Raw genomic sequence first — 72,089 nt, 5'->3', positions numbered from 1 at the left:
AACTTTACATATTACATTCCATAACATAACATAACAATAACATTCATTAGAAATATTCGCAATAATATTGCTACAAAAATGTCACGTGACCGTCGTGACCGCCGCGCTGCGCCGCACCGGCCGTCATCTTCGTTTGCTTCTAAAATGAGAATGAATAATGCAAGAAATTGACGACACCGAGCGAGGCGCCACTAGCTAAAACGCGCGGACTAAAAAACTGGCGTCATATGTCAACAGAATACAATCAAACGAAAATGGTCTTTAGGAAAAAATGCTCGAAATGCTACTCTCCAAATAGAGAAGCTTGAAATAATATCTGTAATCTGCAAGTGAACTTTGCAAGGAAAATATACGCACTGGGTTTTTGAATGTTAAAATACAGTATACATTTTGTATTGAAAAATAAGCTGCAATAATCGGAGCCGGGCAATGCGCTGTGTGCGTATTTAGCAGATTATATTTATTTTTTGAGGAAGATATAAACAGTGACGTTAATTTATAAAAAATATATATTATTTTATTTATTCTCCTATAGTTAAAATTACTATAAAACATTATTATTGGTAGTGAAATATAATGGGAAGCTGCGAATAATCGATTATATGGACGGTTCGCCACTGCCGCCTACGCGCTAACCATGCGTCCCCGCCGCAGCTGGATGCTGCCGCCGCAAACAACAACTCCGCCTGCAATTTTTATACTTTTTCTTGGACCAGATGGTTTAAATACAATATTTTGAGTGTGTCCAACTATTTTTAGACAAGAAACTAGATTTCACCCCCTAGGAAGTAAATAAGATTTACAAATAACAACAGAGATGAAGAATATTTTAGTAAAAGAAAATTAGAAGCTTCGGCATTCACCGGGCGTATGACCTGTCGTTGGCTGATAAAAGTGGCCACTTTACACACTGTATAACATTCAACATTCTGCTTATGTTTAAACATCCACATTTCCCTAACTCTTCCATATGTTGACTTTTGTCAAGTAAAAGAGCTGAAAACTTTATTCATTCTCCAATTTTCACTTTTCTTTGAAAAATGTTTTGAGCTTGTCCAAATGTTTGTAGACAGGCTGGATCCTCCCTAGGGAGTTATTTAGATGCAAACCATTTAGGCATACTCAAAACATTGTTGACAAAAAAAAAATAATTCATGCAAAGTATTTTGATGCTATAATAATCGTGGATATATAATATATATTAGGTTTTGATAGTAACACAGAGTATTAAGTGGCGACTTAAATCAACCAGTACTAGGTCATAGGTCTTTAAATGCCAACCATATTCCCTTCTTAAAAATGTTTTTTTTATTTTTTATTTATTTATTCCAGTAAAATGGCTACATAGTACAGAGCCAATTCTACCATATAAACATAAACAAAAATATGAGTATAACCATTAACATAAATAGAAAAGAAAATTTTATTTTTGCAGCACTTATGGTGGTCTTAGCATATCCCGCCATCGCTCGAACAACGGTGAATGGACCCACCCTGCAGTGGCTTGGAGAAGTGCGTTATTAGAGTTTTTCAGGCGTTCCCATAGCCTCTAGGCTCTTTGGCAAAGTAGGGCAGCGAAGGTGTTTACCCGTCCAGCTGTAAACATTTCGCAGGCACTGCAATACCTAGGCAATCCGAATAATTGCTTGTATGAATTATTATACGTAACCCTTAATTTATTCCATGCTGCTTGCGTATATTTGTTCCATAGTTTCGCTGTATACATGGACGTCAAATACGAAGTAAAAATGATTTTCTTTACTTTGTCACTGCACTGAAAGAAGTCTCGCTAGCATAAAGGCCCTGACATTGATGGCTCTTCTCTGTCTCTCTATGTCCTGATCATCTTTACAATCATCAGTCAGTATGTGCCCTTTTTACTCTCTGTTGAAACAAATTGAAATCTTAATAACTTTCAAGGAAAGAAATCCTGCCGGTCTTCAAACATTTGGACATATTACAAACATTGTTGAGAAATATTTATGTTCTTTAATTTACACAAAATTCTCAATTTTAGTGGCCATTTTTAACGAGTCTTAAATAACTCGCTATTAAAAAATGAGAATCAAGTTGTGGTAGAGTAGGGTTCAAACCTCGGACCTCTGATCCATTAGTCCGCGATACTAGCCACAGGACCACAACCCGGTTCAATTTTGTAGCCATGAAGTCAATGTAGGTAATAAGAAATTGCGTTATTATCTAATATTATTCCGTTTGAGTCTTATTATTTTATGAGGTCCCTGTTGGGAGTAATTCATGGCAAAGGATTAACTGAATCCCATGGTAAATATTGTGTTAGGGCTTAAGGACTCTGAAGGTGGCATTTGGAGTCGCTACGGCTACAACATTCAGGCAATATAATATACAGGTATCAGGGACGTGCAATTGTGGTTATTATTTTTTATTAAGATCAACTAAAGAACATTTTAGAGAGGAAATATTGATGTCCGGGCATTGACATTGCTGTCATTTATTAATAACACTAGTCTGCTTGAAAATCAACCTTGACATCATTCCTGCTGATTCTTGTGCATAATGATCTTCTGAGTCCGATTACGATTTTGAGCCGCAGCCTGGACCTTTAAATAATATCAACATATTACAACAGAAAGAGTCAACAGTTTCATTTATCTAGGTTTTCCCATCAGCGATGGTGGTGGGTGTGAAAGTTAAATAGGGTGACGTATAGGTATTGCCTAAAGTGCTATGAGTCGGCTGATGAAGATTTGGAAGAATCGCAGTATAACCATCAACACCAAAAAGAGACTGGTAAAGGCCTTGGTTTTCTCAGTGTTCATACACGGTGTGGAGTGTTGGACACTGAGGGAATATGAAAAGAAGAAAATCGAAGCTTTCAAAATGTGGTGTTGGCGGTGAATACTGCCGATTTCGCGGGTGGCCATACGTACTAACGCATCTATACTCCAAAACTGGACATAGGAGAAAGACTTATATCCATGTGCAAGAAAAGAATCCTGCAGTTCTTTGCACATATTTTCAGGGAGAACTCCGATAGTTTGGAGAAAACTTTTCTCCTGGGAAGTGTCGAAGGGACAACGTCGCGTGTACGTCAACCGACAAGATGGAGCGGCCTAGTCACTGAATTATCAAAATCATCACTGACGAATGCCTATAGAAGAGCACAAGACCGTTTTAGATGTAGGAAGACTGTCCACTGACGAGCCATGCCTGGAGTCAGGCGTAATCACCATCCTTAGACATGAGGCACGGATTGAAGAGAGATTACAACAGAGATAAAAAACACTTTAGAGAAGGTAATATAGAAGTCTAGCCATCAACACGGCTTATTTATTTATTTATATATGCTTTTTAAAGTTAGTTCATTACATCTAAATAACTAATATAAACTTTTAATAACATTACAATTTTTCAATAACATATTTTTTTCAAATTAATTTTTAATATTTCGATCTTTTCCATCCCCTTTATTCCTTTAGGTAACTCATTTTACAGCTTCAATCCCTTGTACAATGAGTTTTGAGATTCTGTTTTTCTCCCCATTGGTAATCTTATCCTTTGTTTATCCCTTGTTTCATTGTTAGTTAAATTTCATTTTTGTTTTAATTTTATTTAACCCCTTAATTATTTTATGTATAAAAATTGCTACATTTTATTTAATTTGCTGCTTTACTGAGCAAGCCAAGTAAATGAGTAAGCCAATTTTTTTGTGCATTCTTTCAACATTAGAATAGATATTTTTTTTTCGTATAATCCTCATTGCCTCATTGGCTGGTTAATGTGATCGCTTTACCCACTGTGTAACATTCACCATTCTTCTCACATTTGAACATCTATATTCGTCAAATTCTTTCATCTGTTTGTTTTGACAGAATATACGTCTACTTTATTGCTTTCGCTTGATGAGTTAAATTTCTTCAATAATAATAGTTTAAGTAGGTATGAGTGGTGGCAAAAGTTGGTTTGCGACCAGTAGTCTTTGGGTAAGTGCTGCTTTTGGGTGCGCTGCCGGTGACCGGCCTTGAGTGTCACCCGTGTGCGTTCTGGTGCTCCAGAGAGCAGTAACTTACTTTTCCTATCACTGTCGACATAAAGGGGTTTGAACTGGGTGAAGGATTTATTTATTTCTTTTATTTTTACTTCTCCTTGTAGACGATGAGAGGTGGTTTTAGAGCGACAATAAGCATTGAGCATAAGCATTGAGCAATGGAGCATTGAAAGTTTTCAATGTAAATATTTGTTCGCGTCTTTCCATACTGAATTTGGTAAGTAGAGGAAGAAATATAATCAATTCATAATGAAAAAAATAAATTGCTTCCTTGTATGAGTGAATCCGAAGAAAGACATCTAGTCTTTAAAACGGATTCGGGTATGTGGTGGATGCTTTCAATGTTGATGTTTGTGAAGTTAAAGAGCTGAAACCCCAGAGAGTTAAATCCAGTCCGTGTCGAAAGCGAAAAGTGATGAAAATGGGAAGGGGTGAAAACGGGGGTCATATTCGGATTCAGAAAGTCAGTTTACATAAGAATCAGCAGGACTCGTGTCAGAGGTTGAAAAAAATACACATTTTGCAGATCGGTGTTCAGTGCTGAGCTTTATGATCTGATGAGATGTCAGGTCCTAGGTGTATGATACGCCCTTATTCCTCCCTATCCTGGGCTAAATGGAGAGCAGAGGAACAAGTTTGTTTTGTCAGTGTCTCTTTCAATGTATATTTTTTGTCGGTCTTGACCGTCTTGACGAATTTGACCAGTTGGCGATGTCATACAAGATGAATTTGACCAGTCTGATGATGTCGGTCATGATGGAAACTGTGCACTGGTGAAAATCATAAATATAAGTGGTCAAAACTAAAAACAGTATTTTTATTACGATAATTGAAGTACAGTTCCACCAAAAACGTTTAAAAAAAAGTCAATGTGAAAGATAAAGGTAAACATGAAAATAACATTAAGTTTGAGATTATTTGTAACAATCAATATTAAAATTAAAAATAATTAGTATATTATTGTTTAAATCGGCATTAACTTGTGGAATGACATAATTAAAATGTATAATAAGAGCAACTTTTGTTTTTATGTCCCAATGTCCAGAATGTGTAGATTAGTCAATTCATCACATGACTTGGAATTCTTTGGGATAGATCTTCCAGTTTTTCTTAGATCTCTTCGCGACTAAAACTGTGTGGGATGAAGTTGGATTGGCATGATTTAGCCCAAAGCCTTATGTCTTTCGTTTTTATGAATATATTGTATACCATCATTGTATTGCCCTTGTTTGTCTTTGCTACATAGTTTTATATTCAGTTTCTTGTATTTATATTTCTTCATGTAACTGTTGTAATTGGCTTAGGCCGTATATATAATAATTAATATATAAATGAAAGTAATAAAACACTTTGTTTAAAAATAAACTAAACTAAATCAAATTGTCTAATAACAAAGTTTTTTTTATTCATTATAATTGTATTTTAATTAATGTTATTCGGTTAAAATATAAATAATCAATGCTACACTTTTAAAATCAAATATTAAGTGGATATGCAAAGAGCATATTTTAAAACTGTAAGGGCTAGTTTCTTTCAATATTGATAACTTCCTGTAAGGAAAATCAAGTCCTTGAGAAACTCAAATTATTGTTAAAAAAATTAGTTTAATTAACAGACTTAATTTTTTTAAGCTGATCATAAGCCATGTTACTGCTTAGAATTTTACAAAATACTTTTTTTGAGACTTATAAATAAATTTTATTTTCTTCGTTTCTGTAATTAAAAAAAAAGTAATTTATTAATTATGGCACGTCCCTGCTTTAGGGTTCCGTGTACAGGGTGTCACAAGTATGTCAACCTCGGCTGTGTCAGTACTACATTGTATACTCAAGCCCTTGGCGAAGGGTTGATCTGTTTTCTAATAAAATAGGGACAGCCTTCAATACTAATGATTGTTTAAGGGTATTCTTAATAAAATAATCGATATTTCTAAGAGTTTAATATTTTCGATTTTAATTACCCCCAGAAAAAATAATTCGCCCGCGCGATAGGCATGACAATTTCTACTTTATTTTATATAAATGTTTGTTTATTTATTAAGACTTTGATAAAGGCACATATTGAAAAAAAAACACATGTAGAGAGTGGTTTTATTTTTTAACGGTGTTATCAACACCGTTTTCCTAGGAAACAACTCTCTAGTCACTGTTACGACGGCTGTCCACCGCATCACCGTTTACTACGGCCGTAAAGATACGGGCACCGCTGTCCTAGGAAACCCTAGCTTTACCGACTTTTCTATGTCTACCGGTTTCGAGACATACCCGTCTCTTCGTCGGGACACCAATTAAAACAACATTCAAACCAACATGCAGAAACCCACTATACACCTTCACCATAGTTGTTACAACAAATATAAAACCAACACGACATGCATTTTAATAAGCACATGCACTGATTAGGACAAACATGCACTGATTAAATTATGAAAATATTCTCTTGTTTGAGAATTAATGAAAAAAGTAGAGGAGATGGAGGAAGGGTATAAGCTTAATAGGTTTTATAGGGTGACTATTACAGTTGAACGTCGTATAAAGAACTATATTGGAAGTTTGTTTGATTATTGATCAAAAGAACATTATTTCATTAAAATTATTTATTGACAATTCTTGATGGAATTCCATTGTAATGATGTAATAACTTTATTTACATATAAATTATTAATTTAAAAAATACTTGGTACATTTCCTTTATTTTGACCAATTAGCGCTTTCACCCTCTAATGGGCATCTTCAGACTGGGGGACCAATTATGGTCAAAATAAATAAGTGGAAGTGCACCAAGTATTTTTTAAATTATTAACTTATATGTAAATATAAGTTATTACATCATCAAAAGAACTTTAATTTTTAAAGCTTTCCTAATGTGAAATGTTTCCACATTATTTACTTTTAACCTTTTATTAATTGTATGTAAGATTTGAACTCCAGTACTTTTGTTAAATTCATGATTTAAATTGATTAGGTTGGTTTATTTAGTGTCCTGACGAAGAGACGGTTACGTCTCGAAACCGGCAGACATAGAGTCAGTAAGTGGTTATATACAAATATTTAATAACATTTAGGATATAATTTTTGATTTTATAATCACAAAAAATAATGAATGTGAGTAAATATGAGTATTTAACCACTCATCGACTTTTTTTGCCTACCTACTGGTAATATTAACATACTACAACAGAGATAAAGAACATTTTACAAAAGAAAATTTAGAAGTCTAGGCATCTACAGGGCTTACGACCTGTCATTGGCTGGTTTTAGTGCCACATTACACACTGTGTAACATTCACCATTCTGCCTATGTTAAAACATTCATATTTTCTCATCTCTTACGTCTGTTGACTTTTGTGGAGTAAAAGAACTGAAATTTTTTCATGCGGGTGAGATTCATATTACGCAACGCCTGAAAAACGCGCCAAACGCCTTTTTCCATTTTTTTACTTCTTTTTACCAGTGTATTAATTCAACAATGTTTTGAGTATATCAAAATGTTTGCAGACTGGCTGGATTTTATCTCTAGGGAGTTATTCAAAGCTAAATTTGTTGCAACAGAGAGGAAAAACATTTTTGAGAAGGGAATATGGGGGCTTATGACCTGTCATTGGCTGGTCTAAGTGTCCACTACACACTGTGTAACATTCGCCATTCTACCTATGTTTCAACATTCACATTTCCTCAACTCTTCCATCTGTCGACTTTTGTGAAGTAAAAGAGCTGAAACCATCAATCATGCGGGTAAGATTCATATTAAATCAGGGAGTTATTTATATTAACTTATTACAACAGAGACGGAGGAGGAGGAGGAGGAAGGAATATGGAAGTCTAGGCATGCGCAAGACTGGTCGTAAGCCCTATTAATGCCTGTAAATGTTATTTATTTAAGTCGTAATGTGTTAACTTTTAATATGTTTATTTATTTAAGTTTTTTAGGACACCATTAGGTTTTTCTTTATACTACTTGTTTACTTATTAACAAAAATCCAGACACAATTACTTTATTTCAATTAACTTAATCAACGTTCTAGTCCGAGCTTAGGTGACGTGTAGCTAAGGGTAGAAATGGTTTATTGTATATTAAGGGATGTATCTCTTCGGGAAGTTAATGGACCAGAAACTATTTGGGTTGATTTTATGGGTCTCCTTAATACTGTGGTCAATTTAGATGCTTTGGGTGCTATTATGGTGCTATTATGGTGGTCAAATGCAAATTAACTTAACTGAGTATTAATCATTTATGTTTATTGCACATTCGTTTTATGGTGTTATTTAATCGAATTATACGCACATTAAACCGGCAGGATTAAAGGTTTCATTTTATTTGGATCTTTGGCCACAAAAAATCACTCTCTTGTTAATGAGAGTAATTTAACGTATACTTTAGATGTTTGCTATAAAACAGTATTTATCGATATTATTCCCGGCCGATTACCTTAATTTCACATCTTTTTCTTGACCCGTCCATATGGTACCTGCCTTAGAAGATTAAAAAAATATATAATTTGAATTTGGAACATTAGGAAAAAAAGTTTTACATTACATCACATTGCATAAGAATTTCTAAAAGCGTCGTGCGTCGTTGTCAAAATTGTAATCTAAAATTGTTCACCATAGAATTAAGAATGGTCCAGAAGGAGCGTAGAATCATATTTGAATACATCGGACTGTGTCTAATAATCCCCCGACTGTGGCCTACTTTCGCCGCGCGCATTCGTGATGTCGCCGCGTGCACGATGGGAAAAAATATAAATATAACACAAATCTAAGGTAAAAAAAAAGCAATCTGTTAATTTCTCTAAAATTTTATTATGCACGCGGAAATATTGATTGACACAACAGAGTACATAAGTAAAGGGTCATTTAATAAGAGTAATTGAATTAATGAACTTTAAACTTGAAATATAAAACAAATTTTATTTGACATAAAACGGATATTTTTATATCATATACGTGACAGGTCACGTAAATTAGATTATTATGCAAAAAAAATCGCATACAAATCGGTCCGGTCGAGTCTATAAAGGACAAACTTTCATGAACTCATTTTATATCTAAAGATAGATTAATATTATATAACAACTTTAGAAGTCTTCAAGTCTCGAATGACGTTAAGCGTCGGATTTCTTATGATGTATGATTAATGCACTTCTTGTAAAGGATATATCCTTCAAAAGCCTCCCAAGGGAGTGATGTATCATCCTTTTATGGTTTTATATATACTCTCCAAGCTTCTTCATAATGGAACTTGGAACATTTGAGACCTCATAAGACCTGCGTTAAGAAATACGCTCTCAATTTTGACTTCAATTCAATTGATATATTTTTATCCTTTATAGATACATAAAAAGAAAGTTTCCTGGATATTTTTTTTTTAGTGTGCAAGTTTATATTTGTGTTTATTTTATTTTTCATTTATTTATTCGTATAAAGATACTAGGTGAGCCGATAATTTGTTTCCATGTATTTTAGCCAGAAGAATCATACGTTAGTAGATATTCTAATTTTGGTTTTGTGAGGTTGTTACGCCTGACGGGACATTTTTGTCAGTTTGGCTACTCTGTTTTGACCCGCGCGTTATTCTCTTTGCCTTTTTGATGAGGTATGTCAACTATCGCTATGAAAAAATGTGAAGATTCGTTAACCCCCCCCTTCAAGTTTTGGCTAGATACATCAATATGAAACAAGGGGGAGCGTGCGTTACGGTGCACATATCTACGCACTTAAATGACATAGCTTCAGTATAACGTCATAATTGAAGATAAAAAAAAAGAAATTAGTTAATTTTGAAGTCGTATTTAATTTTGACATAACTATGCCAGCGCCTTTGAGGTGATTTTCACAAAAATTATCCATATATATATATATATATATGTATATATCAGTTTTAAAAACGAGTGGCTAAATGAAGTGGCTAGACTGGCTAGATGCCTGCCCTATTAATATACAAGAGCATCCTACCGTAAAATATTACAACTGTAATTTTTTTTTAAATTTTATTTTTTATGTATATTTTTTTAATAAAAACCTTTATTAGCATAAATAAACAATACATTCAGTAAAAAAATGGAACACTTAAGGTTGAACTTGCCGCAAAAAGAGTCTGGCTCTTGTGTTTGGCAAGTTTACAAAATAACATAAAAAAGAAACAAAAAATGCAAAACAAAATAATAAAATAAATAAAAAATTAAACAATTTTAAAAATTGAGAAAATATAACACTAAAAAATATTTCATAAAAACACAAAATTTATAAATTTATTAACACAGGCACATATTAAACATACATTTCCATTTTCAAGATACAGTTAATGTTTATTTTGTCAAGAAGCTTTTCTTTAATATATCCTTAAATTTTCCGTAATTTATTTCTTGACGTAGATTCTGTGGTAAATTATTGAATAGCTTCCGTCCTATGTAAGTATAATGATGTTAAGCTGTGGTAGTTTTAATTCTCTGTAGAGCGAGGAATAAATCTAATGATCTGTTTTTCTATCTTTCTGAGGGCACGTATTAAGAATCGGCCTTGTAATCGCTCAGTAGATAAATATAGACGATCGTTAAGTATACAGTCTTGCTAATTGTCAAAAGTTAAATAAAAATCATATTTAAGAGAGCACTTTTTGCTTGGTTTTATTTGGATTTATAATCGCTTTGAAGTGGGCATTTTTTGTCACAAAAGTCTATTTAAAATATAAATGAGAACCATTTTAAATATTAATGAAGTAAGAAACGCGGACCAAAATTTCGGGGTCATTTATTGGTTCTATTCGATCATATGATGTCGAGATGACAAGTAAGTAGAACATACTGAGGTAGATGCAGATAGTACAGAAGTTTAGTATACCGTTTCGATATGTTCAGATGAAGATAGCGTTCATAATTGAAGCCCAGGAGGTCTCATTTCTAGCAGCACTCTCGCCTGAGGAGGTAAAGGCCACTTCGATCTCAGCGTCTCTTAGTTAGAGTCGAAAGATCGTCTCCGACGGCCTTTCAAGATGGCGGGAGCCTCCAGGTATAAAGAAAGGCAACTCGGGCTTAAGTTGTCCTGAGGCGTGCGCAGCACGTGTCGTGGATTTAAGAGCATTGTTAATAATGTTATTAGCAACCAAAACATATAATCCCGTGAACCGGCGCTGATCGATTATTCGGTAGGTGGCGTGATCAGCAATCCAATATAAAGATTTCAGATCTATAAAAACTTATTCCTTTTAACAATTGATATCAGTAATATTCTCCGTACTTCCATTCTTTATGATAAACTCTCTTTCTCTCCGATGGCGCTACAGCCCATATCGAGCTTTGGCCTCCTGCGACTTCGTCTCCAACTTTGTCTGTCCTCAGCCGCCGTCCTCCAATTTTCCACCTGGAGAAACTGCGCCGCATCCTTCCTCACTTCATTCTACCATCTCAGCTGGGTCTTCTCGCTAATCTCCTTCCACTCGGGTGTCTGCTCATTAATCTCCTAGGGACACGTGAATCAGGAAATTTCATGTGTGCCGAGATGCTCGGGGCCTGGTATATATTGTACAGTTCCTTGTTATACCAAATGCCCCACTGATTATTTTTTCTCACTGGTCCGCAGGTTTCTCGAAGTACCTTTTGTTCAAAAGTGTCCAGCATTTCAGCCATCTTTACTGTCAGTGTTAGCACCTCACACCTTTTCTGTGAACGCTACGTGATTTGAACACTGGCAGAAAAACAAAGTATGTTTTGTTGGCTGCTGTCATTCTTTTTCTAATTTCTGCTGGATTCTCCTTGTTCTCTGATATACTATAGCATAGGTAGGTGAATTGCTCGACTATTTTGAAGGAGTAATTATCTTTGTATTGGACAAAGCCTCTTGCTCTATGCGATGGGTTTCTGCTCTGTGTCATCATTTTTGTTTTCTCAAAATTGATTTGCTGTTCTTCTTATGACATGTTCGGGCACAATATTAAAAAGAGATGGGGCCAGGCCGTCACCCGGTTTACTCCCTGTTATAATGCAAATTTTTCCGTTAGTTCTTGCATCTATTTTGACCTGACATTTTGAGTCGACATGGTTGATTTGACAAGTCTGGTAAACTAACGCAGATTTAAATGTTGTATCCAAATCAAGCATATGAAAAAAATTACGTATGTGGATATTAAACTTATTACGTGAATATTTAAGTTATAAGTCTATAGAGACAGATAAATAAACGTCTCTATTCTCAACAGCTTCATCTCCATTGAAAAAATACATAAAGATCATTACTCATTTACCCGTACACAGAAAAAATATTGTTCTTTTAACAATTTATCTTCATTCAGCGTTTTTATATAATATTGTGAAGGATATTAGGGGATGAAAGGACAGATACCTTAACAGCTTATCTTAAGACAGCGGGATAGTCGATTTATAATAATATTAATTCTCTATTTACAAATATAATTACTTGACACAATTTTTACGTAATATCTTTTTTTAAAGGAAAAATCCGCTAAGCTTCTGTTTATAGGCTTGTCAGCAGGTGAGATAGAGGGAATATGGAAGGAGGTAATGAAAAATACACAACAACACCCAGATCGATTAAGAAAAAATCTTTCTTGGATTTTTTTCTTGCAACTGGCGGGAATCGAACCCGCGACGCCAGTTTCACAGTTAACAGGCGCCACGGCGCCTTTCTGATATCATCAATATTTGAACGTATAGTATTCAAAACGATATTGTTACAATAAACCCGTAAATAAACGATTAGAATTTTAACTTGAATATGAAACAAGTACTATCAGAAAAAAACACCAATTGAACGTAGTAATGCAGAAAGCAGCCAGCTATTGTTAAGTGAAACTGAGATAATAGCACCTTTGTGAAAAGGGTAAGTAATTAAATCTACAACACAGTTTGAATGTTTTTGATTTTGAAAAATCATAAACAATGAAAATATAGGATTTATTAAATATAACAAACAAGAATCTAAGCGGTTTTGCGATCGTCGCTATTTTCAGACGGTGATTATTACAATTTTTTGTAACCAAGCGGTCTAACTGTTTTTAGCAGAATATGGAATTGACTTGACTGCATCCGATAATACCTGTGTCTTTTTTAAATTATGAACTGGCTGCTTTCTGCATAACAACGTTATTTTTTTTGCACCACAATAAGGAAGAATGTCCAATTACAATGGTGAATTACAACAAAAAATACCTAGACTTGAGAAAAATCACATTTTTTGAGTTCTCCACAGGGATCAAACCCGGAACCGTCCGCGTGTGAGTTAAGCGTCTTAACCTTTACACTACAGAGGCCGCCAATGTTACGTCATCTTTATTAACACAAAGTTTTTGCTATATTTATCATTATTACGCCTGTAATATGCATTTTTATGTATAATTACAATAGCTTTATCCTTTATTTAAAATAGTACTTATTTTAAGTCGAATTTTCTTTGCTTTTGATAATTACTTGTTATAGTTACTTCAATCTTTTTTTTATAAAAAAAGAAATATTTGATTTCTTATGTATTACCCAAATATTTCGATTTTGGGGCCATTTTTAACGAGTTGTAAATAACTCACTATTAGAAAATGGGAATCAAGTTGGGGTAGAGAGGGGTTCGAACCACAAACCTCTGATCCGTGAGTCCACAACACTAGCCACGGGACAGTTCAGTTCAGTTCTAGTTCTAGTTTTTAAATAATAGTTTTACTTAGTCCTTTTTTATATTAATTAATTTATTCATTTATTCATTTATTCATTTATTCATTTATTCATTTATTCATTTATTCATTTATTCATTTATTAATTTATTAATTTATTAATTTATTAATTTATTAATTTATTCATTTATTCATTTAGTCATTTATTCATTTATTCATTTATTCATTTATTCATTTATTCATTTATTCATTTATTCATTTATTCATTTATTCATTTATTCATTTATTCATTTATTCATTTATTCATTTATTCATTTATTCATTTATTCATTTATTCATTTATTCATTTATTCATTTATTCATTTATTCATTTATTCATTTATTCATTTATTCATTTATTCATTTATTCATTATTATTCATTTATTTATTTATTCATTTATTTATATATTCATTTATTTATTAATTTATTATATATACAACCTAAGCCAATTACAACAGTTACATGAAGAAACATAAATGCAAGAAACTGAACAAAAAGAACAGAAAACTAAGTAGCAAAGAGCAAAACGATAATTGTATGCAATATTTTCATAAAAACGAAAGACATAAGACTTCGAACTAAACCATGCCAATCCAACTTCATCCCACACCGTTTAGTCACGAAAAGATCTACGAAAAGCCGGAAGATTTATACGAGAATGTATACTTTAGGGAATTTTAAAGCATGCATAATTGTTGCAACACAGAGGGAAAACATTTTTGAGAAAGGAATATGGGTGTCTAGGGATTTACAGGGCTTATGACCTGGTATTGGCTGATTTAAGTGGCCACTTTACACACCTAAATTTTCTCAATTCTTTCATCTGTTTCCTTTTGTAAATGTATTGTTGATAAAACTAACTGGCATAAGTAGAAGTATTAAATTGAAAAACTGTTTTCAAAATAGTGTTAAACTTAAAATTCTTGAAAAATATGTTTTTCATAGTTCGCTTTAACAATATGAGTCGAGCAAAGTTTTATTGAATCCAATTTTACCTGCTAACAAATTTATAGTTTATCTCTAGAGTGAAAATAACTTAAAGAACTTCAATCGTATCAAATTTATTATTCCATTCATATAAAGACGTTCTGGAAAATCCAACGAAATTTCTTAACTATTTTCGCAAAATCTTAAACATTTGTTGGTGTTTCCCACAGATATGAAGTTTTATTTTATATATCACATTTTTGACGGAATTGCTTTTAAATGTCACGTGTTTTTTTTAGATTTTATAAAATGGATGGAAATCGGGCTGAGGAAAAACAGAGAAAAAAAGAGCGTTTTAAAACAGTCTTGGCTTTTAGAAGCTAAAGATTTGTTAACTGATTTGATAATAATAATAAACCACTTGATTGAGTAAGTGGTACAAAATGTCAAGACGAAATGTGAAATATTCTTCCGGTGAACGACGTTGAATATATTGTACGAGCTGATTTGCAGCGGATAAAGCGTTGCAAATCAAAGCGGGATTTGTACTTTTACTTTTTCATTGAAATACGAGTATTACAATTATAATTAATATTACTCAAAAAAAATAACAGAATCACAAGTGAACGACCACTACTACCCTAGTAAAAGTAATACTCAGATTTAGTTACATCATAACATTATAAAACACACTAACACATTAGAATATGAATATATTCAAAGTAGTGCATAAGAAATAGCATCAAATAGAACACTTCCACATCTTTCCTTATAAAAACACCATCAATCTCAGAACAATAACGAGAAGACGCACTATTACCTTTTGACAACTCACAGTTCAAATCTGATAAATTTGTTTCTTACCAAAAGATGTGTCCGCCTACTGCTTTTGTCATAGTTTCTAGTGTTAAAAGTTTTTTGACTGGGCACATGTAGCAATTTTTATTATATTGTGTTTTATTAACCAATGGTCATTTACTAGGAGTGGTCATTTACTGGGGTTTTGGCCCTATGCATAATGGACATCTATTCTAAAGTCCATAAATTATTAATTAGATCACAAAATGTATATACTGGATAATCATCATCATCTTAATCAAGAGAACGTAGCGGAATTCTAGGTAGCGAAAGAGTGGATGAAAAGACTTGGAAAGCTACGCTTAAAAGGACAGCTCCCGATTTAACTGAATTTCCTCTGATTTTACAAAAATAAAAATTAAAACCACGACTTTGCAACTCTGAAACGAACGTTGCTTGATCGAAACCGCAGGACAGATAACTAAAACGCTCTTTCGTTCTGTTTTTTATGCCTCTGATTTCATCAGGAAAAAGCAGTGAACCAGCTTCGAACTCAGGCAGATCCTCGCGGACCAAGACGGGATTATGAGCTACTTGAACCTTTTGAACTTTCTGAGATCGATTGCTGTATATGTGATGATCAAACTCCTCCAAACGTTCCTCACTTTTTGACGCATTGGCTCTTTTCCGGCATAATAAATTTGATAGTTTATAATACGTAATAAATTTGTGGGGGTCATAGTCCATGATCGATGACACAGACGTGTTGAATCATTTCACCTGAAATATAGAGCAACTACCAATGAAACAAATCATCATTTAATATTGAATACAATACAATAATAGCATTGCACATAAAACGACCATCTACGTAATAACAACGTCCTGCTGCAGTTCATTCACGCCATGGAAACATGAAGAACAAAGAAACATATCTATTAAAGAGACAGCAAGGTGTGGTAACGCCCAGGTAGCCCGAGTGAGTCAGCCAAAGAGTCAGCCCAAGGAAGTCAGCCCAAGCAAGTCAGCTCAACACAATCACTCAGTTCTCGCGTGCAGTCTAAGTGAAATCAGTCCAACTCATAATCGCCATTTCATTTCATCATCATTTCTTTTGTCTATCTCCAACTGGGGCAGAATCATTCAACAATCAAAATCCCACAAATTGAAATTGAAATAAAATCAATTTAACTTACTTTAATTGGTGTACAATAAATTCAATAAAGCGGTGAAGTTCTGCCATTTATACAAATATTTATTTAAACATCATTCAAACAATCTGTAGCATAAAAAAATAAAGATGTTGAATGAATCGCCTGCAAAGATTAGAGGTGCTGGGGTCTATCGCATCGTTTCGGGGGATGGCGATGATTTAAAAAAAAAACAAACATCCATATAGGTAGATAGAGTGTCTTCGAAAAGCGTCTGGATTTTATAACAATGTTTTGTCTTTGAATTTATTTTTGTACGTAAATGTATTCATATGTGTACAAGCCCAATAGGCATTTTTAAGAACAAATATATGTACAGAAAATTATTATAAAAGAAAGTTAAAAGACACAATGGTATATAGTAGACTTGGTGGGAGTAGAAGCGGGAGAGAAATGGTATTGTTTATTAGTTAATTTTTAATAAGGTGTTCAAATTTTATGTGTGCAACTATCTAATCAATCTTTCCCTTTCTCTATGATTACCAAATGGAGCTTCTCGCTACTATCCGTGGCCCTGTAAAAGGTCCTGTCAGATATACAGATCTGGTGGCTTCCAAAAAGAATTTCGAGGCTTTTAAAAAGTTTTGTAATCATTTCGGCGAATTGATCATGTCCAATCCCCGTCAGTGAAGAATTCACTTCCCTCTTTTCTCAATCCAATGGAGTACATATTATGTACTTCTGGATTACTTTCTTTCAGCGCAAAGATGCTAAGGCTACCAGATTATAGAGAGTTCCTTCGGGCAGCTTTTCTCGTTTAACAACGAGCAAATTTTCCGTGTATGTGGGCACCGCCAAGGAGACTTATTTCCTCAGATGCGGTGTGCGGTATGTGGTAGGCAATCTGTACAACTATCTAAGTAAATGCGATTCGTTGCATCCATATTAACAATATAAATTTTTCATTGATTAAAACAGTTCATTTTTACAATACTTTATTCATTTTTATTAATTACACCAAAATTTTAATTAACAGGTAAAAAGGAATAAATAGTATTTTATTAAATATTACATCTAGAAATCACATACAAAACTGATTAACTTTATCTACATAAAATCTACACTTCAAGTACTGAATTGATGTTATTAATCACAAAAAATATATACACTAAAACTTTACAAACACAATCAAGTGAATCAAACATAAATATTGATAGATATTTTAACAAAGATATAGAACATTCAAAAAATGATTTTTTTTTAGTTCAAAGCGATTTATAAACCTTATTTTAAATTTAATACATAGGGAATTAAATTGAACGTTATTAAAACCTAATCATCGTATATTTACATTTTTATTATTTTATTTACATCAGTCAGAAACGTAAACAACTATAAAAAAAAATCGGCTTTTGTTTTATCCGTAGGCATTCTAAAATTTGAAATGAATTTTACCGGTATCTTTTTTTGATTTACTATTTTTAAATAAGCAAAAAATGATTATGGTTACCACCAGTGTGAGCCGTGATTTATTTTATAGGTAATCTACAAAAAAAATCATCCATTTCTACCTGTATACATAATATGTAAGTAATATAATTATAAATGACTATTTTTCCTGTGGTTCTGTGAAAATCAACTCAAACAATGATTATTATTAACCACGCGATATACGTCGTTCTATTCTACACTATTTTAATACAATATTTGTACAAAAGTTTATTTACAAATACCACAATGACATTCAGCAGTAACTGTCAACACTGAGCATTGGCCTATTCGTTTTAAAATGAATAATGCCAAAAACGGCGACTGCGAACGCCACATGTCTTATGTGATACATTATATATCAACGGTATCCTATCAACAAAAAAAATATATTTCGAAAATAATTTCCAAACTTTTAGTCTCTAAATAGAGAATCTCAGAGAGAATCTTAGAGCAAGAGCCGCAACTTGTAAAATAACGGCACCTTTCTTCTCAGAATTTCCCCTTAGCTTTGCTAAACGCTGAATAAAACAAAATACGCAGCAGCGTTGGGAGGATCATTACCTCGCTTCTTCTACAGGTAAAATCACTAAAATCTTTTTCCCAACGCTGGCTGATGCAGTAAACTTCCGGCATCATCACTAAAGTACTTTCGAAACGACACAATTTTTTACCGGACACGGAGCTATGAGAAGTTATCTATATAGGTTTAAATTAAGGAATGATAACAATTGTCCATGCGATGATATTTCTTCACAGAGCATCGAACATCTGTTATTTCAGTGCCCATTTTTCAGTTAACAACACAAACTTTCTTAAAAAATGAATTTAATTATTTTGAAAGTATGTCCAAATGCTTGCAGACTGGCTGGATTTCCTCCCTAGGCATAGTTATTCATATTTTAAATTTATTTCAACAGTGAGGGAAAATATTTTTTAAAAGAGAATATGGCATTTGGACATACTCAAACATTATTGAATTACTACCTGGTAAAAGAAGAAGAATAAAAATTGGAAAATTGTTTTCAGGCGTTGCCTCTTTTACTTCACAAAAGTCAACAGATGGAAGAGTTGAGGAAATGTGGATGTTCAAACATATTCAGAATGGTGAATGTTACACAGTGTGTAAAGTGGCCGCATAAACCAACCAATGACAGGTCATAAGCCCTGTAAATGCCTAGACTTCCATATTCCATTCTTAAAAATGTTTTCCCTCTCTGTTGAAATAAATTCAAATATTTTTTAAGTTTTTATGAAAATTGAATTAAGTGATTCTTAACAATTAGGTAGCGTAATATAAACATTAAATAATACGATCAATACATAATAGACAACTGAGTTTTACTTGGGCTTGCTTAATTCTCCAAAATGCACATCTTAGGTAGTGTGGTCATCCAGACTTTAAAAATCATTCAATCAATCTTGTCATATGCATAATTTAATTATTTTTTGTACTATAAAAAAAAGCATGCATGCATTGTTCATTTTTTGTCAAAGTAAAAAACATTTTAACTGTTGTTCGATTACTCACCGTTTTTACAAAAGTGTTATTATCTCAGTTTCACTTTTCTATGGCTGGCTGCTTTCTACATAACCACGTTCATATGTACGGTTTACAGTCCTTTGATTGATGACACACACACGTGCTAAATAGTTGCACCGAAAATAAAATGTAACAACTCTAAGAATAAACTCAGCGTTTTCTATTGAATTCAATACATTATATTCTACAAAACACGTCCTGCAATACATCAACATCGTTTCTATAAGGGAGACACGAAGAACAAAAGTTCGCGGTCTATAAAGAGACCACAGAGCGTGGTGTTGCCCGGTCAGCCCCAGTCAGCCCAGCCAGCTCGACAAGTCAGCTCGACGCAGCCACTCAGTTTCGGTGTAAAGTGTAGTTTCTTAAATCCTTCATCGCCTTCAACACTCGCGCGATACAATGCATTATTTATTGTAAAAGGTACGCATTAAACAGCAATTTCGTGTCTTCTGTCAATCTCTTTCTGGGGTTGGAGCTCCAACCCTCAGCAACCTAATCCTACATGTATAATATTTTTGAGAAAATAAAAAATATAATAACTCTGTTTCTTGAACCACTTTATTTATTTATACAACCAACTAGTTTCGGCAACAACACGTTTCCCTCTTCTTGATAGTTTTTAAAATTTTCTTGGCTTAAATTTTTAATTGATTTATAACAAAATCGAATTTTAATATCCAGCAAACACCCATACACTGACATGATAATTCGAAATGCCTCCAACCACCCAACCTCACATAAACACTCCACCTTCCATTTTATGATTCACCGTTTATTAAATATCACAATGTCAAAAAAATATTTTACTATGTTGGGAATGTATGGGAAGTATGTTTACTAGGGATGGAAATACCAAGAAAGATATTAAAAGGAGAGTGAAGGCCGGGAACAGGGTGAACGGTGCACTGAAATCTACTTTGGCAAACAAATGTTTATCGTAGGAGGCTAAACTAGCAGTTCACAATGGAGTTATAGCGCCAATTCTAATGTATGAGCGAAGTATGGAATTGAAAAAATGATGATGAAAATAGGTTGAATGCTGTCAAAATGCGATCCCCCAGGCGAATGTGTATATCGATGTATGATAGGTAAAACTATGTATGATAGGTGCACAAATGTCGAGATCCGTGAAGTGTGAAGGTGGAGACATGCATTATCGACCGAATCAAGAAAGGGGCGCTGCGTTGGTTTGGACATGTAGAGCGAATGGACAGCGAAAGAACGGCTAAAAGGATCTACGACGCGAACGTTGATGGATGCAGAAAACGAGGAAGACCGAGAAAGACATGGCATGATCAAGTCCATCAAATACTTGAAGATGGACATGTCAAAAGTAGGAATAATCGGCGTGCGTGCATGTGAAGATGTATAAATGTAGAAGCGAGGTATGTATGCCAAGATAGAGTGTTATGGCGTTCTATCCTATCTGCTTACCCCTACGGGGAAACGGCGTGATGGTTTGTTTGTTGTGTTAAGAAAAAAATATTTTCTCATAAAACTCAACACTATAATAGGTATAACCCAAATAAAAAAACGTTCATAGTTTTTTTTTTCTTTAAAAAAAAGAAATATTTGCGTTCTTATGATTTACCCAAATATTTAATTTTGAGGGCCATTTTCAACGAGTTGTTATTAACTCACTATTAGAAAGTGGGATTCGAACCACAGACCTTTGGTCCGTGAGTCCGAGACACTACCCACAGGACCACAACTCGAGTTGTTAATACCTGCATTAAACAACATAGCTTTAAATGAAAATAAATGATGGCGGGGATTTTCGTACATTCACAATTCAAGCGACCAAATTTCAAAACACTTTCTCAGCAACGTAAGACCGGCATTCTACACAAATAACAATAAAGAAAATTTGATTAAAGACACAAAAGATAAAACAAATAAATTAGACAAATCAAGGGTGCACAAACTTACTCGCCATGCTTGCAGAGCTTTTATACAGGAAAGAAAAAACATCGCGTTCATTTAACATTAGAAAAAGAGAACACTTTAGATGTCTCAGCAATAAAAAAAAAATAGGAATTTGCCCACCACATTTTGACAAATAATCACTCCTTTAATTTTAAAGACGGAATCAAAATATTGCATTTAAATATTAAAACGAATAAACTAAACAATTAGGGAAGTCCAGAAATAAAAAAAGACGTTAAACACATTTCAAATATAACCAATAACCAATTAAATTTTAGTCAAACCCTATTTTTAATATTTTCCTTTTAAAGTCTATCCGTATCGACACTCACTAATCTGTTCACTATTTTTTTATATATTTTATATATGTTTAGTTTTAAAATAACCACAAAAAGGACAACGTGTTGTTGCCGAAACTGGTTGGTTTGATAAATAAATAAAGTGGTTCATAAAATAAAGTTCTTTTCCATTTTCTCAAAAATCGTATATGGTTTATATTAACTGATTTTATTGTTTTGTGGAAGATAATCAGTTCAATTTTATGAATTAGAGGAGGCACCTCACAGATGACACGCGACCTACATTTGTTTGTTCCATATAAAAGCGCGACTACCAGATTGTGAAATAATATTATGTATCATATGAAAGGTTTCTTATTATTAAATGAAGTACTTATCTTTACATTAACACTAAGCCAAAATCTTTAAAAATTAAACGTTCAGTTAGTTTTTATGAATGTTAATGATTAAAAGTCTTTTGTTTTGGCAAGGAAACAATCAATGCATCAGGACTTGTACGATTCCATTACATCTCCGTTACATCTTCAACCTCTGGTTCTTCTTTGACAGTATAAACTCCCGAACGGGACATTGTTCCAGTTACATGGTTCAACATTTCTGGCAATGGCGTTGCTTTGGGTTCCCTCGTTATGACTTCTTTCCCCATCATCATCGAGTCCAAATCAGTTTCAGGGGTGTTGAACAGAACGGAGTTAGAATTTGCTGAACTGAGAAGTGTCTCTTCGGTCAAGTTACGTTGGTAGATCCTGTCGACTTTGTTCATTGAACCGTCTTCGTTGAATTGTCAAGACATGTGCCTAGCGGAGTCCTGCTTCAGCGCTCGCTGCACGCTCGCTCGCAGCTGCCTCTCTTGGTGCTTCAGACGATGGACGATTTCGTCATGAAGAACATTGAAGCACATAGCAGTCAGAGCGAGACCTGATATGATGTAAATAGAACAGAACCACACGGTGCCATTCGACTCGCGTTTCCTATAATGCGGACTCGACCCGGGAACCAAATCACCGAATCCAATGGTGCTGAGACTCATAAAACAGAAGTAAATTCCATCCAACAGCTTCCAATTTTCTAACTTGTAGAGTATAAATCCACCCATGACTATGTAAGCCGCTATCATTATAAAACATAAGAGGACGGGAGCCAGGATTGATAATCCTCTAAACGAGGTTCTTGAGTCAGTATCGGCACAGCTTAGAGAATCACAATCCTTCAGAAACCCAGAATGTTTTTCTTTGATCGGAGAAGACATGGTATTTCTGCTCGCTTGGGAAGCTGATATAATTGTCCCTGACGGTGATCTGACGTAATAGGGTTCTTGCATCAGTTGGTGCGTTACGTGCTCCGCGTGTTGGCGATGCTGTTTCTTCTTCCGTTCTTTGTCGGCCATCCTTTTTTCGTCGTAGCAGCAGTAACCGCACTTCGTGCAAAGACAGCAACACAGGGCTCTGGAGAAGACACTCCTGGCTAATCTTGACAACAGAGTACCGACTACACTGAGGTACAACAAGGTGAGAGGAATTCCCAAAACCGCATAACCCATCGTGACAGCTTTCCCCAAGGCTGTTCGCGGTGCGATACTTCCATACCCTGGAACAAACAAAAAATACTTCTTTAGAATATTTGATGAAAAGTAAATTTGAGAAACGAAAACATGTACATTTTTTTCAGTAATATTGGAAAACACTTTTTATTTTTGACTTTCGTTCCAAACAGACATTACAATATTAAAAAAATGTCATTTTAAGGAGACAAATAAAGATTTATTCATAAAACTGACAAACTCTTATTTTACGGTTTATTTATTTTAATGTAGTTTCTCTTGAAAAAGTTTCTTTTTTTCACTGAATTTACCTTAAGTTATGAATCTATCTTAGGTTTTAACAGTATGTTGGGGTAAGAACCGATGGGAACAGAACATTGAAAGAAAGTTTATTGAAATAAATTATTTTTGTGTTGAAATTTACTGCGTAAGAAGAAAAATATTTTCGAGAAAGGCATATGGAAGTCTAGGTATTTACAAAGCTTTTTTTTTTTAAATTTTCATTGATGCATCCTTACGGGTTTAAGAAAATATTTTAACTATTAAAATTCACATTCTACTGTTAATAATAATATTTTTAACATCTTTTGTAAAGGTTGTCTGAGTCTTTTGTTGAGTTTTGTCTGGTAGTTTATTGTATAATTTCAGTCCATGGTTTATAGTCTCGATTGTCCTTTTCTCGTTTTAAAAGTTTGTTTATGATATTTTTCTGATATTCTCGTATTGTGTTCGTGTTTACTATAGTTTTTTTTCAAGTTTTAATTCTTCACAGTATTTGAGTTTGTCCAAATGTTCATAGACAAAAGACTGGATTTCACCCCCCGGGGGGTCATTAAGATTAACAAATTACAACAGGGATGGAGAATACCTTAAATAAGGGAATATAGAAATCAAGGCATTTACAGAGCTTATGACCTGTCATTGGCTGGTTTAAGTGGCCACTTTACACACTGTGTAACATTCACCATTTTGCCTATGTTTGAACATCCATATTTCTTCAATTCTTCCATCTGTTGATTTTAGTGAAGTTAAAGAGCTGAAACCTTTATTGTAGTGAAGAGATTCATCTGACTGAATTATTTCACATACTAGGCAACGCCTGAAAACAATTTTTCAATTTTTAAACTTCTTCTTGGACCAGTTGGTTCCATTACAATATTTGAGTTTGGAAGAGTTTGCAACAAATGGAAGAATTGAAGAAATATGGATGTTCAAACATAGGCAAACTGGTGAATGTTACACAGTGTGTAAAGTGGGCAATTAAACCAGCCAATAACAGGTCATAAGCCCTGTAAATGCCTTGACTTCCATATTCCCTTATTTAAGGTATTCTCCATCCCTGTTGTAATTTGTTAATTTTAATTCTTCGTCTACAATTTCATCAGTGGCTAATTTACGAATAAATTTTAAGTATTCTAGTTTAAAGAGTTCAGTTACATTTAATTGTTTAGTTTGTTTAAAATGTTCTCTAGTTGCTGTTAGATACGGTAGGTCATATACTAACTTTAATATTTTATTTTGCTGTCTTTGTAGTCTGTTTATGTCATTTTGATTTCCTGTTCCCCATAGTAGTTGCATATAACATATTTTTGTTTTTACATAGGCTTCATAGATTTTTAAAAATTCCTTTATTGGAGCAAAGTTTTTGATTCTTAAAAAAAGACTCGATAATTTCGCCACTTTGCTAATTAAATTGTTGATATGAATTGTCCAAGTCAATTGTCTGTCTATTGTTAGTCCTAAGTATTTAACTTGTTCAATTTCAGTTAGTCGTTCATTATTTATGTAAGCATCTACTTTGTGACATTTTTTTTCTAGATTTGAAATGGAAAATATTACTTTTTTTTTCATTAAGTGTAAGTAAGTTTGGGTTTGTCCATTTAGTCAACATAATAAGGTCTTCGTTTATGTCATTTTTTGTTAATACGTCTATTTGACTCGTTTTATAACTTTCAAGTCCAGAACCAAATATATCAGCCTTGTCCTCATACTGATTGCCATATCTGTGGAGCCTAGGGATAGGCTAGTGCATGTGATAGTCGGTCCTAGAACTTGCAGAACAAAAAGGAGATCTGTGGCGGGTATGTCGACCAGGTTCACGGAAACACACCAACTCCAGCAAATCTGGACAGTCAATGAATGCATTGATCACTTCATAAAGTAATATAAGGTCAAGTTTATATTTGAAGCACTAACTTTGTGGTTATTCATTATAATAAAATAAATACAACAACTTTGTTTATAACCACTATTTTTTTATTTTTTTTCCCACCGACCGGTTTCAAAGCAAACAAGCTTATTCGTCAAGGTTTACGTAACTATTGAATTGATTCCTTTTTTATTTTTATCATTTTCACTAAATACTACACGTGGACCCAATAAATCAAGTCGTTTTTCCTTACACGGGTGGTAATTTGATATCACTATTTTCGAAGTATTTATTTTATTAATATAAGGTCAGTTAGGATTCTTCTATCGGAAAGTTTTAAAAGATTTGCTGAAGATTGATTATAATTAAATAAGGCAGCTGGAATATGTACCAGTAGTTTAAAATTTATATATTTTAGAAATTACTTCTGGACGCGCTCGAGTGAATCAGAATGTACACGATAATGGGGCGACCAGCGACCAGACTGGAGAAATATATTCTAAACGACTTCTAATTAGGAAGCAATAAAGTGACTTGATTGGTGTGATATTTTTTTAATTGCTTGTAATCCTACAAATAAAACCCAACATACTTAGCGCCTCACTTGAAACATGTGAACTAGTGGCGTCGTTCAAAGTAGTAAGTTTTAATTAAAATATTTTTTTCGTACATTTTCAAGAAACTATGCCGTATAATAAAATGCCCTAATTTTTACCGAGCGTAAGAAACCCTTTTTTGTTTCCAATTTCCCGTAGGGCTGAAGTTCCTCGTCACGCTCGCAATTAGAAATCAGGGGAACTCAACATTTTGTCTTCACCTGTATCAAATTTAGCACGTAATTAAACATTGTCTCACGCGAAACGGCGTCACATTACTCGCAATTGTTATTGTAATACTTCCGCCAGACAGCTTGATTCGATCACGTGACGAGAGGGAGGCGGCCCCGAAGTGGAGGGGGTAGCTCCGCTCACTTTTGTGTTAATACAAAGGTTTAATTAAGTTGAATACGGGGCAACGATTATTTATGTGGGGTCTGTAGGCAATGTGCCCCGCCTTACTGCGAATTGATATCCAGGGGTTGTTAGTTTTGGTTCAAGATTTTGAACAGTCCTAGATTCTCGCAAAAAGTCCAGAAATCTAAAAGTTTTTAACGATTTTGATAAAATTATAATTAAACTTATCAATGAAACTTCTTCGTTTAGTTTGACTTTTTTATTATTTTGACCAACGAGCGCTTTCGCCTAAGTAGGCATTTTCAAGGATCAGTTATTAACTATGGAGATTTATCAAGAAATATCAACAAAAAACATCGATATCACTAATAGTTTTTCAAAGGGCTCCGGATGAATATTTGTCAACACTCGAAAATCCGTTCTAGATATTTTGGAATCCACCTGAGCCTCGATTATGATGGGAAAGTAAAGACGTCATACCTTCACCTTCACGATATAGTTGAAGTTAAATACTCTCTAGCGATTACAAAGATATACTACTGACTACCGACCCCCCACCATCAAGTTTTGAGTAGGTACATCGATATGAAACAAGGGGAAGCGTACGTCACGGTACACATATCTACGCCCTAAAATGACATAGCTTTAGCATGTCGTCATAGATGAAGATAAAAGTCTCCCGACCGACTACAAAGATATCCTACCGATACCCCCCACCATCTATTTTTTGTAAGTACATAGGTTTATACCGACGGGTCTAGAACCCTTTGATACGATTATCTACCCATTAAAAGTGTCAAAAATTTTGTTTTATGGAGAAATTTTTTCTTTAATATTCAACATGTTACCCAAACATTACAAAACCATGACTCGAATTTAATTAAATAAATTTGTAAAAAAACTGTTACTGGATTTAGGTAGAGAAAAGTCAGAAATATTACTTAAAAACGTCCTAAAATAATAAATGGTTTATTTAAATATAGTATAACTCTATAATAAATTAACTAGTAGGTAGGCGTTTTATTGTTCATTTTAGCATAAAAATGTCTGCCTTAAAACAGGTTGCACCTAGTTAGGCAGACTAGACATAATCCAGAAAAATTTATTACCTAAGTATGTATGTAGTAGATAAAGACATTGTAATTTTTTGTTGCTAAACCGTGATTATTTTGTTTAAATATTTCTTTGGAAAATGGCATAAACTGTGTTAATCAAATTGTTTTATATTCCTAAAAACACGTTTCAACATGTCGGTAGAGTCGGCTCCGTAAAACCAAGGTAGGCAGAGATAGTAGAAAAGTTAAATACACCATCTCGAAACATACCGATGACGCTAGCGTTTGTAATCGCCACCCATATGTTGTCGACCCCACAAGTTGAAGGAGTTTTTCTTACAACAACCCCATCGTCACACCCATTACAAGCGGATAAATCTTTTAATTTCGCATACCGTGCCACCATAATATATATTAGTAAACCCCCTCCCCCATAATCCTGATTAAAGCCTCGGGGCTTGCTTTCTCGTGTGTAACACAAGTCTCGGGTTTCGGGACTTTGAATATTTAACTATAATTTCTGCTTTGATAATTATTATTCAATAATCAAGGCGTATTTTGCAAAAACATATTTACTAAATAAATTTTCAGTAGAGAGAAACAAAAATGTTTACTCGTTACAAAGATTGAATTACAAATTTGATTCAATAATATTTACAATATTTGAGTCAGTCCAAATTTTTGTAGACAAAATACTGGATTTCACCCCCTCGGAAGTCATTAAGATTTCCTTTTTAAGATCCTTTCTCTCGCTAAGCATACAAAAATCACACATGATCTGAACGGGGGGACCAAACGACCCCAGTGCGTACTTGTATATGGCGTCAGGAGAATAAATCGTTGGAAGTGTTTATGACCGTGCAATAATTTATTCATGTTTTCGCGTACACATATTTTACTCATTCGTGTAATTTATTCGTTTTTGTTAGTTTTCCGAATGCTTATGTACATAAAGTGAATTTGACCAAATCGGTCTATGGGGGATTCGAATCCCCCACTTCGGTCCGGCTAGGTTAAGATATTCTCCACCCTGTTGTAATTTGTTCACAATAATATTTAATCAAAATATATTTATGTGTTCGACTATTATCAAAATTAACATATAAATCTTAAAATACTGTGCTAAAAAAATCCTCTAGAAACAGTGATTTGACATCGTGTTATGTAAGGCGAAATTTGACACATTTTGAAATACAGTTTTGAGTATTTCTTTAATTAAGTACTAACTGTTATTTGGCATATTATTTATTACTTTATAAACCGTGTCCCAATTATCATTTAAATTATGCTCTTGAATTTTTTTTATTGATTTTAATTATTTTATAATTTTTGTAATATTTTAATATACGTATAACTAAATTTGTATTATTTGTATCTGATTATTTTCAATATTCGAAAATGTTTTAAGTTTATCCAAATGTTTGCAGACTGGCCAGATTTCCTCCATAGGAAGGCATTTAGAACGAAGTTTGTTGCAACAGAGAGGGAAAATATTTTGAGAACAGAATATGGAGACTAGGCTGTTTCAGGACTAATGACCTATCATTGGTTGGTTTAAGTGGCCACTTTACACACTGTGTAACATTTAACCCCACTTAAACCAGTCAATGACAAGTCATAGTTCCTGTAAATACCTTGACTTCTATGCAATTCTTCTCTGTTGCAATAAATTTATTTGAAATGTTTTGAATGCTATTCTCTATTATTTATATTTTCTTTTTCTGTGTTGTTATTCTCTAGATCATGCCCATTGAATGCTATTCTTTATTATCTTTGACATACTGTGCACATAGAAATCTTGGTTTTGTACTTCGTAAAGATATCGCGTGTATTAAAATGGTCTACTTTGCTTATGTTCGCAGTTTATGTCACACATAAAGAAAGGTTCGAGAAAATTCAATGGACATTTCTTATACATCTTAACTGGAGATGCAGGAATACCGATCTCAATTATATGTCTTCCTGCAAAAAGCACCACTTGCTTACTTTAAAAGATCGCCGTCTACTATTAGACATGGGGGTTTTTCATGACATACTCAGTGGACGCCTTGATAGTCCGGCTCTTATTTTGGAGTTATCATTAAATGTCTCTGGCTACCGCACCCGTCACACGTCGAGCTTTCTATTGAATGTGCCAGCAGTTCGTACGAACTATGCCCAGAACTCTCCACTTATTCGTTTTGCTAGTGAATATAATTTGAACTTTCCCCTTATTAATTCATTTGATTGTCACAAATTAACATTTAAAATGCGCGTTTTAAAACATACTTTTTTGTCTTATACTTAGTTTCTATAATTAAATCTTATTTTATCTCCAATTCTTAATATTTTATATATTTTTGATACTTTTGCAATAATATTTATACACATGTCCAACCTCATTTCAATATAACACCGACTCACCCACCCTCTCACACACTTACACTCACTCAAACACACTAGTATGTATTTTTTCAAATAAATTTATTTAAAAAAATTAGTATACATGCTTAATAACAGGGAATCAACATAAAACTAATTAATGTAAAATAAAATCGGAGTTTTCTCTGTTTATAATAGTCTCCATCTAACATGGCTCAGCCTGTCCTTAGAAAAATCTCCATCTTAGTAGGAAGATTTTTTATCTTTAGAGCATAAGTAGTCCCATACTAATAAAACAATAACATAAAAAAGAAAAACTAAAACAACTTAATTATAAATGCCTAGCTAATCAAGTGTAAGAAATTAAAAATCGTTATTATACAAATATAAACATTTATGTATGTGCCAAGAATACATGTTACTTAAACATAAATAAAATAGTAAAATATGTAATAAAAAACAATATAAAGCAATAAAATACATAAAAAATAATATGTGTACCAATTATATAAAATACTACGTGTTTTGATTTACATGTATATTTTTTTTAAATCTTGTACCTGTATTTAATGTATTTCTATGGATATCTGTCATTGGTTTTATTCTCTGTATTTTATTTATTTCTTTTGATTTGTTATATTTTTTACATGTATTACTGTTGATATCCCCAATAAATAAAATAACAAATGAAAAGTCACATGTTATTATAATTTAATTTATTTAACTTTGTATTTTGTATTCTTGTTAATTATTGTTATTGCTTAACATGGGCACAGGCTAAAAATCCATTTTAAATTCATAAGTCGATAATCGAGAGTAATTTGGAATGAAGAAACAAATTAATGAAAATATTTTTTACTGAATAATATCAATGAATTTTGACAAGAGTTGCACCATTCATTAAGCCTTATTGTACTGGGCACACATATTCAAATATCATTTTATTAGCCGCATTTCCTATAGAAGAAATTGTGCAAGCTTCATTATACAAAACAGGGGTCGCAAAAGTTTTACGTTGAATGGTGCATAGGGTCCTGCAACAGTGAGACCTCTGAAAATGCACTAACCAGTGCACCATGAGGCTGCTTTTTTTTAAGATTTCAAAAGCTTCCTTCTAATAGTCCCAAAGCTGTATACTGTAATGAAATACATTGCTTCTCTGTAGAGACTAATTCTTGAAAGACTATTAGAAAACGCCGTCTTGTTTACATTACACTTTCATTGATTTATTTATACATACGCCCAATGGGCATTTTTAAGGACGTATTACAAAGAAAATTATCATAAATAAAAGTAGAAAGACACAATAGTATATAGTAGACTTTGTGGGAATGGAAGCGGGAGAGACGTGTTTATAATTGAATTTGATTTAGTGATCGTTTGAAAGAAGAAAACTTGTTATCAAAGAAATCAAGACTGGTATGTTTTTTGGCAGACCTAAGAATTCTGGGCATAGGGGAATGAAAACTTTAGTTAGTTCTATGGTAATCGGTACGAAAGAGCATGTTTTGTCTGAGGTTTCTAGTTTCCGTATTTTCTCCCTGGATTAATTCACTAGAGATATGATTTTATTACACATTATAGATATTTACGATTAGCGTGTCTATATTGATTTTCTTTTGTGATAAATTGTTTCTTATGGGAGCCAGGAGTCTCTTGAAACCCAAAAAAGCTCCCAGTTTTATCTCTGTCTTTGGACGTACGGTACACAAAATGATAATAGTTTGAATCAAGTTGTGGTTTCGTGGCTAGTGTCTCGGTCTCACGCTCAAAGGTCTGTGATTCGAATCCCACTATACCCCAATTTGATTCCCATTTTCTAATAGTGAGTTATTTACAACTAGTTGAAAATAGCCCTCAAAATTAAATATTTGGGTAAATCACAGGAGCGAAAATATTTCATTTTTTTCAAAACAAAAGAATTTTATTTTTATTGATTAAATACTATTTCGTTGATACCATAAATAAATACATGATTTGCTTATAATGTAATCCTTACAAGAAATTTTATAAGATATTTACTCACTGAAAACTAAATGCCGTTTATATAACGCGTACCTAACACCTATTCTCCTCTACGGATGCGAATTTTGGCACCTCACTAGAGCCTGAAACAGCAAAATTCTGAGTTTCGAAAATAGGTGCCTCGGAAGAATCTTGGGCCTGCGGTGGTTTGACTTAGTGGGGAATGGAGTAATAAGATAACGGACGCATAAAACCCCGATGACAACTGTTGACAAGCGGAGGCAATACTGTTGTCTAGGCCATATACTGAGGATACCTTTTGAGATCCTTAACCACGCTTGCCTACTTTACGTAGCATTGGGATCAGTAGTTCGGCAGTCGGAATTCAAGACCTCATTTACAAAATTTTGGTATTTTAATGTTGATAACTTTTGCATTTTGCTTTTTCACATGGTAGCCAGATTACCAATCACCGTGCAGTTACAAAGCGCATGAACGAACGGAATTCTATCAAAAATATTTTGAGTGTGTCCAAATGCTTGCAGACTGGCTGAATTTCCTCCCTAGGGAGTTATACATATTTTAATTTGTTGCAACAGATATGGAAAACATTTTTAAGAAAGGAATATGGAAGTCTAGGCATTTACAGGGCTCATGACCTGTCATTGGCTAGTTTAAGTGGCCACTTCACACACTAATCAGTACGCAACTGAACCAGTCAATGACAGGTCATAAACACTGTAAATGCCTGCTTGCACATTCCCTTCTCAAAAATATTCACTCTCTCTGTTGCAAAATAAATTAATTATAAATCCAGCCAGTCTGCAAGCATTTGGATATACTCAAAACATTGTTGAATTAACTACCTGGTAAAAGAAGATGTATAAAAATTGGAAAATTGTTTTCAGGCGTTGCCTAGTAGGTGAATTGGTTCAGCCGGATGAATCTCATCCACATGATAAAGGTTTCAGCTCTTTTACTTTACAAAAGTCAAGAGTTGGGGAAATGTGGTTGTTCAAACATAGGCAGAATGTTGGATGCTACACAGTGCGTGTGTGAAGTGGTCACTTAAACCAGCCAATGACAGGACATGACTGTAAATGCCTAGACTTATATGTTCCCTTCTCAAAAATGTTTTCCCGCTCTGGAAGGAATTCTATCAACTTAAAATGACATAAATAAATTTACAAAAAAAAACGTTAATACGTATATGATTTATCATTACTTTTAGTGCTTTCACACATATAGATTACGCAGACAGGGTATAGTTTAAGCTTATAACTGAGTTGCACAGTTTAAACCCGCGCTGTACCAGTGGGTACCCTGCAATCCATCGGACACCCCAAGGAAGGTCAAGTCACCTCGCAGTGTTTAACTTTTTGTCTTGGTATTTTTACAGGGCCTCGACTAACATGTTTTTAATTTTTGTGAATAAAAGCAAGTAAGTTTATGAAGTGTTCATAACGTTTGGATAATTTATATAGCGCCATTTTTGTGAAAATCACCTAAAGGGCGCTGTACAATAAATAAATATCCCAACGTCCCTTGCAGCTACAGAGCGCATGGACGGTTGGGATTCTAGTTTCTCGTCTACAATTATGATATATTACAATTATAATATGTATGAGCTAGATAACAGAACGTCTTGCAGCTACTGAGCGCATGGATAGTAAGAAATCTAGCCCCTATTTATATTTTTATTTTTTAAATTTTTATTTGACAATGAAGTTTAGAGTTTAAGTGAAATTTTAAAAACGAAATAAAAAGCAAATTTATAAAATTACAAGTTAGATAACAACAAGTCTTGCAGCTACTGAGCGCATGGACGGTTGAAATTCTAGACCCCATTTACTAAATGTAGATATTTGATAGTTGATAACATTTACATGATATGATAAAGATAATATGATAGCTAACATCACAAAAAGTCTTGCAGCTTCAAAACGCATCTACAAATGGAATCATGTTCATGTTTGATGTCTGATGTTTGCTGTTAATGAATTCATTGCTGTAGTCTTGAAACCCCTTCAAACCAAACAGAATAAGCCACTATTAAATAGGACAAATACATTACACCCAATAGCCGTAAATATTATAAGTATCACTGCACCATTGAGAACAATCTGCCGCATTTGTCCAGTATGTTTGTGTGGATACTCACCCTTACACACGTCCATCCACACACACACACACACACACACATACATACATACAGTATGCAGGTCCGGAGAATACGGCTACGTAGTCCAATTACGTAGTAATTTATCGGACTCACCGCCCCTGAATTTGATTTAATGCGACCTGCAGCCGGAAGGGGGAAGGGGGTTGAATCAGGGGCGGACTGTGAACGAAAATGGCGAAAAAATACAAAAACGAAAGGGAAATATCACATACTACGAATACCGATTAAAATATATGAAATGGATTTATAATAATTAAATGTATTTTCAATAATAATAATCATGGTTTTTTAACAAAAAATACTATTTCTTTATCTACTACATACATGCATTGGGAATAGATTTCTCTGGATTGTGTCTAGTCTGCCTATCTAGGTACAACCTGTTTTAAGGCAGAAATTTTTTGCAAAAAATAACAATAACATGACTAACATGATAACTAGTTAATTTATTATAGAGTTATGCAATATTTCGATATACCATTTATTATTTTAGAATATTTTTGATTAAGTTTTCCGATTTTTCTCAACATGAATCCGGTAACCATTTTTTTACAGATTTATTTAATTTAATTTGAGTCATGGTTTTGTAATGTTCGGGTAACATATTGAATATTTTGGGCCCCATTAACCTTTTTTTTTTGCCCGAATAAATTAAATGTGTATTACACGATATACTTTTTCAAAGATGGTAAATGGTAATTATATTAATTTATTTATACATTTCATAATATATGCAATTTTTTGTTAACTTTGCCCAGCTGTATGAAACAGTATTTTATGATTTTTTTGTAATATTACTACAAAATTTATTTCTCTATTTTTATTATAAACCTTATTGTGTTTAAAATTTGAATTACTTTTTATATTAATTTTTAAAGTTCTCGTATACTTTTTATTTCAAACTTTTGTTTTATTTAAACTTTTTTTTTTTTTTTTTTAATATTATGTTATATAATTTTTAGGCTTGATTATTGTTCATTAGTTTTGAGTGCAAATATGTAGTTTAAAAAATATCAAACCTTATATGTTTATATTATAAATTTGTAAAAGGCAATTATGCCGTGTATGTTAATAAATAAAAATAATAAATATAAAATATTTTATTTATTTTTACATTTATTCATAAATTGATTAAACTTCTACTGAATGTGTTTTATAAATTTTAGGTTTAATTTTTGTTTATCAATCTTAGTAATTAGGTAATTTATGTTTTTTTTTATAAATAATTAAACCAAATTTGTTAATATTATAATTTTGGGGCCCGGAAACATGACATTTCTTTGCCCGAATACCGAGTTTGTGGTAAACCTTACACGACCCATCCTTTAGTTTGACTTTTGGTTGTGTGGAAGTGTTCCTTTTGGGATTTAGTAGATAATTTACTATTTCAAACATAATTATTCTAGATATATATAATGGCCTTATATATAATAAATCGAATTCCTCGAAACACTTAACTTAATTATATATGATTTTTATCCAGATAGATAAGCAAGCTGAGAAACTATCTAATTAAATTATTTTTTTTAATTTATCCACCCATCTGGCACTGTACAAATCGTAACAGAATATACGTCATTGCACCCCTTAACTTGGTATCCAAGTTCACGTATAGAGATATAAACTGAATCATCCCTTACGTGTGACGTCATACAACCGGAAATAGATACGGCGTATAACTTGGATGCAATCTCAAATAAATAAAAATATTTAGAAAACCTTCAAATGGAAACTGTCAGCATAGATCAAAATTTAAATGCTTTTTACTATTTTTATCATTTAAATATATTGCAACATCGAGGTAAACATTTTTGAGAATATGAAATTATGGGCATTTGCAAAGCTTAAAACTTGCCATCGGCTGATTTAAGTCACTTTTTTTCGCTCTGTTACATTCACCATTCTGCCTATTTATAAATATTATCATTTTTATTATTTTTCCCATCTGTCAATCTTTTTATCGTATTATTTAACGCTTTAATTACGAATACATTTTATATTGACATAAGGGCGGGAATATTGCCTAAAGGCTTTTTTTTTACCTACCCAAACCGTTCAGTTTGAAAAAATAAGTAGTAGGTTACTTTACTGTAGCTGAAATCTTTTTTGATGCGGGTGAGATTCATTTGACCAAATTATATTTACTCTTATCTCTTAGTTTTGCTTTTTTAAATTTCAATTAGACACTTTTGAAATAAATTGTGAAGCTACGTGAAAGACTAAAAACTTTCTTCGAAAAACAATTAAAAAAAATCTTAATTAGCTGTAATTTAAATAAGATTATAATATTACAGAAAAAATATTCGTAGACATAATTTATTTAGTATAAAAATTTGTTATTTTTTCAATACGATAAATAACCACCGTGTTATTAACATAAAAACGCGCATTATAATTTTAGCCACAGAAAATACTTACTTGCTATCAAAATTTTATTTTGATCTTGAAGTTTGTAAAGGAGTAGTATTTTAGACAACCAAACGGACAGCTTTATGCAAAACTGATCTTCAAGAGTCAGAAACTACTAAAACATTTCCAAAAATGTACCGATAGTGCTTAGTTTCATCAAATGCATTCTCATCTACGAGATAATATATGAGTTATTTATTTATTTTATTAGGTAAACAAACAGTATGTACACAAATATTGCCAATTTCTTTGTATATTAGTGTAAGACACACATGCACGCACCAAAAAAAATGTTTACATTGAATACAATAATTAAAATTATGTTCAATATAATAAATGTAAAAGAAACGAAAGAAAAAATATGTATTCAATAATAAAGTTAAATATCTGTTTCTCTCAAAATTTCTATAATTTTTTACCTAAATTTACATACAGTGTCACAAAAAATATCAGCCTCGGTAAATATATTGTTATCTCGGTCGCATATTCTAGGTATTGTGGATTGTTTAAAATAGTTTGGTGACGCGTTTTCTGTGTAAAAGTTGTTTTACACCTGGACAAATTTGTACCGTCAGGAAGCAAAAGATTAACCACGATTGCCTACTTCACAAGGCATCAGGTTGTCGACGTTCGTCAGCCCTGTTAATCCATATTTATATTTTTTCGCACATGTTATTGTGTAAATCTTTTTTTATTGATAAATGCGTGTACACATATCAAAATTTATATTTAAATAAGCTTATTCCTGAAGAGTCTTATGGTATTTTATTTTTTTCTTCCGTGTACCAGTTTGTATTTCCCCCGCAAAAACATAATCAACGCTTTAAAGGTTTGTATAATATTTAGGGAAATATTCATCCCTTGAACCATTAATTTATTGTTCTCTTCATTTAGCCTTTCAAAATATTCCTCTCGCATTTTATACAAATGGCAGTCCATTTTGGAATACAATAAAAATAAAACGGGCTATTATCATGCAGGCAACTACAATAAAACACTCAGGGTCGTAAATTCTTTCAAACCACCCTCCACTAGACCCATCCTCTAATTTTCCTCCCTCTCTTAACGTTTTTGCATAAGAAGGCTTCGTTTTGACTCGCATGAACGAAAACTTACGTACATTTTTTATGTAATGCGTACAAGACGGGAAAAGCAAAAGGATTTAAGTATTTTCTTATTTGATATGATGCGACAGTTAACATTTTGAAATTCTGGGACTACAAAGGATTGTGTATGAATTGTGGAGCCTGGCATTTAAAATATGTTTTAAAAGATCGAGTTAAGAACCGTTGAAAAGAATTGTTACAAAAAGCATTCAAAACTATGTGTTTTATTTATCTTGGGGAAACAGTTGTTGTTGCACGTATATTCAATTCAATTCATTTATTTAAATATAACATATACATTACAAACATGCATTTAATACGTACATATTATAAAAAAGAATAAAAATACACGAAAGAGACTCATGTCAAAGTAGTAGGAGAATCCTGCTCCGGAAAACCCCTTCGGGTACATGGAACAGATCAACATCCAGAGCGATGTTGTTCAGCATAGTGGTAGCTCTTCCAACTCCTGTTTATCGGAATATGAAACAATCTTTGCTGACGCTGTCTTAGATAATTATCAGGAACATACAAATCTCAGGATTATCGACAATACCGCGCAACAATCGATAAAAATGTGAAGTCAAATACACATTCTTTCTAGTCTCTAAACTGTTGTAGCCAAGCATACCCTGGAGAAACTCGGTCGGATAGAGCCAAGGATAATACCCGCACTCTCTCATGTAGAGATATCTCAGAAACTTTTTTTGGATTTTCTCTATCATAAGATAGTACTTCAGTTCATGTGGCCCCCAAATCATCGAGCCACTCTCGAGTCTACTTCGCACCAAGGAGTTGTAAAGAGTTCTCAGTACGCGGGTATTTTCAAAAACCCTGGCAGTACGCAGAACAAATCCCAACATCTTCAATGCATTACCATTTTATATAACTTGTATCATCTGACTCTTCATAGCATAGTGTAGATTTCTAGTTTATTTTTGTTTAATATTATAAGATTCTGTAACACACGTAAAATATGGTCATAAACAGTCGTCCATCTTTCAAAAAAGCGTATCTTAAATTTGTTAATTTGTTTGAAAAAATTTGCATTGAAAAATATTGAATAAAATAATCTTCCTGTGTTTTGCTGGGTAAACGACAGTGTGATACCCATTTATTTCATAAATATAACTTAAGTTTTGTTTTAATATTCATAACTTAATTTTGACAAAAAACGAGACATGCCTTTTTGAAAGATGGACGGCGATACTTCTTATTTTCTCAAGCTGAACGGTTTCAGTTAACAAAAAAAGTCTAAAGAGACATAATAAATGTTATTTAATAATTGTACAAAACCACTTACCGACTTTTCTGTCTTTCTGTCTATATCTACCGGTTTCCGAACGTACCCATCTGTTCATCAAAACTGGATTAATTAATTGGACTAACGCGTAAATACCACTGTACATCTTCACAGTAGAAGTTGCACAGAAACATCAAACAAACGTACTGATGAGACACATGCCGTTAGTAGCCAACACTAACGAGCAATGATTTTGTTTGTACTTGGCATCGTTGGAGAAACATTTTTATAAAAGACGAGGGATGAATGTATGAGTAATGGAGGAGCATGAACGTATAGGGTGATTTTGTCGTTTAATGGGCTATATTGATACGTTATATGTAAGTTTGGTCTGAGTATGAGCCGAAAAAAACACTGGATGAGACGTACTTGATTTGCGTAAAGGCAAAACACCGTATACGCCCATAAGGAACCGCCACAATTAACTTTGTATAGACGCATATGATTATTTAAAAAGGTGTTCTAATATAAATCAACATAAAATAAACTGCTTTAAATTTATTTTTTACCTTTTTTTTACGCAATCGCAAGGTTTTTCGTCCCTCCTCAACATTTTTACAAATAGTTCATATGCGGTATTGAACTAAAATAGACGATTTGATGTCAATAACCAGCCAATGACAAGACATACGCCCTGTAAACGCTTAGACTTTTATATTCCTTTATCAAAACGTTTTCTCTCTCTGTTGCAACAAATATATAATTAATTTCAAATTTATTATTTTCGACATCACCCCATACCGCCCACATATTTTTAAATTCTGTTGCTCATGGTTGAAGTACAAAATATTTTTTTTTTTAATTTGGGATAAAAAATAAGTATCCTATTTTACTTGGTATCTCTCCGGCTATCTCTATGCAAAAAATATGTCGATCGGTTACTCTGTTGAGACTATTAAACATCATATCTTTTCTTCCTTACATTGGTAATTTTTCTGAAGAATTTTTATATTCTGTAATATTTTTTATTTTTTTTAACCTTTAAATTACTTTAATGCATCATTATAATGCACTGTCGTATAAAAACACGCCTCTCTCAGGGACGGGGGAGTTGTTGTATTAATTATAAGCCTTCCAACATCCCATCAGAGGCCTAAAACCGCCCCTTAACGGTGCCACGCTATACTAATTGTGGAGGTTCTGAAAATGCGGAAAATCTCCTGAAAATATCTCGCATTTTATTTTAATTCCGTTTATTTTAGGCGCGCTGGGGATATTCTTATTTCCGGTCCGAAAATGGAATTTACAAACGAGGGGATGATTTTGATTAGATAATTTATAACGTATTTGATAAATGGGGATTTACCTATATTATTTAAATAAGGGTTAGTATTTATGTTGCAAAATGTACCTTATTCAATTGAGATTTCTTCAATTAATATTTGTAATATCACAAGGTAGAGATTTATAAGTTGTGTTGGACCATAAACTGACATACAACGAACATCTAGATAATACAGTAAATAAATCACTGACTAATGTCCGTACAATCAAAACTCTTTATTGCTCAACTGTTCGCCCACTAATATTGACTCTATATATATATATATATATATGCATGCTCGGCATACAAAATGGTATGATTTATGTGTCATTATTACTGGGACAAGTAAAATTCTATATTCCGACTCGAAGGTTGAGAAACAATGAAGTACTATTCATCGATCAGCATGGAACAAACTATGGTCTTAATTCTTTAATGGCCCATCTTTGTCGTATTGTTAACTCAAGACAAGATTTGGACTTTTTTAGTTTTAGTTTACAGTGATTTAAACGAGCACTAAATAAAAAGTCCATATCTTGTCTTGATGTCCCATATGTTTGTCAATGCTTCGTTTTTTTAAAAATGTTTTTAACTATTATTTTATTGTAATATTAAAACCCTATAAATGGTATAAATGGTCAATATCCGTTAATAAATAAATAAATGTCTCTATGTCTACGATCTTTATCACGTCGATTAAAAGTCCTTGACCATCACTTATCCATACGAAATTTTTATCGCGTCGGTAATTACCGACAAGAAGGGCCATTGTTATTGAGTTGCTGGACACATGTTCTAGATATTCTAAATCAGGGAATCAAATGGATATATATCCGCTTCGAAGTGTATTGGTTGACGCGTTTGCCTACCATTCTTGAGGCCCTGGGTTCGGTTCCTGGAGGTGAGCGTCAAGAAATGTTTGGTTTTAAAAGTAGTCAGTTTATTTTTTAACACTTTACAACAGAGATGAAGAACATTTTAGAGGAAGGGATATAGAAGTCTAGACATCTACAGGGCTTAAAACCAGCCAATGACAAGTCATAAGCATTGTTAATGTCCTTTCTTATTCCCTTCTTTTAGGTATTATCCATCCCCGTTGTAATTTTTTAAAATAATATCACTAATATTTTTAAAAACAATGAATTTACAAATATTAACCACTGCTAATAATTTGTGTCGTTTTTTTCCAAATTTAAGAATGAGCACCAACATTATAACACCATTTTCAAAAGTTATACGTCATTCAAAAGAAAATTTCCTGTTTTACAAGATGTTGTATTTGCTTTTACGGTACACATATGTATTATTTTATGACACGGCCGACACATTACCACGGTACCACAACCCGACTCAATGGTAATTAGTTTTGCATTGATCTATAAAGGCTGTTTATCAAATTTTCTTCTCCCTCTTATTCTTCCTCATGGAATAAGTTCGTACTGCCTACATTCAGTGGAGCAAAATGATGGACGAGCTGATCCATCAGTCATGTCAGATCCACCGCTGCTAAGCAGCCGTCGTGTTTCGCTTAGGCAGCTATGCATCTTCTTTGGAAAGGATAATCTGCCTTATTCCCGTGTCATTTTAAAGATAATACGTCATACAAAGAAAATTTTCTGCTCTACAAGATTTTGTACTTGCTTTTACGGTGCACGTGTTATTTTATTGGATTACTCACTTTCAAAATGAAATGTTAGTAGACGAAGTGAGCGTTTTCGACACCTCTTTCTGTTTGCCTTTAATCGAAAGAATAAACCTCCGGAAGGTGCTCAAAGAAACTTTACTTTCCTGCTAATGTTAGTAAATATCAACATTTAACCACGTACCGACTTTTTTAGTCTACCGGTTTCGAGACGAACCCGTTTCTTCGTCAGGACACTCACTACACCAACATGCAAATACAAAAATACACCTATTCCTTCACCATCACCGCAGTATATATATAATATGTCCAAAAACACATAAATCACATGGAGATGCGAATTTATAGGGATGCGAACACGATCATGTCTAAACATGCACTAAGCTAAAAAAATATTTAAATAGAGGGGTAGAAGTGATGGTGAAGGAGGAGGTGTATTTTAGTATTTGCTGTGGTGTTGGTGTGGTGAATGTAAATGGGGTCTATATAACTTACCGTCCATGCACTTTGTAGCTGCAAGACGTGCTGTAATCTAGCTCTTATCTGTTTTATTTGAAATATATAATAATTGGAAGCGATGAACAAAAATCCTAATCACCCTTGCGCTCTGTAGCTGCAAGACATGCTGGGATATTTATTTATTGACAGTGCCCTTGAGGCAATTTCGACTAAAATGGCGCTATATAAATTACCCAACTATAATAATAATGCAATATCGCAATGTTGATTATCATCAAAATGATAATTTTATTCAATTTAATCTAATTAATGTTACTAAATGTTATTAAATATTTGTATATAACCACTTAACGACTTTTCTTTGTCTACCGGTTTCGAGACATACCCGTCTCTTCGTACACTAATTAAACCAACATGCAAAACCCACTATACACCTTCGCCATAGTTGTTTCACCGAAATATATAAACCAACACGACATGCATTTTAATAAGCACATGCACCGATTAGGACAAACATGCACTGATAAAATTATGTAATTTTTATATGTTGTTTGAGATAGTAGGAAGATTTCATTCATTCAATTTAATCGGTGTCCTGACAAAAAGACGGGTATGTCTCGAAATCGGTAGACATAGAAAAGTCGTTTAGGGGTTATTTACTAATATTTTATGACATTTAGTTAAATGTTTGACCACAAAGTTAATGCTTTAAATATTTATTATGATTAATGTTAAGTTATCCACCAACAAGCTACAAAAAGTGGCTTGGTGGGATTTTAGTTTTAGTAAAAATATAACCAGTGAAATTTTTTTTTAAATTGTAAAAATGTATAATTATGCTATTAAATAAATAAAATAAAATTGCTTTTTAAGATTGATATAATTATAAGCTCGGCCAAAGAATTAAGAATAGTCCCGTAATCGCATACGCGCATCAAACAGAAGGTGACTAAACTACTCTTAAAAAAGTAGTTTTACGTTTTGACCCATTAGTTTCTTTGTAGACGTCGCTCAGTGCGCAACTCCCGATTTGAATTCAATTATGCCGTGTTTTGTCATTTTAAAGTGTGTAGAAATACTGCCGGGATTTTAAAGAAACAGGATGGGATCACATTTCATGTGTAATTAGCAAATGCATGTGTAAGTAGCAAATGCATTACTTAAAATTTAAATTAATTTTCCATCTGTCAGATTGTCGAAGAAAACAAAATGGACATTTCGATAGTGTTGGCAGGGTTGATTTTTTTTTTTACCCTACTTTGCTTAACTAATGAGAGAACTAATGAAAATTGGACCTCAGATTAAACAACGCCGTGGTGGATATTTGTCCGACATTATCTTTGAAACATCAAATATTATTTAACATGATATAAAAATATCCGTTTTATGCAAAATAATATTTGTTTAATATTTTAAGTTCAAAATGCATTTATTCAAACTCTCTTATTAAATAACTCTTTACTTATCTACTCTGTTGTGTCAATCAATGTTTCCGCGTGCATAATAAAAAAAATTATCAAATTTATACATTTCACCTGTTAAAATCATTGGCAAATAAACATGCACTACAAATCGAATATACGAGTACAAGTACATAGCTGTAAAGGATTCTATATAGTATTTCATGGTATTAAAATATTAACACCTCAATACCAATTATTTCCCCAAGGGATAAAAACCGATCAGAACTCGGAAGTACATTTTTTATTTTCTCATTTTAATACGAAAACTGATGAATATTTTATATTCAGCATTCACGTTAGTAGTTTATCGTTGTATGTGTGTATGTGTGTATGAAGCTTACTAATTACATATCACATCCTGATAAAATCACAAAAAAAGCAGTTTTCTCGAAAGCTTATATTTTTTCACAATTTTAGCTTTGCTTAACGGCTTAGTGTTATTACCTCAAATTAGGGATGTAACGATACATAATTTTGCCGATACAATACCGATCATTAAAGTAAATAATCGGCAATACCGATACCGATATCGGTGGCTTAGTAGAAATAGAGAGAAAAAAACAAATAAATAATCAATAATTGCCTTTATTCTGCCTAAAAGTTTCCTATATCCATTGAAGACTGAACCTTGAGAAGGTTGTAAACCAAAATGTTAAAATTAAATTCAAAGAAAACATTTATTTGTACGGAATAATCAAGAATATTATCAAGCAATCAAAGCGCTAATTAAGAAAGTAATTATCATTATTTTTTAAATTTATTATTGTTTAATATTAATATTTATATAAACCATAAAGTAAATTTTTTAACATTCCTTTTAAAGCACTTTCTTTTTTTTCTTCTTATTTTCCTCTTTTTTAAAAACTGCTATTTTCTTTTATTTGCCTTTCTTTTATAAAGGTTAATATTTATATGTGTTACAGATGTAACATTTCTTTTATTATATATAAATACTGTTTATCATTGTATACTTGTCTTGATGTTTTTGTTATTTTTTAAATATTGTGTTATTTTTTTTTCACTGGTTTTATTTTTAATTAATTTATGTTTATATTTATGTTTATTGTTATATTTATGTTTATATTTATGTTTATGGTTAAGTTTATAATTGTGTTCATGTTTATATGGTAGAATTGGCTCTGCACAAAACAGGGTGTTCTTTAAGCCCTGTCACATCCAAAACCACGATGATCAGTATGGGCAAGAAGACATATTGGCATATTAAAAAAAATATTAAAACTAAGAAAATTTCTAAAAATAAAATATTAAAAAGAACAAACGGTTGCTTACTTATGTAGGGGAGAAGCGAGGGGACACGGCCGCGTAGTTAACGGTGTGTCAGACATTCCCCTCCCCCCCCCTTCGTTTCTCTCCTGCAGAAGTTAACAACCATTTGTTTTAAAAAATATTTTATTTTTTTAAATTTTATTCGTTCTAAAAAATTATCTTAATGTGCCAATATGTCTTCTTGCTCATACTGATCATCGTGGTTTCGGATGTGACAGGGTTTAAAGAACACCTGCATAGCCATTTTACTGGAATAAAATAAAATAATAATAATAATAATAATAATAATTGTAATTATGTAAAAGATTCATGGAACGGTAAATAAATAAATAAATATTTTTACTGCGTTTCTCTTAATTCGCACATATTTTTACTTGACTATGCATTCTACTTACGCACACACTAAATGCAGGATTACACTGTTTTGTCATGCTGTGGAGTGGTGTGTCGGGTAGCTATGTGGCGCAGATTACTTATGTGTATTTTATATGGTCAGAATTTCACTGTTTTCACGTGGTGTGTCGTAGCATCTACAGATGCAGTCCCGTTTCAATGATTTTCATCTGCGCCAGAGTTATGGAGGGGAGTTATGGCGCGTCACAACACACCACAAAAATGTGTTTGTAGAAACGCGTCCTTAACGCATTGAGTCACTGTTCACATCTACGCAAGTTGGTAAAGCAAGCTAAACAAAAACAACAAACGATCAATGACAACGACAAAAGAGTTTTCAAAATACCTTACTACTCCACAACGTGACACAAAAATACAATCTTACCTAAAGAATCCGCCTTTGGTTTTTAGGCTTTCATAGAAATTCTCTATTTCATTTTTATTACAAAATTTACTGTTCGATTGAATACAGTTCAAAGTAATATTAAGTCATTAATTGTATGTTTTAAATGATGACCCCATATTCAACAGTTTCTTGCGATTCGATTTATTTCTTTATTTCTTTGAAATACTTTCCATCTCAGTAGAAATACCTTTTGTATCTAGATTTAACCTGAAATCTCATGATACAACGTGTATTGAATTCCATTATTGAATTCAATTCCATCCCTTCAGGCAATATGTCCGTCACGCTCAGTTACAGTGTGACGCCTGCCAGTATGCGCGTGGAGGTGTATTGTTTTCCTGAAACCTGAAATATCCCGCACCGACCTGAAATTCCATGAAAGTGAAAAACCGATTTGTTGGCGATGCGTGATTAAGGGTAGTTTTCAGTTGCTTTCCGTTTGTTCTGTCAATGTTTTGTTCGCAATAAGTTTGTTCAAAATCATATGTAGGGTTGATATATAACGTAGCCATCTCCTTTCTTTCTGCTAAGAAAACAGTTCAAAGGCAAATGAAACTCATAATTTGGTTATACTCGTAATAAGACAAATCAATGACATCAAGTCGATTTTTTTAGTTTTACATATAATAGAGTTAATTATCGTCATAACGGTTTTTCAGGGCCACACCGCGAAACTTTAGAGAAACGTTTTATTTTATGTACTTTTAAAAATTTCGTAATTATATTTTTGAAAATCGCTTTATTATCATTATTATTATTATAAAGTAAATAAAACAACAACAATATTTTGAGTTTGTCAAAATTTTTGTAGACAAGGACTGGATTCAACTCCTTGGGGAGCTGATAAAACAACTTTGTTTTAAATTACTATTTTTTTTTTTATATAATTTTTTTCCACCGACCGGTTTCAAAGCAAACAAGCTTCTTCGTCAAGGTTAACGTAACTAATGAATTCATTCATATTTTATTTTATTTTTATAATGTTCTCTTAATACTACACGTGGACCCAATAAATCAAAACTTTTTCCCCTTAGAAGGATGGTAATTTGATTTCAATATTTTTGAAGGTAGACAGGAAAGAACTTAAAGAAATATTGTTTATTTGGTTATAGATTATTTTTTTCTTATTGTGAATCGCTTTTTTAATTTCTAAGATTTTCAAGTTGTCTATTGTTAATATTTTATTTTCAACATGAAGTACTTTTAATCCAGTTTCTTTGTTGAAGTTATGATTATTTTCCATCAGATGATTTGTAAATTCAGAAAAAATATTGTTATTAAAGCATTTTAAGTGTTCTTTTACTCTAATACTAAAGTTTATTTTAGTTTTTCCAATGTAGATTATCGCAATCATTACAATTTAATAAGTGTATCCCAGATTTATTATATTTATGGACTTTGTCTTTGTGTTTTATTAACAATGTTCCAATATTATTAGTTGTGTAGAAAGCCGGCTTAATGTTTGATGGTAGGGAATAAAATTATTGTTTTGGAAAAATGTTTTTTATAAAAAGAATCCGCCTCCATTGTTTAGGTGGGTTTGCTTTATTTACTGTGGGAGTAGAAAATACATATTTATTTATAAGTTTGCGTTTTTGTTTTTGATTTAATATTTTATCAATTAAGTTCTCATTATATCCATTATTATTAGCAATTTGTTTTATTGTATTAAGTTCTTTTTAAAAATTAGTATCATCTAGTAGAACGTTACTTAATCTATGTATCATTGAATGGAATATGGAATGTTTATAGGCATTTGGATGATTTGAAAAATTATAAATGATTGCGTCTGTATATGTTGGTTTACGGTATGTATCGAAATATTTTTTTTTTACTGTCCAAGACAAGTCATGAAAGTTTTTTTTTTTTCTTTTTTTTAGTTTGTATTTACACGTAATGACAAATTATTCTGAATACCCAAAACGTGTTTTAACATTAATATTTAACTCGTGTGAGGCGTAACATAGAGTGTTTTGTTTATTCAATACCAAAAATAAATTTTGATTTCAAAGCGTTTGATAGAATTTGTGACTTATCATTGCTGGCTGATGTTGATATTCAATTTCATAAACCCCGATTTTAATTTAATTGAATTTAACTCTAATGCTTTCATTGCCGTTCTCTCTGTGGTTTGGCAAATAACATAAAGGACATATGTCGGGTATTGTCATTCCCCTCCACGACCATATTGCAATTCAACGAATGGTAGTGTGGAACTTTAAGGTTAATCGTAAATTTCTTGTATGTACTCGTAAACAATTTAATATCAAAAAACTCCATTAACTAACAACAAACTGCTGATACGAGCCGATATAAAATCGCTGAGAAACACGAAATCAGTATACAACCTCAAAATTCCGATAGGAAGTAAAAATTAACGTCAGACATTATATGTATATGAGTGGTAGTATCTTTAGTTGGCCAGTTTGGTTAGCCTCAGTCGAAAAGTCAATTCCATCACGCAGTCGAATGGTTCAGTACTTATTTATTTTGTTGTTTTATTTTTTACACTTTAAATACGTATACAGTTTATATACATATAAGGCGGGCATATTGTCTTAAGGCAATTTCTTCCTACCTACCCAAACCGTTCAGTTTGAGAAAATTAAAAGTACATGGACATATTTTAATAAAATTCAATTTTATGTAACAATTTAGAACCAAAATTTTCACTATACTATAAAAAGAGGAGAAGAGAGGTAATAGAATGGAAATAAGAAAGAAAGGGGAACAACTCAAACATCTATATGGCGACATTTCAATCTTGGTTTTGATGTAAATAAAAAAGGGAAGTTTGTAACATCATTGGGTAGACTATTCCACAATCAAGCAGCTATTACTGTAAAAGAGGAGGCAAGAAAAGTAGAGCGATGAAAGGGTATTAAAAATGTTCTCTCGTTACTAGAATAAAGAGGTAGTCCATGTTGTGACAAAAGTTGAAAGAGCTCTCTCAGATAAACAGGTGAAGTGAAATGATTCAAAATATTGTGAAAAAGTGATAGAAAGGCAAAGTTTCTTCTATGCTTGATACTGAGTCAGTGTAGTTGCGTGCGGTATTCGGTTATGTGGTCAAATTTGCGAAATGTAAAGATATAACGTATACAAACATTCTACAAGTACTTACACAGTTACTAGCATAAAAAGTTTACATAGTTACTCTGTCCGTATGACATATAATAAATACGCATCATGGCGTATCGTCGTTTTCTTTCCTAAACCTCCAACTGGCTAAAAGCTCCCATGCCATCCACCAGTATCAAATCCTACAGTAGCAAAACCTATATTTACTAGTATTGGATTTACTCACAAAAATCTATTTCCATTGAATGATTACTAATAAATTGAACACTTTGTATCCCGGAGCCGTGTAAACACGTGATTATATAACCATGCTTTGTGTCCCGGTCCCGTGTTTTCACGTGGTTTACCAGCTGTCTAAAAAAGACCATTTTATTGACATCTAGTGACTTTTTTTAGTACTTTTTCGCTGCTGATTAACCACGTGAAAACACGGGACCGGGATACAATGCATTGTTTATATAATCACGTGTTTACACGGCTCCAGGATACAAATAACAAAAAAAGGAGTGAGGCCCTGTATATGTGCGAACATTGCAATGCGCAATGTGGCTCTCCATAAAGGCGAATGTTGGCAAAACTATCATACAAAAATGACTTACTTTACAATATTTGAGTTTGTCCAAATGTTTGTAGACAAAAGACTGGATTTCACCCCCTCGGGGGTCATTAATATTAACAAATTACAACAGCGATGGAGAATACCTTAAATAAGGGAATATGGAAGTCAAGGCATTAGCAGGGCTTATTACCTGTCATTGACTGGTTTAAGTGGCCACTTTACACACTGTGTAACATTCACCATTTTGCCTATGTTTAAACATCCATATTTCTTCAATTCTTCCATTTGTTGATTTAAGTGAAGTTAAAGAGCTGAAACCTTTATCGTTGCGAAGAGATTCATCTGACTGAATTATTTCACATACTAGGCAACGCCTGAAAACAATTTTTCAATTTTTAAACTTCTTCTTGGACCATATTCCCTTATTTAAGGTATTCTCCATCCCTGTTGTAGTTTGTAATTCTTAATGACCCCGAGGGAGTGAAATCCAGACTTTTGTCTACGAACATTTGGACAAACTCAAATATTGTAATGAAACCCACTGGTCCAAGAAGAAGTTAAAAAATTGAAAAATTGTTTTCGGGCGTTGCCTAGTATGTGAAATAATTCAGTCAGATGAATCTCTTCGCAACAATAAAGGTTTCAGCTCTTTAACATCACTAAAATAAAAAAATGGAAGAATTGAAGGAATATGGATGTTTAAACATAGGCAAAATGGTGAATGTTACACAGTGTGTAAAGTGACCACTTAAACCAGCCAATGACAGATCATAAGCCCTGTAAATGCCTTGACTTCCATATTCCCTTATTTAAGGTATTCTCCATCCCTGTTGTAATTTGTTTGACTTACTTTATTTTAAATAAACATTGAAAGTTTCAATTGATTTAACCTAGTATTTTCGTCATAATGATACTTTTAAGAAACTCTTCACAAAGCATGAAATTTTACAAAAATGGGCCGAGCACACGGTAAATTCTATGTTTATTCGGTCGGTACTCAGTGTGTGTGTTAATAATATCAATTAAATTTTTTATTACCACAATTTCACGCAATTTCTTAACTCCGATATTCTTAACGTCACCAAAATATCAATTCCATATTCACTTATTTTTGAAAATTCATATGAATTTCATTCACTTTACGAACTCAATATATCCATAAAGTTCTCAATATGTGAAATAGCATACGTCACGCCGTCGGAAAATCGGAATTGAAAGGTTGTGTTTATGAATCAAACATTTTCCAGATTTGCAATCGATTTCACTTCTGGGAAAAGTATTTCACGATATTTCTAAGTTATTTCAAAACGTCTCGCTATTACTGAATCCAGTGAAAATGGCTCGAGAATAAATAAAGAGAATTTCTTCTTTGTAAATTTAAATATTTTCTTTCATCTGGCTGCGATTCAATATATTTTATTCAGTTCTATTCAGTTATAATTGTATACATTTTGAAAGCCGATTTATAGAAACAGTTTAAATATAAATATAAATAACAAAAAAAATTAATTAATATACAAATCAATAAACAAATCGTAATGACAAAACTAATTGAAACTAAGTTGGACTTATACAAGAATCGATGTTGTTAAAATAGTATTTTTTTTAAGGAATTTTATTTTAAAAGCAAAAATTTTACTATAGAAAAAAACTTGTCAATTATTTGTATTTTACCCCACACACTAATTGGATAGTGTGATGCAAAACTGTATCAAGCCACAAAATTGAAAAAAAATCGTTCATTCCAGGATCATGATCCAAAAGTGATATTCTTCATCATCATCATCGTTTCATGTCCGTTCCCCAGTTAGAGCATACGGTGTCCACAAAGATCCTCTAGGCATCTCTGTCAGCTGCCAGCTCTTGTACATTCTCTCAAGTCAGGTTTAAATCCTGTAGTTATAACATGAACCGCCGACGAACAGTCAGCAGTGAATATCCAGGACGTCGAGAACCCGATGCCTTGTAAAGTAGGAAAGCGTGGTCAAGGCTCTCAGGTATCGCCTCCGCTAGACGACAGTTGTCACCGGAGTTTGCTACGTCCGTTCTCTTATTACTTCATTCCGCACAAAGTCAAACCACCGAACATCCAAGATTCTTCTGACACGCCTATTCTAAAAACTATTTTGCTGTTTTGAGCCCTAGTGAGGTGCCACGATTTGCATCCATAGAGGAGAATAGGTGTTATTCAGGCGTTATGTAGGCGGCATTTGGTTTTCACTGAGTTATCCGATCTCTCGGCAGCCTACAGATATTCTTACTTTGAAAAAAAAAATGATTACAAATTCTGTTTAATACCTCGATGTGTTTACAAAAAACCGCAACTTTGCTAAAAACAAAAACATTTGGACAAACTCAAATATTGTAATCAAACCAACTGGTCCAAGAAGAATTGTTTAAAAATTGGAAAATTGTTCTGAGGCGTTGCCTAGTATTTGAAATAATTCAGTCAGATGAATCTCTTTCCAACAATAAAGGTTTCAGCTCTTTAACTTCACTAAAATTAACAAACGGAAGAATTAAAAATATGGATGTTCAAACATCGGCAAAATGGTGAATGTTACACAGTGTGTAAGCCACTTTAACCAGGCGTGACAGGTCATAAGCCCTGTAAATGCCTAGACTTCCATTTACCTTCTCAAAAATATTTTCCCTCTCTGTTGCAACAGATTTAGATCATCGCACAACATTGTAAACAAATACTGCTAGTGGGTATTTCTGCCACGATTTAAAAAAATATTTAAAAAAAAACAAAACAGTACTGTAAGTTGGCTCGAAAGAAAGCAGTTTTCTTAAAAACTTTTAAAATATGACTTCGAACGGTAAAAACAATTTTCAAGAAAACTTTTCAAATAGTGTAGAGTAATTCCGATCCGCACCCGCAACTTCCTCTTAGAGTAATACCGTTCGGTACAAAACACGGTACCTACATTGTATGGGTAATTCTTTATCTAACTAAAGAACGCCTTGTGTACGAACTGTTATTTTACTTTAGAATATTAAAAACGTATTTATTTATTAGATATTTTAGATTTTTAAAAATCATGTATCTTTTTTACACGGACATACATAAGTTTAACGTGAAATTAAGGAAAATACGTATAAGTAAATAATCCGTTCATTTTTTTCAGAGCTTTACAAAATAACACTCATTCAAAATATTGTTATGAAAAAAAGCCATAAACACCCTTGCGTTTTATTTTTTTGCACCACAACAGGCCAGAAGGACCCACTACACAGAACACCCTGGCTTAAGAAATTCAGATTATTTTTTTGTTTTCTCACCAGTAAGCGAACCCGGAACCTTCCGCGCGTGAATCAAGTGTTTTAACCATTACAACACGGAGGCCGCTGGAATTAGAATATAATTTATTTTTTTTGAAATTTTTTGTTTATTTATGTATTTATGACTTTTCTACACTATACTTCGCTGATTTGTTGACACATAGCAATTTCTTCAAACCAGCTAAAGTGACTATTGAATTTCAGGTTTGATTATTAATTTACCTTGGGTTATTTGTGTAAAGTAAATATTTTTAAATTGCCTTAAATATACCTGTTTTTTTATTTTACATTTACTTTTTTTGTGCATTTATTGAATGTGTAAAGCTTTCTTTTTTTAAAGTAAAATGTGTATGTTGTTTTAAGAAAAATAAATCTTTAATAAGGAAATATCACGTTTATTTAAACGATTTTTTTAAGTAAAAAAGGTCCATAAAATACAGTTCATAAAAAAATAAAAAATTATTAGTAGCATGAAAAATACTTTTAAATTTGTAATTTTGAATTCCCGCAAAAACGGTGATTCCATTGCCCACGCCCCTAACACGTCACGATTCATGTTTATTTGTTCCTGCTATTGAAATTTGTGTAGAACAATTTCACAAATCTTGACGTCACAACAACCAAGGCCAAACACGTCGCGTTTTTCTACGAGCGTATTTTTTTTATTTTACTTTATTTTATGACTTTCAAAATGTAAACAAATTTTATTTTCTTTGAAGAGTTTACTCTTTATTTATAAACAACCAAAAAACAGGGTTAGTCAAATAATTAAAATAATATTTTTAAAAAAAACAGCGAATACTATTTAGCTACTTTTTAATCTTCTATGCTCTTTCATTTTTTAAAGTATTAAAAACAATTTTCACATTGTTTCATTTTTTTCATACAGTTATATGTAAATGTCGCAGCCGGATTGTCATTTTGTTTATTGAATTTCTTTTTTACATTTATTTATGAAAATACAATTAATTATTCTTAATCTATTTCATATATTTTAATCGGATTCGTAATATGTGATATTTCCCTATTCTATAATGGAGTGAAAACTTAGAGTAAAAATTAATGATCAATGATCAATAAATAAAATGGTACTTTGATGAAATTGGTTTAAATGTAAAAACAAATACTCACCGATCGTTGTCAGGACGGTCAAAGAATAGAGGAAAGCCTTCGCGAAGTTCCATTCGAAATCATCCGCAGAGGATATTCCTTGTGATCCTTCCAACGCCTTTCCCCCCTGTCCTTGCATCCCCCCCAGCTCTGCCGCCACCTTCTGCGCCAATTGTTCCTGAAACCGGCCTATCTCCTGGGCAGCCAGCCTCGTCCAGTTCTCCTTGTACAGGATGTTGAGGGAGACCGTTATCTCCCAGATATTTTCAACGGTCCTTGCGCGCAGCTCGGCGCTGGCGTGGGAAGCGGATCCATTGATTTGCGTTCCCTGTCCGGCTATGCTGTTCGCGTTTTTTTCTCTCAGTTGCTGCTGGTACAGCGTCGTCGCCAGAGTCTTCTGGTGCATCTTGGCGGCTCCGCCCTCGATGGCCAGGAAAACGAAGGAACCGAGGAGCGTGTACGCGAGCAAAAGAGCGAAAATGCCAATATTTGTAACGAGTCCGGTAAGAAGTCCTTTGCGTTTTGCTCTGTTTGTCTTGAAACAGAAACAGCACGTTGTGGGCGCATCTGCGCCCGATTTTCTCGGCAGATTTGTGCCATTTTCTCCCTTTTTATCCCTGGTCTTTGTTGATTTCTTGTTCGTGCCATATTGCATCTTCACGACGTCTTTGTCCATGATTGCCCCTCCTTTGTTGTCCTTTTTATGTCCTTTCTAAAGGAGTCGTTACGCGGGAGAACGTGTCCAGATGTTATGATGTCGGTTTACGTAACGCTACAGATGTTGCGAACGACAATTTTGTAACGAGTATGAATGTGTTTTACGACGGCGATAAAATTTTATCTACTCCACTGCACAAAACTCGCGGGGTTGTTAATTTTGTAAAGAAAACAAACCGTATAGCTGTTTTTTACATGAAATAACATCACTTGACGGACTTTAACTGCGTATTTAAAATAACAATGAAATTGTTTGGCAGTAAACTGAGATCTAAAAGTTTCCATTAAATAATAGTTTCCACTTGTATCGGTGGCGGAGGAGTATTATGGCGGGATTGTCACGTTCCACTTTCAAAATGCATCCGGCGTGTCCTGATTGGTTGTTTGTAAGTTCCGGCGCGGAGTGGGAGATGGTCCGGATAGGAAATCCATCTTCTTTATACTCCCCCACAAACCCCCAGTAGCAATAATTTCTTGTGTTATTTTGATTCGGAAAAGCTCTTTACTGTACACTCTGGCAGCGCTCCCGACTCTGGAACAAAATAAAATATTTTAGAATAAAGCCACCAAACACAAAACTGTACATTGAGAAAGAAAAATATACCAGTTATTTTACTTTTATTCGATAAAATTTTTTCCATTTCTTTGAACCAACGAGATGGGTAGTTTATTTCGGTATTTTTTGTATCATTGACAAATAAATGTATGAATTCATTATTTAATTTATATCATTGATTTATATCATTTTTGTATTATTCGTTCGATAATAATAGTCAGTTCCTATTTAAATTTATTGCAACCGAGAGGGAAAATATTATTGAGAAGGGAATGTGGAAGTCTAGGCATTTACAGGGCTTATGACCTGTCATTCATTGGCTGGTTTAAGTGGCCACTTTACTCTTATTATTATTAGTATTACATTTACCATTCTGCCCATGTTTGAACATCCACATTTCCTCAACTCTTCCATCTGTTGACTTTTGTGAACTTCACCAAACACAAAAGTCAACAGATGGAAGAGTTTAGGAAATGTGGATGTTTAAACATGGGCGGAATGGTGAATGTTACACAGTGTGTAAAGTGGCCACTCAAACCAGCCAATGACAGCTCATAAGTTCTGTAAATGAGTAGACTTCCATATTCCCTTCTCAATAATGTTTTCCCTCTCTGTTACAATAAATTTAAATATGAATGACTCCCTAGGGAGGAAATACAGCCAGTCTGTAAGCATTTGGACATACAACTTAAATATAAAGTATAAAAATTGGAAAATTGTTTTCAGGCGTTGTCTAGTAGGTGGTTTGGTTCAGCCGGATGAATATCACCCACGTGATAAAGGTTTCAGCTCTTCTACTTCACAAACGTCAACAGATAGAAGATTGAGGAAACGTGGAAAGTCAAACATGGGCAAAATGGTGAATGTTACACAGTGTGTAAAGTGGCCACTTAAACCAGATTCCCTTCTGAAAAATGTTTCCTTTCGGTTGAAATAAATTAAAATGTGAATAACTCCCTAGGGAGGAAATCCAGCCAGTCTGCAAGCATTTGGGCATACTCAAACATTTTTGAACGTGTATTTTTTTTATAAGGTATTGTTTAAATGCAGTTTCGCCAAAAAATGTCAGTAGAAAAACTCAAATCCTTCATTGTTTTTGTTAAAACTTCAAAGGCGGCCTCCTACGCATTTCAGCATTATGGTTTGGCTATGAAATATTTAATCAAACGTATTTGTTCTCAGACAGTTTTGTTTTATTACTGAATCTTGAAGTTGTTCTGGAAGTTTCCGACCATTTTTCAATATAAGATCCTCCAATATAGAACAGACGGTTTCGTAAAATAAATTTTAACAATAAGTTCCCGAACATTCAAAAAACCAAATGAAAACTTCAATATTTACAGATTCACTTACATTGCTTTATTTATAATACCATACACATAAAATTAAACATTAATTTAAAATTGCCTTAAATCTTTATTTATGCGGGTTAGATTCAATTAATTGAATTATTGCACCTACATACTAGGTAACGCCTAAAATTTTATTTTTTCAATTTCCATACTTCTTCGTGGACCAGGGGGATTGATCAACAAATTTTTTAGTTTGTCCAATTTTTTGTAGACAAGGACTGGATGCAACTCCCTGGGATTCTCTGGAACTTCCTTTAATTGAATCTCACCCGCATAAATAAAGGGTTCGGCTCTTTAACTTCACAAACATCAACAGATGAAAAATTGAAGGAATAAAGATGTTCAATTATGGGCAGAATGGTGAATGTTACACAGTGTGTAAAGTGGCCACTTAAACCAGCCGATGGCAGGTCATAAGCCGTATAGATACTTAGACTTCTATATTACCTTCTTTAAAATGTTCTTCATTTCTGTTGTAATATGTTAATGTTAACAGCTCCCCAGGGAGTTGAATCCAGTCCTTGTCTACAAAAATTTTGACAAACTCAAAATATTGTTGAAATATCAACTTTTTTCACTGCTGTCATAAAAAACTACATGACAGATCGCGCTAAAAATTAACACGTATGCCAATTACAGTCTTACCAACCTTTATAAGAAATCATTCAATTTTAAGCGCGATTCTTTTAAATAACAAATTCCGGGTCATATTTGAACTTAACATTATAAAAACAGAGATTCAAAACATTGAAAAAAACTAAACATATGAAAGTCAAAGCATTTAAACTACATTACACCGTGTGTAATGTTTGAATATCCATATTTATTCGATTTTTTTAAATTTTTTTTTTTAAATTTATTTTTCAAAAATATTTACAAAATATTCTTAAATTAAAGTCCTGCTGAGTTGCATACATACAACTCGTCAGCAGGTTCTTATAAATTTCAAAGATTATTTACACTTAACCTACATTAACAATAATTTTACTTGAAAAACAATTACAGATTACATTTTGAAAAATTAAAAACTATCACTAATAATTCTTCCAAATATCAATTTTGTGAAGTAAGCTATACGTTCCTCGTGGTGTAATTGTCAGCATGTTTGCCTATCATGTGAGAGGTCTCGGGTTCGATTCCTGACATGGTTGATATGAAATATTTATTTAAAAGGGTGTTTTCACACCAGGGCATTTTAGTCTCTGGACTGGTACCTTAAGCGTAAGACTGCTCATCTTACCTTCATGTAACAACATATGATCGAGATACGCTGTGATTGGTTAACCAATACAGTACCCTATGCATCATTAGGTGCGGAAAGGGAATAATGATGATAATGAAATTATACGTAAATCTCAATAACTTCCTATTTAAAAAAATTAAACAAAAGGTTAAATCCTGTCATTTTTAACAAAAAAATTAACGAACTCAAGATGTTGACTCGTCTAAGAAGTACAAAAAAAATATTTTCAGCCGTTGTCTAGTATGTATGTAGATGAAATAACTAAGTCAGTCGAATCTCACCCGCTTCTATAAAGGTTTCAGCGCTTAAACTTTACAAATATCAACAGTTGAATGAATTTAAGAAACTTGTATATTCAAACATAGACGAAATAGCGAATATTACGCAGTGTGTAATGTTGCCCAAAAATCAGCTGATGACAGTTCATAATTCTTGTAAATACAACAGACTTCATGTTATTATTTATTTTTTTAAATATTTTTTTTGTTTTTTTACAATAAATAAAGGTAATAAAACCGGGTATTAAAAATATAAAGCATAATTATAAGCAATGAAATACATATTAATAGTAAATATCGTAAACAAAAAAATCCCACAAAGGCATGGCCTGTTTGTGGGTATATAATAAAATGTTATTGAATTTTTGCTCCTATAATAAATAATGGATAGTTTTAATTTCTGTGTAACATAAGAAAAAAAATGTAAAATATTCCGTAAAAGATTATATGTTTTTTTTAAAATAGTAATTAAAAAAGGAAATAAAAAATATTAAAAAAAAAAAAAACACAAAAACATTCCTTATTATTAAAAGGCAACAAAATGAATAATAGAAAAAAAATCATATCTTCAGTTTGAATCCAGGATAGTGCATGTTTTTTAAAAGAAGGAAAAGTTTGGAATCAATGAAATATTATCAGTAAAAAAAGAATTGAAAATTTATGGGCCAATACAATATGCATGTCTCTGTGCGAGCCTCAACGATATTTCTTTTGATATTTAGTTTTCTTCATCTCTGTTGTAATGTGTTAACAAAAATAATCAAATAATCAAAAAGACTTGCTGCCTCATGACTCAGTAAAACTTTTATTTGAATTTATTTGATTTTTAAGTAAGGTACAAGAATTTCGCTACGAAAGACAATAATCAAACACGTCATCGGCGTATTTTGTAATGAAACCGGTCAGCATTCTGACCGAGATTGAAAACAATGGATTACGAGCTAAGCGGAATTCCACGAGAATTTAATTAACCACATAGTGGAAATTCCTTAAAATCAATCATCGATAGGTTACGGAAAAACTAGGGTATTTCCACAATTTTTCAAATGAAAAATTCACAATCTAAAAAAATACAACCGTATACAAAAAACTTGATCGTTTTTTCGTATTTTTAGTTATTGAAAATGATTTTTTCAATAAAGTCGATTTAACTTTAGCCAGAATTTCGTAAATATGAATTATTTTGTTGTTCAATAAAATCATTTATTTATAAAGTTTATATTTGAAGCACTAACTTTGTGGTTATTCATTATAATAAAATAAATAAAACAACTTTGTTTTTAACCGCTAATTTTTATTTTTCACCGACCGGTTTCAAAGCAAACAAGCTTCTTTGTCAAGGTTTACGTAATTAATGAATCGATTCCTTTTTATTTTATTTCTATCATGTTCACTAAATACTACATGTGGACCCAATAAATAAAGTGGTTTTTTCTTACACGGGTGGTAATTTTATATGTTTATTAAATTGACATTTTTGCCATATATATTTTTAATAGTGTCACACATTATTACAATACTAATACATTGTAAACAAAAAAACAAATTAATAAACTATATTTTGTCCCGATAAATTATTAAATAATAGTTTGTCATCAGGTGCTGAGACATTAGTTTTAATCAAGAATCAAATCAAAGAGTACAGACATAAAACTGTTTACATATAAAATAATGATCATATAATATTTTGTTTTTAATGCTTTGAAAAATTAAAAATATTATCAAGAAGATTAAAAAGAAAAATCTAAACAAAACCAGATAAAATGGTTTAAAATAAATAAAAAAAATATTGAAAAATAATACAATCAAAATTCAAGAATAGCCATTTACTTTAATAAATTTGAATAGTGTGTGCTCATAAATGTGATCAATACAAAATAAAACAAAGTAAATCGAAAATTTAAATCCATATATACAGAAAAAACAAAAAAAAATAAAAGCACCTATTAAAGTTAAGATCTCAAAAATGTAAATAATAAATAAATAAATGACAAAAAAGTTAACTTACGAAAATAACAAAAATGTATTTAATAAAACACAAAAATACTGAGTCAAAGAATATTTTATAGAAATACTAAATCAGTATAGGAACGTTCTGTCTACTAACCACTTTCGCAATAACATAATTTTATTTTTATTATGTGACTGTCAATAAATTGATTTCTTAAATTTATCTCGAAGTTATTCTCTGGGATTCATATTGTAAATTTCTCGAACAGCTGTCTTCTACAGCACAAAAACAGAGTAAAAATTTGCAGTATATTGAAATGGTATTTGTAACTCACTACTCCTTCGCCTCTTTCTCTCTTTTTTCAACTATTTCTCCCACAACATAGAATATTTTCATAACTTAATCAGTGCATTTAAGAGTTTCTTATTAAAATGCATGACATGTTGGTTTTATATTTTTGTGCAACAACTATGGTGAAGATATATAGTGGGTTTTGCATGTTGGTTTTATTGGTGTCCTGATGAAGAGACGGATACGTCTCGAAACCGGTAGACAAAGAAAAGTCTGCAAGTGACTTCATGAAATAGTATTTATTTATAATAACCGCATAAATAATCAAATAAATTATTATAATCATGAATTTTATCACTAATATAAAATCATGACAACCCTGCCTGGGAGTATTATATACTCACTGTCTTTAATGTATTTTCATTGCGGCTTTTTTATCCCCTATCGTCCTGAGAACCTTCCCCCAGCGGGTGTAATGGATGGAAACAATATTGTTTTCAATAAAGATAACATTTTCCGAGAAAAAACTAATATTCTTGTGTGCTGGAAGAGTTTTTATGGGACCGTTCATGGAAAAACAAATTATTTTTCTATCAAAGAAAATATGTTTTCACGGTATTATTTAATCTCCTAACAATAGGATATTGAATTATGCATTACAAAAAATGCCTGAGTGTTGTATAACCGCATTTTTAACAAATAAATTGTATTTTTCTTGAGTTAATAATCTGAAGAAAAAAATATCACATCGTAAGTACAAATTTAAAAAAAACATAATCTGTCCGCTCCTAGTGGTGTATAGTAAAAAATACAACACTGAAATTAACACTTATAATATGCTCCTTGAAATGTTCTCTAATACAAAATGAAGGGTACGTGATGAAAATGGGATTATAAAAAATGAGAGAAAAAAAGATTATAAACCCTTTTTATTTTTTTGTTCCATTGTAATAACTTATATATTTATCTAAATTATTCCTCTGTACGTGTGATGTAACCGTACTCCTCCTAAACAGATTAACCGATTTACGTGCGGTTTTCATAGAAACATAGATCTTTGCGCTCTGCGTGTTCGTAGATATTAAAATCTTCAATCGAATATGTAAAAAAGAAGTTAGGAGCATAAATGTTTAATTCATCGATCTACCAGGGTTACATTCGAGGAGAATGCATTTGCCAAAAAATAGAAAGATGTTTTTTGTGTTTAAAAAAAAATGTTTTTGAATGTTTACAAACAGCATTTGTTTTTTGTGGATCTCAATCAGATTCTTTTCTTAAATTTTTTTTTTTTAAAAAAAAAGAAATATTTGCGTTCTTATGATTTACCCAAATATTTAATTTTGAGAGCCATTTTCAACGAGTTGTAAATAACTCACTATTAGAAAATGGGAATCAAGTTGGGGTAAAGTGGGATTCGAACCACAGACCTTTGGTCCGTGAGTCCGAGACACTAGCCACAGGACCACAACCCGATTCTTTATTATAATTTCTTTATTATAATTTCTATAATTTAATAATTTAATTAATAAACCGAAACAAATGGGTAGAAATTATAATATGATTATAATTTCTACCCATTTGTTTCTGTTAATTGGATTTTTAGTAACACTAAAATTAAATTAAATTCATACATTTTTAAAAATCGTATTCCCTTAATAAGTACACCCCTTTGTTGGTGAGACGACCGGAGTTTGACGTTTGCAAAAAGAATGCCATATTTGAAAAAAATATTTATATATTTTGGAATTCAGCCTTAATCAAGTACCTAGGTACCGACTTAAATGAAATATTTGAATATTATCAATTTTGAGTTTTGGAATTTAATCACAAACAAGTATTACAACAGAGATGAAGAACATTTAAGATAAGGTAATATAGAAGTCCAGGCATCTACAGGGCTTATGACCTGTCAATGGCTGGTTTAAGTGGCCACTTTACACACTGTTTAACATTCATCATTCTGCCTATATTTGAACATCTATATTCCTTCAATAAGCCCTGTAAATGCCTGGACTTCTATATTACCTTCTCTTAAATGTTCTTCACCTCTGTTGTAATATGTTAATATAAACAGCTCCCCAGGGAGTTGAATCCAGTACTTGTCTACAAAAATTTGGACTAACTCAAAATATTGTTGATAAATTACCTGGTCCATGAAGAAGTATAGAAATTGAAAAAACAATATATTCAGGTGTTGCCTAGTATGTAGGTGAAATAATTCAATTAGATGAATCTTACCCGCATAAATAAAGGTTTCATATCTTTAACTTCACAAACATCAACAAATGAAAGAATTGAAGGAATATAGATGTTTAAATTTAGGCAGAATGGTGAATGTTACACAATGTGTAAAGTGGCCACTTAAACCAGCCATTGACAGGTCATAAGCCCTGTATATGCCTGGACTTCTATATTACCTTCTCTTAAATGTTCTTCACCTCTGTTGTAATATGTTAATATAAACAGCTCCCCAGGGAGCTGAATCCAGTCCTTGTCTACAAAAATTTGGACAAACTTAAAATATTGTTGACAAACAAGTAGTAAGGTACCTACTTATCAATGAAAAGTCTTTTTCCAAGCTATTAGCAGGGAAGCCAACGTTCGAGCAGGACAACGTCTGACGGGTCCGCTAGTTGACATATAAGTTATTAATTTAAAATATTTGGTAAACTTCCACTTATTTGTTTGACCAATTAGCGCTTTCACCCTCTAATGGGCATTTTCAGACTGGTGAATATTATACAGTCTTAGGATAATTTATATAAATTTAAATATTATCTTAAGTGTAGGTACATTTAAAAATTAGTTGAAAGAGGTACGATAAGCAATATTTCAATGGAGCAGGGTGGGACAAACTATTGAAACATGTGTTGGCGGTGTACTGTAAGAGAGGATTCTATTATATGAAAAATGTTTATTGTTTTATTACAATGTACATGGTCCGACTAGGGGGGCTAATAAGGGTGAGTTTTTAAAATCTATTTTCTGATTTATTAAAATTCTGTCGCCATTGTTTTTTATCCTGTTTATTTTTTAAATTGTTAAGGGTCAGACAAAATAAACGTTTGTTTAGTTGTGATTTATTTAATTAAAATAACTTGAGGTTATAAATTAAGATATACGATGTTAATGTCTTAACGTCTAAATTAGTTCTGAGACTGGGAACCATCAAACTAGTATTTATATTGATCCGCGGGTGTCATTTTTTGGACTGGGCTTAAGTAAACATTGATTTTAACTATCGAGGGTGAATGGAATTATACTACTGAGATTAAGATTTATCTGGACAATATTCTAAGAATTTATCATGTGACAGCATTGAAAAGTTTTACTAGTTGATACGAACTCATATCTAGGTTCATGGTTCCATAACAAAATTTCTAATCCATCTAACTTTAAACCTTTATGTCCTATAAAATGTAAAGTGTTTTTTGATTCGTCAAAATTATGTTTTTACATATTTAAATGTAATGCATAGTTTTATATTTATATATTATTATTTAATGTTAATCTTTTACCATTGATTTTTATTTTATTTTATTTTATTTTATTAACATAAACGGCAAATCTGCTTTATACAAACATTTATAATATTAACTTTGGCTTAATACATTTTTTTTATACAAGAATTTCCTTATACCCAAGATTTATGTAAAAAATATTAAAACAAAAATTATACAAGATTTATATTTAAAAAAATAACCTTAAAATTATACGGCATATTCAGTAGAAAGTTTAAATAATAAAACACTATACAGTATAACCACAAGACAATCATAAGTACTGTTTCACACAGCTAGGCAAAGTGAACAAAAAACTGTATATATTATGAAATGGATGAATAAATAAATATAATTACACATTGATGTTTTTTGTTGATATTTCTTGATAAAACTCCACAGTAAAAAAAAGTAAAACTAAACCAAGAAGTTTCATTGATAAGTTTATTTATAATTTTATCATAATCATTAAATATAATTACCATTCACGATCTTTGAAAAAGTTCAAAATGTTTGTTCTATAGGAACAATGCCCTACACTAAATATATCAGATACGTGGGAATAACTATTGCCGAGTTCATGAAGTCTATTTAATACGGCATTACAAGTATACGCTGTCCGTGAATTGTTGCTACAAATCGGTGGCACCTGTCTAGTCATTCTTCCAGGCACCCTGAAGTTGATGAGAGATAATAGTTCAGGGCAATCACATCTTGAATTTATAATTTCGAATAAATTTAAAAGGTCTATAATTTTTCTTCTATCGTTTAGTTTTAACAAATTTAATGTTTTAGTAAAAAATGGTAATTTGAAAATTTATGACTGATTCTAAGTTTAAAATTTATATACCGTAAGACTTTTTTTGGACTCTTTCAAGAGAATTTTGGTGACAGTTGAAGTAAGGAGTCGTACTTTATTTTAAACAAAAAATACACATACACAATATAAACTGACAACAATACATATAAATACAATAGCTTTTACCTGCAGCTTCGCTCACGCTGTATTAGAAAGAAATTAATTACTTAGCTAAATAGCAAAAACAGTTTTCCTGATGGAATGATATACTTTTTTGGAAGAAAAAAAAATACGAGAATCCGTTAGTTTGTGGCGACGTTACATCGTTATTCTGATCACAAATTTCAAATCCTACTACAAATCCAAAACGAAAAACAAACCGAACTAAAATCAAAATAAAATAAATAAATTATCAGTTAGGGCTCTACTTTGGTACAACTTAATTAGTCAGCATGCGTCGTACTCCGAGTATAAACACAAATTGGTACATGATTACAACACCAGGAGCTCAATCACAAATGACTATCGACGTGTTAATAAGCGACGTGATAACAATTTCTCACCACGGTTGTTTATCGTATTCGCGATCACAATTGAATTTACTATTTAGAGTCTGAAATTAAAACAAACTGTTTTTCGTAAGACGAAAATTAATAAATCAAAAAACCGAAATCTTGCGTTTTAAATACTATATACAGCGCGAAATTATATTACCAATATAGTATTTATTGATATAATAACTTATATTTTAATATAAGATACCAATTAAAAATACTAAGCACACTTTCACTTATTTATTTGACTGACTAGCACAATCTAACATATAATAATATCCACCAACAAGCTACAGAAAGTGGCTTGGTGGGATTTTCATTTTGGTAATAATATTAAAATTGAAAAATGTTAAACAATGCAACATTCGTGAACACCTTATATTAAATGTCAAAACATTTACGTTTCGCGGCGTATAATCCTGCTGCGCAATCACAGATTTAAATTTTACCGGTGTAAACATGGAAAGTATTCCACTGTTATTTTTATTTATTTATTTATTATTTATCACGCTATTCATTGCATTAATCCGGCGGTTGGTAAGCCAAATGTCAAGAAAAGCAGTCGCCATAGTAATCATTTATTTGTATTAGATACTCCTTACTATTTTGCAAATGCAATACATTGTATTATTTTTTATAGTAAACCCCAATTTATCGTCAATAAACTGTATTTATTTACGAGGAAAACCAAAAACAATCCGACACGAGAGTTGACTTAGAGAATACACACGCGTTGACTTATATATAGTTATAGTTGGATAAATTACATAGCGCCATTTTTGTGAAAATCCCCTCAAGGGCGCTGTACAATTAATAAATATCCCAGTACGTCTTGCAGCTACAGAGCGCATGGACGGTTGGGATTCTAGTTCCTCGTTTTCAATTAAGATCAATAAAAAATTATAACATATAGGATATAGATTACAGGACATCTTGCAGCTACAGAGCGCATAGACAGTTAGAAATTTAGCCCCCATTTACACATTTTAAAAATTGACAAATAAATTTAATGTATTAATGGTATTTTAGAAAATAAAATAATATGAATAATAAAAAGGAGAAAGATTACAACACGTCTTGCAGCTACTAAGCGCATAGACGATTAGAATTCTAGACCCCATTTACAAAATTTTGGTCTTTTAAAGTTGATATATGAAAGCTAGATAACCAATCATCGTGATAACTGCGATAACTTAAGCATGTTCATTATTGTTTATTGTGATCGCTCGAATACTTAGCATGTTTTTAATTCACAATTCACGTCGATAGTTATTTATGACTGCGATAACTTAAGCATGTTTTTTTTTAAATAAAAATAAATATTTGCGTTCTCGTGATTTACCCAAATATTTCATTTTGAGGGCCATTTTCAACGAGTTGTAAATAACTCACTATTATAAAATGGGAATCGAGTTAGGGTAGAGTGGGATTCGAACCACGGACCTTTGTTCCGTGAGTCCGAGACACTAGCCACAGGACCACAACCCGATTTTGTTCATTATTGTTCATTGTGATCGCTCAAATGCTTAGCATCTTTTTAAGCAAGTCGATTTTTATTTGTGATTGAGCTACAGGGGTGCTATTCTGAACCGCTTTCGTGGCACGAGGAAGCAGTTTTTCTCGTGTATATTGTATGTTAATACACGAGATAATACGGCCGCGAGAACATTTAAAATACCCACCAGTAGCTCAATCACAAATAACTATCGAAGTGCTAATAAGCGACGTGATAACAATTTCTCACCATGGTTTTTTATCGTGTTCGCGATCACAATGGAACATATGTGAACACCTAATATTAAATGTCAAAATATTTACGTTTCGCGACGTATAATCCTGCTGCGCAATCACATATTTGAATTTCACCGGTGTAAATATAGAAAATTTTCCAAAACTGCTATTTTTATTTATTATTTATCATGCTATTAATTGCATTTCGCCGGCGTTTGGAAAGCCAAATGTCAAAAAAAGCAGTCGCCATAGTAATTGTAATTTAATTTTCACTTTTTTGAATTCGATACTCGTTACTATTATTCAAATGCAATATATTGAATTATTTTTTATAGTAAACGTCGATTTTTTGCCAATGAACTATATTTATTTGCGAAGAAAAAAAAAACACACCGACACGAACGTTGGAGATTACACACGCGTTGACTTATGACTGGGATAACTTAAGCACGTTCAATATTGTTCATTGTTATCGTTCAAATGCTTAGCATGTTTTAAAGCGCGTCGATAGTTGTTTGTGATTGAGCTACAGGTTACTAGTATGGAAGGGCTAGCTGTTCCTAGATATTGCAATAAATATGGCAAAAGGGCACTGCAATACAGTATACCTAAAATATTTAACATGTTGGCAAACAATATTAAAAATACTGAGTTAAATACAGGAGTGAGACGTTTGCTCACATTATGGTTAATAGAAAAAAGTTTTTTGTATTAGTGATATTTTTTTATTTTTTTTAAAGATAATAAAATATAAAATATGGTAAAGTATGTAATGTTTTTCAAATAATATTATGATTAATTTAGGTTAAGTAAGAAATATCGAAGCAACATATAAGAACCTGCTGACGATTTATATGCTTACGATTTAGCAGGTCTTTAATTTTAAGACTATTGTTTAAATATTAAAAATTAAAAATAACATAGATAAAGCAAGTCAATTGTGGAAATTGAAAAAAATAATTTCAAATTGATTCAACAATTTTTTGAGTTTGTCATTTTTTTTGTAGGTAAGGACTGGATTCTACTCCCTGGGGAGCTGTTAATATTAACATTTAATTGATTAATAATTAATTGTATTTTCGCATGTGCATATATTTTGTGTATGAATGTGTGTATATATATGTATGTATATGTGTGTATATATGTATGTATGTGTATATGTATGTACGCTTTATATTTATGTATTTAATTGTATTTTTACATTTAATGTAAACGTAATTTTTTTTTCTTCTTTTCTTCTCTTTTCTTCTCTTTTGTTTTTTTTTTTTTTTTTTTCTTCAATATTGTTTTTTATTTATAGGAAAAATATTCGTAAACCATATTTGCCGCAACAAATCGGTTTCTTTGAACAGGCATTTGCCCATATAGGAACCGATTGCAACATTAGGCGTATTAATATTTCTGGCTTGCCGACCCTTCATATACTGAGCCTACTCCTAGTACAAGCAGAATTTGCCAGAGTGTTTTTTGTGCCATTTTATAACATTGTATGTATAAACTAATAAATAAATAAAATAAAAAAAATAAAAAAAACACTAAATGCCCACAAAGTCTTCAGCGTCTGAGCGTGGGCCATTTAAAAAAAAAACTATTAAGTTTAAAGCATATAAATATGGTATGAAAAGAAAAGGAAAAAAAAAAAAACAAAATTAATATACGCTGATATTGTGAAAACAGGATATACTTGCAGAATGCATTTTATTTTTAATTTTAATTACAGCAGAGATGAAGAACATTTTAGAGAAGGTGATATAGAAGTCTAGACATCTACGGGGCTTATTATCTGTCATTGGCTGGTTTGAGTGGCCTCTTTACACACTGTGTAACATTCACCATTCTGCCTTTTTTTCATCTGTTGACGATTGTGTAGTTAAATAGCTAAAACCTTTATTTATAAGAATTGAAGGAATATAGATGTTCAAATATGGGCAGAATGGTGAATGTTACACAGTGTGTAAAGTGGCCACTTAAACTAGCCAATGATAGGTCATAAGCCCTGTATATGCCTAGACTTCTATATTATCTTCTCTCAAATGTTCTTAAATGTTGTAATATGTTAATTATTAGTAGCATAAAAAATACTTTTAAAATTGTAATTTTGAATTCACGCATAAACGGTTATTCCATTGGCTACGCGCCTAATACGTCACGATTTATGTTTATTTGTTCCTGGCAATTAAAATTTTTGTAGAACATTGTCACGAAGCTTGACGTCACAACTATTAAAGCCAAACATGTCGCGTTTTCTTAGTGACGTATTTTTTAAAAAAATTTCTTTTTTAAATTGATGTAGGAAAACATCTCTCCACAATATCCATATTAATTTTGAAAACACAATTAATTATTCAAAAACCATTTTATATATTCTTATCGGTATTCATAGTATGTGATATTTCTCTTTAAATATTTTCACTAATGTAATAGTATTGCCATGATGCCAGAACAGTGTTGACCCCTTCTCTTAATATCATATTCCTATTGCCGTATCTTGTGTTATGGTCATAAATGACAGTTAGATATTTGTATATATTAAAGTGTGTGTAAATTGTTTGCAAGCGTTGCCTAATATGTGATATTATTCAGTTAAATTAATATAATTGCAAACACGTTGTAATTATATATGTCACGTCTGTCCCTTAATGAAATACTTGTATGATTTAAAAAAAATTAAACCTTGGAAAAAATATTACAAACGTTTAAAATGTTGTGTGCTATTTACTAGTCCTGAAGATGCCTTCTTAGACGAAAGCGCACGAAGATCAAGCTAAATAAATGTATAACTAAACCGTGAAGTTGTATCGATATTTTTATTAATAATTGTATCGTAATCATTAAATTAAAAAACATTATCACTACTGCAACTATTACGCCATTTCCCCGTAGATACGAGAGAACAAACCGCCACACACATCTATCCTGGCATACATTTCCAGCCTCTGGGTTCTGCCTGCTTTTGACATGACCAACCTAAGGTTTTTGGTTTATCTGATCATGTCATGTCCTTCCTGGTCGTCCTCGTCCGTTAATTCTCGCCATATACACCTGTTTTACCGTGCTTTTGTCATCCATTCTTCCGTTGCAGAATGGTTTAAATATACACAGTGCGTAAAATGGCCACCTGCCAATAACAGGTCATAAGCCCTGTAAATACCTAGACTTCTACATTTTCTTCTCTAAAACATTTTTATCTTTGTTGTAAAACTAAATATTTCATTTAATGCATTTACCCTACGAAGCGGTGAAAAAATCTATTACGTCTTCTGGGACTTTTGTTATCTTTGACCAAAAATGATGAAAGTATTGTAATCTCTTTTAACAGAATTTTTTTCTTTTTAAATATTTTACCCTCTAAAATACTCGAAATAAAAACGGCTTCCAGGAAAAGTCTCGCGACGCAGACGGCGCAAGAGTAAAAAGGGAAATTAATGATAAACCTGACGCGTGTTCCCTTTTATCTAGACACTGCTGAAGGACGTGGCTCAAGGAGTGAGATGAGGGAGGTTTTCCTTATAATTTCAGCCGAAAATGTACACTGCCTTCATATTTCACGGGAGTGAAAGATCGCTCTTAAATTTACAGGAAAATTGTTGGAAAATTCCTGAAAAATTGTAAATCCAGCGCGGAACGCGAATTATCAACACACTTCTAGAATATAAAAAATAATTTACACAGGTCGTGAAAAATCGTCGAGGAAATATGAATTTCAACTAAAGAAGAATACTTCTTTAAATACACCTGAGAAATAATGGACGAAAAAACATTACTTTTCAACGACTTTAAAAGACATATTCACGAACATTCCTTAAAACGTAAATTGGTTTATTCATTTCATTAGCAGCATACTGATAAAATTAAATAGTAAAGAATTCATTAGTTAAGTATACCCTAAAAAAGGCTTGTTAAGTTTTGAAACCAGTAGGTAGAAAAAAAAATAGTGTTTAAAAACAAAGTTGATTTATTATATGCATGAAATGATTTTATTCAGTATACGTTGTAAATTTGAAAATCGGGAAGTTTTATAAAAATATTATGGTAAAAACTTACCTATTTCAACAATAGATGTCGTTAATTTTCTCCATACTACAAATTTCTGTAACAAAACTACACGCGTAAGAACATAATATTCAAACCAAGCATATATGTATGCAAAATTAACTAAAAAAAATGTAACCATCGAACCTATAATGGGAATGGTGAATGCTACAGTTCGTAAAAAAATCATCAATCTTTAAGTACAAAAGTTTTAAAAAAATATTATTTTTTAACAAAAGCGAAGAGAAAAAGTTTGCCTTTTTGTGCACAATTGATAACAAAAAAATACCCCAGTATATGACCTACAAAGGTGGGTTCTTGTACCGCAGTTTCTTGAGAAAATTTCTGAAGAGCTTTTCAATTTGCGGTCGAGCTTTGAAAATATTTTTAATGAAGTTTTCCGTTTACTTAAAGGTAACAAAATGTGATTTTATGTTATAAATGCGTGGCCTGTTTCTTATTACTTTTTAAATTAATATCTTGGAGTAATTAGTTAACTTTTAAAATTAATTCGTGTAATTTACTGATTTTTTTAAAGTCGTAATTCATTTACCGTTATTACACTTATATATTATTTCAATTTGGAAAAAAAAACAAAATGTTATTACTAAATCATTAAATTATTATCAATTTATTCATAGTTATAGTTTCTTTGGAGGTCTTTTTGTATATATGTTTTAGAGGTTAATATTCTTCTTCTATTTCATCCCTTTTTCGGCCCCTAATGGTGCAAAGGGCACTGCATTAGTTCATCTCAGCGTATCTTGATCTTGAAATAATGAGAGGCTTTAAAATGGGTGCCGTACAACCCCTCCATCCAGCTTTTCCATAGGTTGCAGTGGATTGAAACAGAGCAAAGTACACACTTCTGAGAGTGCCAATATTGAAACTATTGTATAAATTCTGTGTGTTTTGTTTTTAGGAGAAAAAAAATTAACAGGTCATAAGCCCTGCCCTGTAATCGCCTAGAAGTGAATATTTTCTTCTAAAATATTCGCCATGTCTGTTGTAGTGTGTTAACCTTAATTATTTTATAATGTTTATCCTAGAATATCCATGTAGGATAGTAAGCATGCATCCATGTAGAGCGTTATGCTTAACACCTTTGCCAGTAGTTACAATTGTATACTGGGTATACTCTTCAGTTAGTACCGGATGTAACGACCGTTACGGAACAATGTCGTTACATGTAATCGTCGTTCAGTCGTTATCCGTTAGACGGTCGGAGATTCTAACGGGAGTCGTTAAGTACTTACAACGTTATATTATATTTAATGTTATGAAAAGTAAATAAT

General features: G+C 32.3%; 1 protein-coding gene across 1 annotated transcript; it reads right to left on the bottom strand.

Annotated features, from left to right (window-relative positions):
- Positions 1-22,323: 22,323 nt before the first annotated feature.
- On the bottom strand, positions 22,324-54,466 carry LOC148272023 (uncharacterized). Its single transcript, XM_088240606.1, has 3 exons — positions 53,812-54,466; positions 22,616-23,405; positions 22,324-22,585 (listed from the first exon to the last, which is right to left on the bottom strand). The coding sequence occupies exons 1-3, from the start codon at positions 54,464-54,466 to the stop codon at positions 22,324-22,326; spliced, it is 1,707 nt and encodes a 568-aa protein (XP_088096732.1).
- Between the last annotated feature and the right edge of the window lie 17,623 nt (positions 54,467-72,089).

The sequence above is a fragment of the Micrasema longulum genome, unplaced genomic scaffold (genome assembly GCF_059751315.1).
Source record: "Micrasema longulum isolate JH-2025_06_02 unplaced genomic scaffold, ASM5975131v1 h1tg002525l, whole genome shotgun sequence".
Taxonomy (NCBI): Eukaryota; Metazoa; Arthropoda; class Insecta; order Trichoptera; family Brachycentridae; genus Micrasema; species Micrasema longulum.
The sequence above is the reverse complement of the archived record's forward strand: the minus strand, read 5'-3'. Positions and strand labels throughout refer to the sequence as shown.

Excerpts from the sequence above, each read along its gene's own strand:
- LOC148272023 (XM_088240606.1), bottom strand. The coding sequence starts at position 54,466 with ATGGACAAAGACGTCGTGAAGATGCAATATGGCACGAACAAGAAATCA. Across the intron at positions 23,406-53,811 it reads GACCGTCCTGACAACGATCG|GGTATGGAAGTATCGCACCG; the intron begins GTGAGTATTTGT and ends TGTTTGTTCCAG. Across the intron at positions 22,586-22,615 it reads CTGAAGCAGGACTCCGCTAG|TTCAATGAACAAAGTCGACA; the intron begins GCACATGTCTTG and ends CAACGAAGACGG.